The 72,089-nt window shown below is 32.6% G+C and overlaps 1 protein-coding gene across 1 annotated transcript; it reads right to left on the minus strand.

The window, feature by feature from the left end:
• Positions 1 to 16,895: 16,895 nt before the first annotated feature.
• On the minus strand, positions 16,896 to 37,950 carry LOC127842438 (G-protein coupled receptor dmsr-1-like). The gene is made up of 2 exons (XM_052371940.1): positions 37,720 to 37,950; positions 16,896 to 20,374 (listed from the first exon to the last, which is right to left on the minus strand). Exon 2 carries the CDS (start codon positions 19,842 to 19,844, stop codon positions 18,651 to 18,653), a length of 1,194 nt encoding a protein of 397 aa, XP_052227900.1. The 5' UTR covers positions 19,845 to 20,374; positions 37,720 to 37,950; the 3' UTR covers positions 16,896 to 18,650.
• Positions 37,951 to 72,089: the final 34,139 nt, after the last annotated feature.

Consider the following 72,089-nt stretch of genomic DNA (forward strand, 5'->3'; position numbering starts at 1 on the left):
ATATGAAAGCAAAATGAGAAATTAGTCTGAACATAACTCTTGTTGCAATTCAATCATATGCTAGGTTGACCAACAATTCACACGATATCTCACATTGAGTTAGTCTGCAGTAGCAGGTTGAATTATGTTATACATGTAAGTAAATTTGTATATTTTTTAATAGAAGTTCAACTTTGGAGATTTAGAGTACCTAAATACCTGAATTGGACCAAGATAAACTTCTGTATGTGCAACACTGTGAATAAGAAATATGTTAAAAATAAACTTTACCTAACCCTCTTGTTTCCAAATCAAAGAAAAAAAATTCCTTCCCAGTAGTGTCTAGCCCTGCTGGACCAGGCTTGGGTACAGGTTGAGGTATAGTTGTAACTTCAACATCTTGGTCCTCTATGTTTGAACTGTATGTTGGTCCCTCTCGTACTTCTTTCACTTTGTCCTTTGAATGCCTAAACAGGAAAACAGAATTTCAAATTTGAAAATGTGCTTGCATCTTCATGGGTTATGTCCGGTTTTTATTTAAAGAAATGATTACACAGCACATTAATGCTTTTACAATACTAAATTTACAAACATTATGTTTTTAAATGTTACTACTACTTTGCATATATAATTGATGGATCTATTGAACCAATCTCAAACAAGAAATGTGTCCACACGACACGGATGCCCCAAACTCCAACTTTGTAACTATATAAAAGCACAACCGTGTAAATAATACATAGAATTGTAAGAAACCCAGGATCCCACATGGCCATGTTCGAACTAGGTCTAGACACAACTGCTGACCAAGTTTGGTGAAGATCGGGTTAAAACTACTTGAATTAGAGAGCAGGCACGAACAGTGCGACGGACTGACCGACCGACCCACGGACAGTGCGAAAACTATGTCGCCAATTGGGGGCATACAAATGAAGAATACTGTGTTTTAAAAATAAAATGCCCATAATTAAAAATACCGTTCCAGTTTTGAGTCTTATGCGTCGTTGTTTTGCTGCACGAGTAATAGCAATAGCCTTTCTTTTTTTGTGTTGAAAGTCCCCGAGAAGAGCCAGTTTCGATGTGAAAGTCCCAGGTGAAACACCCAGTTTCTGATTAACCTGAAACAGATTACAGTAAATAACAGAACAGTTGACAATGCACAATGCTAGAATATGCTTATGTGGAATAAAATAATATGAAATAATGTCAATATATAATTTATTTAGACCCTTTATTTTCAAAACCAATACGTATTTGACGAATTGAGAATATTTATGTCTTGTAAACTTGTTAAATTTCATATTTATTACCGGTATCAATAAATAAGGCTGCAGGAAGAAAATAAACTTATGTCACTTTAAAATATACATGTGTATCTGAGGACAACCATTTACATTCTACTGTAATTGTGTTTACTGGCAGAAAATCATACAAATATGAAAGAAAAATATAGCTAGAACAATATAAAAAATGTATGCATGTAGACTACACAGGAATTACTTACAGATAACTACCTGAATGTATTCAGAAGTATCAGTAATTTAGACAATAAATCATGATATAATGCACCAATGTACAAAAAATACAAAAAGGTCTTACCCAATGCAAGCTTTGTGTTCATGTAATTAACTCTGTCATGTTTCCGTCCAGTAGCAACATTATGTATTGAACCACAATGGCTACACTGTATGTCCAAAACACAGGTGGTTAGCGTGTGGCTATGATATTAATTAGTGAAAATATCATTTTGAATGATAAATAATCATATTATAACGAAAAATTAACTTTTCTGAAAAAAAAATATTTCACTATCAAATATATATATAACAAGGTATGCAACTCAAAATCAGCCCAAAACGGGGTGCATCGCTTTGAACAGCCATATCTTCATCAATTTTGCAGCGATTTTCACGATTTTGGTCTTATTCAACGCAGAAATGAATTTCCTTTCTGGAAATGTATATGTCTTGCAATATTTTTACAAATGCTGGGTCAACTTTTAAGAAATAACACGATACACAACACGCATGACCCAGTTGACAGTGATCATGCTGTCTTTAAGACTGAAATCTTCACGGAGTAAAGGGCAACTTCCCTATAAAGTTCGTGTAGTTCGATACCATAATTCAATAAAACGTATGAAAAAACATTATTACCGTTCTTGTCGTTACATTCTGCATCAAGACTAACTGTCCAGCGCCGTTTGAAACCTTTGTTTACATACATTTCATCTAACTAACATTTTAAACATACGAGTGATTTTATTGGTCCAATGCGGAGGTGTGTCTTTACAACTGGAGATTTCATTCATAAAGAATACATGATCACTGTCAACTGGGTCATGCGTGTTGTGTATCGTGTTATTTCTTAAGACATATACATTTCCAGAAAGGAAATTCATTTCTGCGTTGAATAAGACCGAGATCGTGAAAATCGCTGCAAAATTGATGAAGATATGGCTGTTCAAATCGATGCACCCCGTTTTGGGCTGATTTTGAGTTGCATACCTTGTTATATATATATTTGATAGTGAAATTTTTTTTTCAGAAAAGTTAATTTTTCGTTATAATATGATTATTTATCATTCAAAATGATGTTTTTACTAATTAATAGCATAGCCACACGCTAACCACCTGTGGTCCAAAACACATGCCAGTCCGAAATCCTTGCTTTATGCTGTGTTAAGTAAATTCATGGGCACTTGACAAGTATTGCATGCTGAAAGCGATTCGACCAATGTGTCGAGTTCAACGACACATCTACTAATTTTCCAACTGGCATCGCTGTTGTCACATGTAGTCACGCTTACCGACGATCCGATAGAAAAATCGTCAAAATAACAGTGGTCATACCGGAAATACTGATTGTCGGTGGAAATAGTATTTCTATTGAAATCCACATGGTTCTTTGGAACTTTTTTTTAAAAATTACCTTTTAAGTTTCGTTGTGTATTCCGAATTATATCCAAATTAGACATTTTAACTGAAAACTATTAAGCAAAGTATCTGATTCTCATTGTTGACATTATCGTTTCGTTATTAATAGACGCTTGTATTTGTACAGAAAATAACATCTACAGCGTAAGCAAGCGTTTCATCGATGTCGATCACAAAGTGACGTCAAGCAATCGAACGCTTGATTTCATTGCAGTAAATCTCGAAAATATGTAAATGCCGAAAATTTTTATAGGCGCATAATCAAAACAGTCAAACTAGAATTTCCACTCGTTTATTCCAACCTAATCTTTTGAAACCGTGAAGATATATAAAGGTTTTTAATTTTCACGATAAAGTGAATCAATTACCGTAAAGTGGAAACGATCAAAACATCCTTAAATTAACACGTAGAGGACAGATCAGAAAAAAGTGAGTAGTGTCTTTTATTTGTCCGCATTGACAAAGCGGCGATGGAACTAGATTTCTATAATATAAATGTTTGTTAAGAGAACTACAGTTAGTTCTTAGACGTGAGTGCAACACTTGTTGCCTTCGCTTACCATAATAAAACAATGGATTACTACGAGGTTTATTAATATCAAGTGCCATTTTAAAATCAGATATGTTATCAACTGGAAGTGAATTCCAAGCAGAAATTGTTGAGGGCAAGAAGGAATTTTGGTACAAAGAAGTCCTAGACCGAACACCATCTAAGTGGGATGAATTACGTAACGATCTTGTAGATCGCTCACCAACTGATTGTGGGGTCAGTGAGGACAAATATTCTGGACTAAGACCTTTGACCATTTTGAAGAAAATAATGAGTTTATGTTTTGACATTCTTGTGCCGAGAGTTTCCAAACAAACTTCGTTAAAAAGTTACCTTGAAGACACAAGTCTGGTACAACCGGAATCAAGCAGCTTCAGTTTGGATTAGGTCTAACTCATTTTTTTCATACATCATACAATTATCCCATACAGCCAGCATCGGCATATTCAAGAATTGGTCGAATAAACGTAAAGTAACATATTTCAAGAGATGTTCGATCAATGCGGAAGCGGAGCTTTTTTTTTAATGTTGATGCGTGACCAGGCCTTTAATTTAATATACTCAATTTGTTGATGCCAGCTTCCATCATTTGACAGAACAACGCCTAAATGTGTGTGACTATTGACTGAGGGAATTGGAGTACCATACATATGGAGAGGCAAATGATGGGGTTTGTCCCTCTTACGCGATATGATAATTGATTCCGACTTCAGTGGGTTAAATTGTACTAACCATGTATCGGCCCATCTTGCAATTTTGTCTATATCGCTTTCTAAAACGGCGGCTGCAGAATAAGAAGTGTCAACAACTACAAATAAACTAGTATCGTCTGCAAATAAGTTGATATGAGCTTCAATGTCATTTACAATGTCATTTATATATACAAGGAATAATAGGGGACCAAGAATAGAGCCCTGTGGCACTCCAGCCTTGATTTCCGCTTGGGAAGAGGAGACCCCGAGAACTACTACCATTTGATGCCTTTGGAAGAGATAGTTAGAAAACCAGTTAAGAAGGTTATCTTTGATACCGGCATGTTTCAGTTTCAATAAGAGTCCACGATGCCAGACTTTGTCAAAGGCTTTACTTATGTCGAAGAACACCACCCTGACCTCCAATCCATCATCTAATGCTTTCCAAAACGTATTGTATAGATATGTGATCTGGTTGACAGTCGAATCACCTGGCATAAGTCCAGACTGAAACTTTTTGAGAAAATTAGAATCTCGAAAGAAGTTAAATACATGTTTAACGATAATCCTTTCTAGTACTTTTTCCATTGTTTTAAGAAGTGAAATTGGACGATAATTCGAGGGAACAGAAACATCCCCTTTTTTGAATATTGCGCAAACGTTTGACATTTTCCAATCATTTGGTACTGTTGATGTCGACAAAGACATATTAAAAAGATCACAGAGTGGTTTACTTAGTTCATTTGCTCCCTCAAGTAGTACTCTGTTATTTATACCATCAGGGCCACAAGCTTTACCCATAGGCAGATTCATAAGAACGTCCTTTACTTCGCAAGCGGTTATTACTATAGACGTTCTACCAAGAACTTCAGCTTTTTGAACTTCGTCAAAAACCAGTTCACCAGCGCAGTTGACGAGTGGGGGTAATGTTTTACTAACGTTGACTGTAAGAAAAGATTTCAGGACTTTCCACCAATCCCGCGAGGAGTAATTTTTGGATTTAAGTTTGCATGCAAGAGAGTCGTAATAATTTGATTTGGAAGAGCGGACAAGAGAAACTACTTCATTACGAAGTACACGAAACTTAGTCAGCTAGATTGGGCATTTGTGCTTTAGCTTTCCTATAAGTTTGTTTTCGTTTTCGTATTTTTAATTTTATTTCGGATGAGAGCCATTTGGTATACACTTAGCTGCTGCATCAAGTAAAACGCTTGTAAGATTTTTAGTAAAAATATCAAGATTGTCACAATATATGTTATTCCATTCAATATTTGATAGGTTGCTTCTAAAAGAGTCGTAGTTCCCTGAGTCGTAATTCCAAATTTTACGTTTATAGCATAGATGGGATGGCGTTTTGAATTTAAGAATAACGAACTCGGAACAATGATATCTTATCATTTGATAAAGGAATGATTCACCTTCACCAGAGAAAATGACAGATTCTTTATTTGAAGCAAATATTAAATCGATAATAGAGGACGACGTTTCAGTAAAGTGAGTGGGATCTTGTATACACTGATCGAGTGCAAACTGCTGCGAAATGGAGGCGATTTTACGTTCAGCTTGATCAAGTTGGTTGTTAAGATTAAAGTCACCCAAGACTATAATGTCATTGATGCCTGCTTCTTTTGCCAGCCCAATTGAGTCCTCAATTTTGCTGAAATAATTGTTATCTAAATTTGGTGGTCTGTAAAAAGTACCGATAAGAATTCGTTTATTCGAATGAGGTCGAACCTCCAACCAAATTGCTTCAAGATTTGTTATTTCTAGATCTGGTCTTCGAGTAAAATTAATACCATCCTTGACATGAACAGCAACTCCGCCGTGTGGATCATGAGTTCGATCACGACGGACGGGTAGGCTAAAACCTGGTATAAACAACTGTTCGTTGCTGATGGATTCTAATAGCCACGTTTCTGAGAAAGTAATGATATCGAATGATCATAATTCTGCAGTAAGCAAATCCAGTTTATGAAGAAGACTTTGAACATTATAGTGAACAATCGACAACATGTGAGAAGAGTTGAGAAAATGTGACATATCTAGCGATAAGTCAGTATGGGATTCTACTGATGATGAGGAATCACTAGCTGATGGTCCGGGGTTAGGGTGGATATCGCCGGATATACTTAGTAGAAGACAGTATAGTCATAGACAAAGTGTTGACACAAAGACTGTTTTGATCAATAGAAAAAAGAACTTGATATTTTGCATGAGTTTGTGACTCTTTGGACAAATACGTGTATGGGTCTGTATTGTCAGATTACACTCGGACGTGGCTTCATTATTAACAGCCAAAAATTAAAAAAACACAGGCATATTAAAGATAGCATTGAGGCAATAAAACGTGATTGCTAGCGGTAAGAAGTAATTGATGCGTAAGTTGGACATTACAGCTACTCTTGTCTGGCCTTTACTCATGATATACGAAGGAGAAACAAAATAAACATTTAAGCAGCTGTCATGCCAAACAAAGTTGAAAATAAGGAGGTTCATGCAAACTCACGGGGGCGTTCAATATGGTTAACTTATCGGTTCCATGTAGAAAAAAACAAAATAAATATGTATCTGTTAGAAAAATTAAAATAAGATAAAGCTTTATGAAGAAAAGGTTCGTAAAGAAGTTCATATAATAAACATGGTGGTTATGTCAGACTCACGAGATCAATGAATACACTATTACGTTTAACAACAAGTTGATATAAATATCTAAACTCTATAATATCCAACAATTAATTGTGAAAAAAATCACGACTACGACAGCTTAGGACGCGTCAAAAGTAAATGAACACGATTTTGTTGTTAAATACTAATGTGTATAAATATTACAGTTTATCTATGAGACTTTATAAAAAATCATCAGCATTATAGAACAATATACAATTCAACAGCATACAAATTCAACAGCATAAAAGCACAATTCATTTATATAAATTACATATTCAATTCAACAGTATATGTCAAGTAGCACAAGTCGTTATAAGAATATTAATTCACAAGACAGGTATGAAACGGTGAGGATATAAATTGATTAGTTTTGAAAATAAGAAAAGATATATAATGTGAGTCAATTGTTATTCTTGTTAAGGAATCATGCCGCAGATATCAAGTGTCAAATGTTTACACTATAATAGCCAACAATAATAGCCAGCAATTAATTGTGGACGAATCACGACTACAGCAGCTAAGAACACGTCAAAAGTAAATGAACAAGATTTCGTTGTACAATACTAATGTGTATAAATATAACAGTTTATCTATGAGACCTTATAAAAATTGTTCAGCATTATCGAACAATATACAATTCAACAGCATACAGATTCAACAGCATTATAGCATTATTCATATATATAAATTATATATTTAATTCAACAGCATATGTCAAGTATCACAAGTCGTGATAAGAATATGAATTCACAAGACAGGTATGGAGCAGTGAGGATATAAATTGATCAGCTTTTTGAAAATAAGATAAGATATATGATGTCGGTCAATTGTTATTCTAGTTAAGGAATCATGCCGCATATATCAAGTGTCAAATGTATACGCTACAATAGCCAACAATAATAGCCAACAATTAATTGTGAAAGAATCACGACTACACCAGCTAAGGACGCGTCAAAAGTAAAAGAACACGATTTAGTTGTACAATACTAATGTGTATAAATATTACAGTTTATCTATGAGACTTTATAAAAAATCATCAGCATTATAGAACAAAATACAATTCAAAAGCATACAAATTCAAGAGCAGTATAGCGCATTTCATTTATATAGATTATATATTTAATTCAACAGCATATGTCAAGTATCACACGTCGTGATAAGAATATGTTTTCACAAGACAGGTATGAAACAGTGAGAATATAAATTGATTAGTTTTTGAAAATAAGATAAAATATAGGATGTGGATCAATTGTTATTCTAGTTAAGGAATCATGCCGTGGATATCAAGTGGCGAATGCATTAATGTAATACATGATTACATTGAATAATCCAATATTGCATATTGCTAAAGTAAATAATAATATGTATATTATTTTATTTATTTATTAATAATCATGTTTTAATAAATATATTAATTACAGTGCATTTTAACAGGTGTATTAGTTTGGGCCTTTATTTATCAAAGTGCAGGAATTTCATTATTTTAAAAATGAACAACACAAGTAGTTGCTAGTATTCTTTACATTACATGATAGTATTGTTCTGTTAACTTCTATATAAATCAGAAATAACAATTATAAGGCGTCGCTAACTCTCCACATCTAATCTTTTCGGTTGTTCAAATCAAATCGTGTAAGTAAAATTTCCGTAAAGATAAAAGTTTCAGAAGAGCACACAGTTATGTTTATTTTTAGGAGGGATAACTTATAATATCAGGTAATTATAGACAATATCAACGCCTATAGTCCCATTCATACAGGTAGTATACATACACATCTCGGTAACCACAGGTATTGAGCTTCGATTTCTCGGAGAGGAGTTTCATGCGCGATCGAAACGAAGCAAATTAGACAATTATGTCTCTCGGACGCGGTTTGCTGGAGCCGGAACCAAGGCTTGTTGGTTTGCCGAGTCTGTGACTTCTGTCGATCTCCGCTATATTTACGTCGACGCCGAGATCCTTGGCAATCCCGAGTACTATATCGTCCGTGTTTTCATCGCGCTCTTCGATAATACCAGACAACCGGATGCAATTTCGACGGCTGTATTGTTCGGCCTTATCTGCCTTTGCTTCAAGTACCGCCACCCTGTCTTAAAGAAACGAATTCTCTTTCTGAAGTTCAGTGATTTGTGCTTTCAGGCCGCCCAGGACACCATCAACAATGGAAGAAACTAGAGACTGGAGTTCACCCTTTAGAGTACCAGCCACTAACTTACTGATTTTGTCAAAGTCCGCCTCTGTTAATAATGATTTATAGGCTGGTTCGTCGTTTTCGTCAAGATGTGTTCCGGTGTGTTCGGTGATAGGGAGCATGCTATCTGTCGCTTTCGATTTCTTTTGATCAGTATCGTCCATCGGAGATGACAGAAACCTTTTGCGATCAGTTTTAGCTGATGCAGGGGTAGCCGAGGCTGCTGTGCTCATAGCGTACAATCTTTTTTGAGTAGTATAGATGATCGATAGTGACCGAAACCATGTGCGGCTCAACAGTTATAGTCAGTTTCAGCAAAGGCTGGTAAAAAATACTCACTATGTGCTATATGTGCTGTTTACAGCGCTATTCGCCGAAGCGTAACGTTATCGAAACAATCAGAATATCATTAATAAATGCATCAAATTTGTACCTCAGCTTTCCAGAAAGATCCTAGAAGTATCCATATTCAAAACACACACAGTTCACACAATCATATAACATCATAGCTATTCCTTCGTTTTAATTTTCTCGAAAATATTCTGACTCTAACCCAGAATTTCAATAATCGATACAAAATAATAATAAAACAATAAGTGTTTGAAACAGTGTTTCGCCGATTTTAAATCACGGATGCTTTCCTAAACACCAATATAAATAATTAATGTAAATCTAATTAGTTTATGGATGCAAATACATTGTTTAATTAAATAACTTTAATTGTTAAACATGCACATTGGAAACAAATTTCAATGATTTTAAAATAAATCAATTTTTATATATTTCTTTTGAACTGAATTCCAAGTATGAATATATTGATGTTTTTTATTTTTCTTAGATGATGTTTAAAAAAGCAATATAACCTTCACTATCTATCACTATGGCATTAAAAATAGTACAATTAACTGTATTTTGCTGGTACATGTTTCCTTTATGTCGGAGATGTATTACTACACTATGACGTTATTTATTTAGATTTGCGGATGACGTAATCATAGAACTTGTGACAATAGGGCCGATCTTAGTTTTGGCCTCAGCAGTTCGGTCACTCAATAACTAAGGATGAGAAAAAGAAACATTATTTTCAGACAGCAAACCTGTCAGAATATGATTCAAAAACATATTTGGATCTCTTTGCAAAACATATACAACGCTCAGATTTGTCTTCATATTCTGGACGATAATACGATTACAAAATGTATTCCGACGTGCGTATTTATGATTTGATATCCTCAATACATTTTAACATTATAATTGATTTATAGTGTACCATCCTTATGTTATTACTCTTGTTGCCTTCGGATAAATAGTTATCTTAGACGAACAGGTGACATCTGTACTAAAGAAAATTGTTCGCGGAAATGTATGTTGCTAAGGAAAGGCAACTTGACATAATTTACAAAGATAAAATCCTAGATTATTTACCGAAACTGAAAAGTATAGAGAACGGTTTGATTTGCATGTCCGTTGATCTATTTATAGTCAAACTTAATGTATATCCTGGTTATTAAGTTTGCTACAGCACACGGGCTAACGGAATGTCACTAAAAGGAAAAATAATTAAACAAGATAAGCACTTTACATTCAAACTCAGATCAGTATAGGCAAATCCATTAGCATTTGCTTATGTTTGGAAACTGTGCCAATTGAACCATCCGCATCGCACGTTATGCCATATCTCATTTATTAGAAAATATGTAAACTTTTGGAATGTGTATTGCTTTTTGTTGTTTTTTTTGGATTAAAGAATCATTTCTAGTCATCAATTGTTATCAACTTTGATCCCCTTTTCCATAAATGTTATGCATTCTCGATTTTTATAAGTGCCACTCTATGTCCTGCCACCAGCACAAAGGACCACAATCGAAATATGGGTTTACTCATTTTTGTGTTATCCTTGGTGTTGGTGTGTGTGTCATAGTATATGTATCTTCAAGTATGTGAATTTTTTTATATTTTGTACATGTTGTTAATGCCCATGCATGCATTCCTTGCCGAAATAAATCTATCTATCTAACTATCTGTCTGTCTGTCTGTCTGTCTGTCTGTCTGTCTGTCTGTCTGTCTGTCTGTCTGTCTGTCTGTCTGTGTGTCGGTCGGTCTGTCTGTCTGTCTGTCTGTCTGTCTGTGTGTCGGTCGGTCGGTCGGTCTGTCGGTCGGTCGATCGGTCGGTCGGTCTGTCTGTCTGTCTGTCTGTCTGTCTGTCTGTCTGTCTGTCTGTCTGTCTGTCTGTCTGTCTGTCTGTCTGTCTGTCTGTCTGTCTGTCTGTCTGTCTGTCTGTCTGTCTGTCTGTCTGTCTGTCTGTCTGTCTGTCTGTCTGTCTGTCTGTCTGTCTGTCCGTCCGTCCGTCCGTCCGTCCGTCCGTCCGTCCGTCTGTCTGTCTGTCTGTCTGTCTGTCTGTCTGTCTGTCTGTCTGTCTGTCTGTCTGTCTGTCTGTCTGTCTGTCTGTCTGTCTGTCTGTCTGTCTGTCTGTCTGTCTGTCTGTCTGTCTGTCTGTCTGTCTGTCTGTCTGTCTGTCTGTCTGTCTGTCTGTCTGTCTGTCTGTCTGTCTGTCTGTCTGTCTGTCTGTCTGTCTGTCTGTCTGTCTGTCTGTCTGTCTATATGCTAAACCATGCCTTTTGTATGTAGAAATTGATTACAGGTGCGATGCGATTAATTGTTTATTATTCAGCGCATGCATGTCAGGTTCTGAGAACAAATGTGTATAACGTGGTTACGTTGAATAAAAATAGGACATGTGCAATAAGTCGCGTTTGTACAGGATAATGGCAATGTATGCAGATTGTCTATCGAAAGTTTGTATGGTAAATAAATAGATTGCTTGACGTTTTAAAGGTAACTAGAACACTCTGAGTTATCAAACGTCAGATACTGCAATAAATCAAACAAGTCCCAATTGATTTGCATTTTTGTTATACCTGAGAGGAAAATTGAAAGACACCCATGTCATGTTAAAAGTTCGATTTAATATTGCTAAACAATTGAGGACCTTTAACATATTGATTGAAATTGTTTTCCCCATATCCAGAGCATAAAACGACACTTTAAATTGATTGAATCAATGTGCGTGATGTATTTTATATGTGATAAATGTACAACAAATATTTTTAACGGTTCGACTTCAGAGAAAAATAGACAAAATCCGGTTTTAAAAAACTAAACATTTCTTATGTTCTGTATCGTTTCGATATCGCACGGAAATAAGCAGTTTATTTAACATGCTCAAGAAGACTGCACGAGATGTGATTTAACAACAATAATAACATAAATTGCGCGGTCGTACAACTTTTCTTCGGTTTGGATGAATTTTTGAAAATGATCTGTACTTGTATACCATCAAGCACAATTCATTGACATATGTAATATACATTAATTCTCGGTAAAGTGAATTTTAGTTTGTAACCTAAGAGATTGTTCAGTACGTCCTTTGACCACATACATGTCATACGTTCAAGACACAATATTAATTTAGTATTATAATAACTCACAGAGACACGAATTATTGTAACAATAAGATGTGGTGGGAAATTAGTCCACTCGTCGTCATGTGTAAGTATTACAGTTTATGAATTGTTGTTCACAAAATTCAGTATATTGAAATGTGATATTTACATAATGTTCACTGAAAAATTGTAAGGTAGTATATGGTTTATGGAATCGCATGAGGTCATCACAGAATACATGTCTGGTTTAAATGCTCCTCTGAGTATGAATCATTATGGTAAAACTTTATTTGTAACGTGCTCCAATAATAGTATTTACTTTAAACAATTTAACATATTTCAACCTATGTGACTTAAGATTGACATCCTTAAGGATAACATTTTATGTAACTAAAAGCGTAAGGTTTTTGAGCTCTTGAATTCCCAAGCGCTTTTTACATCACCGTTCCAATGCGGAGACCCCTGTTTGTCCATGTGCCTGATTTGCGTCTAGGGCATATGCAGTGCGTCTCAACGTTTGGGCATAAATGAAGGACCGAATTGTTAAATAAGCTTCACCTATTTATGTAGCAGCTGAATTGTCAGGTCGTGGTTATGGATTCTCCTGTAAACTGGTTTCGATTTCCAATATATGTTTTGCATTAATAGATTTTAAGAATTTGCTTAATTTGTACTCATGTTTTGTGTTCTTTGTCTACTTGTGTTTCTTGGATATATTTATTGGCCGTCTACATGTTATGTTTTAAGACAGCGTTACCGTCTTCTACCAATAATTAGTGATTACAACGAAGATTAAATCCGTATCATACGGGAAGCGAAGTTTCATGTACGCTGCTCCCAAACTCTGGAACTCACTTCCATCAAACATTCGAGGTTCTTTAACACTGAATTCATTCAAAAAGGCAGTGAAAACTCACCTCTTCCTCCAATCTTATGCAATATAAGCAGTGGTTTATTTAATTCATTATATAAAATCTCAATCATCATGAACTTGAATTAACCCTTTTAAAGCATAATTATTCCTTTGAGGGTTTGTGGACTCGTAGTAATGGTATCCTGACGTTACCCTTGTCTCAATCAGCATGAACTTGAATTTACCCTTTTAAAGGAAGCATAATTATTCCTTTGGGGGTTTGTGGACTCATGGTAATGGTATCCTGACGTTACCCTTGTCTCTGTCTCTGTTTTTTCTCTGGTTTGTATTGCCGATCTTTCAAATCTATGGTTACTATGCATGTTTTTTTTGTTTTACGTAGTACTTATTATTTAAGTTTTCGATTTTATTGTTTCATTAATTGTCTTATAGCTATACACATAGGTTAGTTTTATAGTGTCTTGTTGATCTTTCTAATCTAGGGTTACTGTGCATGTTTTTACGTAGAACTTATAGTATAATAGAGAAGTTTTATAGTATAATTGAGTAGTTTTGATCGAATTCTTTTAAAACAGTGTTGCATAATGTATTCGTATCTGCGATACGTCAAATGTTCTTATGCAAAGCGCCTTTGAACGTGCACTCTTGCATGAAAAGGGCGCTATATAAATCCGGTATAATAATAATAATAATTATAATTTGAGGAAATGCTCAACAATGTAGCTGAAAGTGTATGCAATACATTGAGTGTGAAGCTGTTTTCAGTATTACCATGCATTTATTTGAGACATTTTAAATTGGTTAGAATGTTCATTGTGATTGAAGATTTTTTAGAATTCATTTACACAAAGATGCTCAATTTTCCAATTTTCTGTGCAAACGATCAATATTTTAACAAACAATTTATTGGGCAATGTGTATTTATTATACATCCCTTCATCCTTAATTCGTTCTTAGAAAACTTAAGATCATAAAGGACATAAAACATAAGTGAGTACAAAGTGTAATAGATTACAGGAAAAACTACCAACGGTTCATTTGACAAAATGAACTATTTGAGCTAAACTTATATCAAGGCTGCCATGAGTAAACGTAGTTTTCTGCTTCCGAACAAAATACTAAACGACAACTTCGGCAACCATAATTATGTCATCAAGCAATCATTATTATGTTGTATAAAATAATAACGCAACTCAATATTCTAATTAAATCTTAATTGCAAATAAATACCACTCAAAACGTTTTATCAATTCCCTTTGTGGTCGTAATGTACAATGCACCACGAACTTCCATTACAGCGTTTTAAATGCATCTCATTGCAAAAGGCCCGTCTAATCCGTTTACACTTGTTTGCAGAAACTAGAAATCTCCAAGGAGAATAAAGCATTTTATAATTAATAAATAATTAAAAATCATTTATTGGGCGCCGCTCTGCAGTGCGTATACTTTATGGTATGATTATTTGGTAGTGGTTGTGAGAGGGTTTTATACAGCATGATGCAACGCTTCGCTGCATTGAAAGATAACATTGAAATAGTTAAAAAGTTCAACGGTTCAAAATTTAAACCGATATATTTACCAAGTTTCTTGTTCGCTGCATTTGCAAGGGGGAACTGCAATGTAGATGTTTGCATTGTGTGGTTATACTGTGTCCTTATTTGGGAAAGTAATTAAGTACTTTCACATCTTTTATCAATGTTGTCAAACTACCGACTTTAAATACCAGATTATATATCCGATTCATTTAAGCTGTATAACACTTTTGACGACAAACGATAGTGCTATCAATCTTGCGAATTGTCACAGTCATTAAATCCTGAAATCAGTATGGAGAAGACATACATAAATGCGAACAAAAAGTGTTTTAAGCCATGACAGCGAATACATCAGCATCATTATTATGCACACTTTTCAGCTTATTAAAATATGACATCAATACTTTCATTAGCATTGTAAAGCTAGCTTTGTTTTAAGTGTCGTTTACAAAGAACTCGAACTTCTGGAATGGCTTTATGAACAAAATATCACTTCGTCATATATGAATGTCTGACGTCGCGACTAATAATGTTCAGTCAATTCCATTGTGAAACTTAATGATTCTTTAATTGTAGTACAAAATTCATAAAATGGATCTTATTTAAAACACATACAATTCTAAAACTATCTTCAAAATAACCAAATCAGTTTTAACATTTTATAGTAGAGCTATGTGCATTTTAGCAATTACACTCAGCAGTTGAGTATGAAACTCAAATCACGGTAAAAGCATACAAAGTCGAAAACAAGATTAAACATCCTTGTTGCCAGATGGATATGAACATTTACATATTTCTGCATTGGATATACCTTTTAAATATAATGTGGTCTATAAATTAACAATCCAAAATATTGACGTGATTTGATCTTATCCCAAAAATACGCTTCGCATAAAATTAAAAGTAAGAGCAACTTGTCTGTGGGTACCACAAGTTTAAAAGCTGAAACATTTTCAAAATGGTATAACTTTTTAAGAAACGAAAGAGTATAACATAATTAGAGACAACTCCCATGGTAAAATCACCTTGTCCAACATTTATTTATTTAATACTAGCACCGGTTTAACAAGAAGCAAAGACACGATTACTTTCACAACCTTATAAGGGATTTACCCTTACAAACTAAACTTAAGTATTTTATTAAACATTTCCAATGTGAAGGACTTCATATGGCTAATATTTCGTTTAGTCTGGGACAGTGTCAATCGGAGAGGACTATAGGTTTATCTTTTCGTCTGTCATATTTGGCAACCCGTTTCTACGTCTTTCTTTCCGTAAGTGCTTCTATCAATCTAAATTTGATAAAACGATTTGTCAAAAAGTAATGAACTTACTTAAATTTAGCCTGGAAAACTTATAAAGGTCGATGTAAGGATTAGACAAGACTTTTGTGACATATGTATTTGAATATTTAAAGTAACTCGCATACAGATAAATGGTATTATCAATGTAATTCAAACTCGTGTTTTTGTTAATGTTTTTAAACGGTAAGGAACCATTCTTAATAGGGGCATCACTCGCTTTTCCATGTGCGACAACTTCATTAAGGGTTCCGTTTGTGCATGCCATTCTTGGGTTTTCGTCACAATTATAGTTATCTTCGTGTCACATATTTTGTCAACAAGTAATTTAATGTTAATGTATGAACATTACATGTGTTTAATGAACAAAGATTCTTCCATGCAAAATCATATAGTATTATCTTTTATGTTTTAGTAAGTATGGCCTTTAATTTGAATACATTTTACAGCTTGAAGGATCGTCTAACTTCGTTCGTATGACATTCTTCTTTACCCAATCATTCATTTCATTTACACGTCTCTTTGGAAGGAGATAAGACCCAATTACCGAAGACAACTGCCAAGCTTTGTGCAGAGAATATGTGTTCGCTGATGCAAAAGGAAATGTCAGGCGTTCACAACAAAATGAAATTGATGTTATAATAAAGGTCAATCAGACTTGATTGTTCATGACTTTTATTTGCAAGATCCAACAATATAACATAACAACGACATATTTTCGGAATGATTGTTACTCTTCAAATTCAACACCACTACATTATTAATCAGGAAATCCACAAACAGTCATAATACATGAAAATTGAAAGTGCATATTGAAAAGTAAATGTTTCACATAGTAAAACCCTAGTGAATAGCATTGATTTAACTATATCTGAAAGTGGCATAAGTCATACAGTATTTGCTTTTGTTTAAAAAATGTGAAGGCTTTATGTTGTTGTTTTTATTTTGTCTTTGGTTAACTGATGGTAATAATGTTCAAATTATCAATAACGTATGTTTAAAATTACAAGATGACAATATCTCTAAAAGAGTTATTACAGCAAAAAACACATATAAAACAATACAATGATATTTTTTAATTGTAACACCGATTATATCGAAAATAATAACTTATAAAATAACTTACTGATAAACCTATCTCATTGTATGAACAGTCTTCACATTCTTGCTGTATTTATACCTTAAATATTTCGGGGACACTATTCGCATTTAACGTAAAAATGTACCAAAAAATGTATTAATGTTATGAACATAAAGTGCTTCAATACGTGTCCGCTATTTTGCTACAGCTAATCTAATGAAAGTGTATGATATTTGTAGGAGTGGTCGAGAATGTCACTGAAAGCGTTATCATCTTTTAATAGGCGTTTTCGTGTTTATATTTTGCGCAACATCCTAAATTTCCGATCTAAATAATAGGATTGTTAAGTATGAAACACAGGCGACACAGTACAGAATTTACTGAATAGCGAACAACATCAATAGAAAAGAATAGATTGAACGGTTATTGAAACCGTTGGAGGTTGAACATGGACATACTGGAAATCACTTGAAATAGAAGAGCACAATTCATGAATATCGATACAATAATAAATATGGTGAAACAAAGATGGGCACAAATGGCTGAAATGAAGCAAATAATTAACAAAAACAATAATTACCAACTTTATACAACGAACCTGCGTTTGCTTAAGCGTAACTCTAATACTCATCATACAAATGCACCTTAATCAATTATTTACATGCAAGGTCCGATGATACTTAATAAATAATAATGAATATAACACAGACTTATCAAGTAATATTTATACACGTTACACAGTTACATATGTATTTACTATTTTTTGTAAACTGCTTATTTATGAAAGACTAATACTGTATTAATTTATCACACTCAAAAAATAGTATTAAATAAAATGTCAACAGGAAATCTAAATTGTACAAATGAGTTTGATATTGCAATAATATATCTGAACGCACAGTATCCTTTTTGAATACATGTACATCTAGATGAACATACATATTTTCAAATATTTAAACTGCCGTCATCAAAAGATATTACATGTGTTTATATTTAAGTTCGTAATGGAACATATCTGTACATAAATATTTCAGAATGTATATTTTACAGTAGTTTTCCCATGTTAATAGAATTAATTGAAGTAACTATACTAATCACTAGAATGTTGTCGTATGATTTAATGTTTGTAAGATAATATGTAAAAAGTATAAAAATAACACCGCTCATGAATAAGTTAAGTTTGACGTCCTTTATCACGAACTTATTTACCGGAATTATCATAAGGGACCCACGGTACATGTATCTTGAGACAAATTGCAGATATTCATTTTCATTTATTTATTTAACTTCGATTTCAGACACTAAATTCCTTCGTTCTGTAAATGGAAATTTCAGAGCATATAGTGATAATCTCTCATTATCTTTCAACTTTCAATTTTCAGCTAAGATCGCCATGATAGCTATACCATTTGACCGAGCGATCCATTGACACGAGGCTTGGAAATCCTTCGTATTGACGCCCCATTGCGCTGTGTGATCAAAGTCTTATTTATCCACTTTTCTCTCTCTTCATCCGAAGTAAAACATTTACAAAACGTTGCGATGAATGTATCCCTAAATTGCTTTGACATCGAACAATACAACACAAAATTTACAGCGTTATTTAACAGTGCAACAATATCCAAGACATCCCCAAGAGGATTGTACAACTCATTATAGAGATCCTGCATAAAGATCATCAGCAATGTCATGATTCCTTGGGGCAGCTCAACTATCAAGAATAGAATAACCACTGCCAAGAGCATGCCCGTCGTGCGGTAGTGTTCGTGGTGCTTCTCTACATCGTCCTTGCGCATTCCTTGTGATTTAACCTGAACATGATTCTGATGCGCCTTCCGTAGACCCAGAATCAGCATTATTGTTAAAATCGTCAGAAGCACACATGGGACAAGCTTGATTAATATTGACTGTATCCAGTAATTCATATCGAATATGTATACATAAGGCCCGTGATTACGTTGGTGAAATGAGAACACTGTCTCGTTTTTTCCAGTTACGGTGTTTTTTACGTTACTCTGTATCCAGTAATTGGAAATGTAGTTTGGTATACACAATACCACAGCCCCTATGTATATTGTCAAGATAACGATTTTCGCGTGCCTTATACTGCAGTACTTATTTGCTCGAGAAAACATGAAAATATAAATGAACCGGAAACTGGCAAGCATTATCGTTAGCCAGATGGATATAGAATGCATACTCAAACTGAAATTTGCGTGAAACAGTAGATAACACATCCATCCGTACGTCCTGTTGTAAAACATGGACGGCATTCCTTCTTCTTTGAAAACATAAAATCGAAGTGCAAACGTAACGTAATCAATCATCGTACACAGATCTGCCACGGCGAGCCACATCAGGATGATGTTAGTTGAGGTTCGCATGTGCTTTTTATTGAGCACAACAATATTTGCGATGTTCGCTAGAATACCTATCAAACACACAGCAGTGCTGAGATACCCGTGGATATTTGCGTAACTTGACTTCAATTCTTGAAGACGATTGTAAGTAGCCACATCTATGTATTTCGGCGTTGACGAGTCCAGAAAAGTGATATTTGTTGAGTTCGCATTCGAATATGTTTGCGACATCATTGTACTAAAAGCGGACGTTTTAGTTATTGAATCAAGTTCTTTAACACTTAAGCGTACACGCTTAATGTTAATATACTATATGAATAAAAGGTTGCAATAGGTTTATACTTTCAACACAATATTATACAGTACTATATAAAACAATCCATCTCATAGATATCGATGTCGGTTAACTAGTTAAGTTCTCTAAGGAATACTTTCAGACGGTATACTAATTGTACCGAGTGTTAACACAGTCCAGTGGGGACGCAGTACGTGATGTATGTACGAGAGATATTGTCATATCGTTTATATATAGATACATGATTAATAGATTGTTGCGGAAGAAATGGTTTTCCTTCACCGACAATAGCTCATGTTCCTTCAATCAAGATGATGTCCCTTATTAGCGCGCACTGCCTGTTCCATTACACTTATCCCAAGGTTTAATGTGTTGTTCACCGATATCAGCAGATAGCTATACATGTTGCTGCAACAAACCGCGTTGATGTGTACAGTAAGGGTGCCTAATTGGGCGATCGACACGTTATCTGAAACGAAACAAATGGTCACATCATGGTAAGTCAGATAATTGACGAGAACTGTGTAAAAAGAATCCTAATTAAACTGGTATTACCTAGATAAATATCATTATGATTTAAAAAACGTTTGTATTCCCTTGATAAACCTCTAATCAAAATTGTATATTGCTCTCAATCTGCTCTAAATTTGACAAAACATATTTTATTTGTTTTGCCTTTATTCCCAATTTAAATATTAAATATAAAAAAAACGTATGTTATTGCAGCTATCCAAAAATGTTGATTTAACTTTTATTTTATATTGACCACAATCATCATACCACAGTTGCAACAGAAGCATTGAAAAAAAAGAGTTCAACCGTTCAACGCATTCATAAAAACGATTTATGTTCGAAAATGAAAATATTTCCTATTTCCAATTTAATTATGCCACTCCTCAACGTTTGAAAGGCTTTGATTCATCGGGAAACACTTTCTATTAGCAACAAATCTATGTATTTCAGTAGGAAGACTCTGTGTATATGATGGCCAGTATCAGTGACGTGAATATAAAATTGCTGGAGTTGGATCAATTCCTTAGTTATTGTCGTTTTTCGGTAATGCAATTATTCATTCGTGTTCAGCGCTTTCTGAGTTTTATTGCGTCAATAATGAGCACATCAATCCTAGTTACTCAGACAACCCAGCGTGGGAGCAATACGCCTTGTTTTGGCGTCCGCTATAACACGTATTGAACTGTGCTTGACCATAAGATGTATGTTTTTGCATTGATTAATTGTGTTATTTAATTAAAAAGGCTTTTTACTTTCAAAGATAACCTAAAGGCGCGTTCGTTTACACATGCGATAATTCAAGCACTTTGAACGTCAATTTTTAATTAGCAATATGCAATGTTCTTTCGTTCGGAGAAAGGTTTTGTAATTATACGTCTTGTTTTAAGGTACACTATTAAGTAAGAACCAGCAACGCAACCCCTCCCCCCCCCCAAAAAAAAATAAATAAATAAATAACTAAATAAATAACGTGATTGGGATATTTATTTAATGGACAAATCAATGTCATTCACATTGATATAACTAACGTCTTGCAACAGGTTCAAGCGCTATTTTGCGGGCACAATACTATAAACAAAATCCAGTATTACTTCCTGCAAGCACAAATATGTTGCCCCAGAAACATACCACCGTTAATCAACCTAAGCTAGATAGGAATTAATAACATGTTAAATACTGACTCTTCATAATCAAGCAGGCTTAGCAACTAAAAAAATAGAGTAATGTGGATACATATTGTGTATCAAACAATATTCATAATTAACATATGTTTTTGTATAATAGCCACGCAGAAATATGTATAACTCATGTACAACATTTTTCCAACCTTGTAATAGTGTTATATAAAGTATACATAGTGTGGATACGCTATGAACACACGCTTATCACGCAACATTACAAAGCAAATTTAAAATACAGTAAAGAAAACTGATGTTTCTTTATGTTAATATTTCCAGTTTAAAAGTGTATTCCAATCTGTTTTTTAAAAATATGATAAAGGAAAACACCAAAAGCTTGTTAAGTTTTCGTATTCCATAGCAAATGGATCACGTATTTTTCACATTTCCATTCCTATAGAAAATCTATTTTTACTTGTGAAAATTGTTATATAACAAAATCCATCATTATTTCATAATACTTTTTCGATCATTTGTAGTTGCGAATCACGGACCACTAGCACGTTTTGATAATCTTATAATCATAATCAAACAGTTATCGTGTCGGTTGAATAACACACGTACAGGGCTTCTCTGTCCATTTTTTGTATGCGAAGTTAGGACCTGTTTTGTTGTTGATGATGCTTTTGAGTTTATTCTAATTATCAGTTTGTATTATTATTACTGCAATGTACTGCCATTTAGTAAATTTAGTACAATTTCGAAGTTTTAATAGTGTTTCGAGCCCTTGCACAGTCATTAAAACATTTATTAGCTCACCGTCTACCTATTTTTATAATATAATATATACGTCATAAAATTACTAAAACAACAGCCGTAAAAAGTTTTTTTAATTAAGGTGTACACTCGCCTGAATTACTCTAATACTATGCTATAATGTTTCAAATTATTGATGAGATAACCCTCAGATGTATCCTGTATCCTCGAACGAAATTGGAATCATCCATGCTCTTCTGATCATATCATACATTTTAAGATAATTGTAATGTGTAAACGAGAAACCATAACCCTAAAGTTGGTAATCCGATAACATCGCTTGCGGTTTGTGAACGTATCAGTTGAGGCCTCCCATGGAGGTCAATGCTTTATTTTACTATTTATCGAAGTATGTTGCGGCAGATATAGTATAAACAACACCAAGCGAAAACAACGCCACCCACGAATTATGAACGGGCAACTTCGGCACGATGGAAACGTAATAAATAGAAAAAATGTTAGAAACTGGAGCCACTATTTGGGTGGTTGATTTATTAATTACAAGATACTTGGTATGCGATTGTCTAATCAAAACTGGTTGAATGTGAAAGGACCCATTCAGTAATGTTCAAGAAAAAATAAAAGGTATATGACTTTCTTGACTGAATGTCAACGATAATGCAAATAAAATACATATCAGCCAATCGAAAATTTCAATTTATGATAGCTTATTACGTATGAAGATAACACATTTTAATTGAATATCGGTATAAACCGTTTAAAAACTACTTAATAAAAATAGCAACAAAAACAAACATGATAAGGCGAGGTATAAATTAGTGGCATGATGGTTCATTACTCCTCCCGCGAAATGGATATGTTATCAAGAAAACAAAACGGTTTCGATATTGTCAGTGACGTTATCATTAATATAATACGAAAAAAAGCATAGAGGAAAACGTGAATTATTGTTTATAAGGTATTACACAACATATCACAATTTGGTTTTAAATATACTTGGTAAATTGCGTATGTTACCTGGTGATATTATATTTTCAAATCATATTTTACACATTTGAAACGATTCGTCCAAATTATTGACTTATTTGAAACTTAAGCCGTTCATACGCTTTACGTTATGTATTTCTATTGTTATGTAAAATAATTAATCCAACATTGCATATTTCATAAACAACTGATAATGTTAATGTTCTTATAATTGCTGCAAACGTAAGTACGACCAACCATCATTAATTAAAAGTTTAAATCTGTATGAAATAAATAGGTTTGAACTAAATCTGCATTGCTATTGCGTTAACATCAAGTTTTGTATGCCTTTAAAAATCATTTTGCTTGGTATCAGTTCACAATTTATAAACAGGTTATAACATGGTTTACATATATAAGGGAGATTTAAATTTGAAGATGACAAATTACAAGATAACAAGCAAAGTAGCAAAATTGCAATTTTAAAATGTGGCATATATTCTATTGCATACCCATGCAAATATTCAAAGCTCTTCAAAAGATTTCATTGTGATTACATACACAATTGAAATTTCCTTAAATTTCCATCAAAAATATTTTCAGGTTCTCTGTCGCATTTTGTAATTAGAAGGAGCGGATAAGATCTTAGTATCTAAACCCAACGGATTGATAAACGGCGATATTTACGATGTACATTTTTCTTAAAGATGATTATTTAGCGTGTTTATTCTTAAATCACATTTACGTGTGTGTTATATATATCCAAAATTATCATCATCATCATCATCATCATCATCACCATCATCATCACCATCATCATCATCATCATCATCATCATCATCATCATCATCATCATCATCATCATCATCATCATCATCATCATCATCATCATCATCATCATCATCATCGTCATCGTCATCGTCACCATCACCATCATCATCATCATCATCATCATCATCATCATCATCATCATCATCATCATCATCATCATCATCATCATCATCATCATCATCATCATCATCATCATCATCATCATCATCATCATCAACATCATCATCATCATCATCATCATCGTCATCGTCATCGTCATCACCGTCATCATCATCATCATCATCATCATCATCATCATCATCATCAGCAGCAGCAGCAGCAACAGCAGCAACAGCAGCAGCAGCAGTATCATCACCATCATCATCATCATTATTATTGTCTTAATAGTTCTTTATAGCTCGGAGTTAAATGTTATCATGTCTTTTGATAACATTGATCATCAAACACCAGTGTTTATAAGAATGAATGACACGGTTACAGCAGCAGCAGCAGTATCATCACCATCATCATCATCATTATTATTGTCTTAATAGTTCTTTATAGCTCGGAGTTAAATGTTATCATGTCTTTTGATAACATTGATCATCAAACACCAGTGTTTATAATAATGAATGACAAGGTTACAAGCTGTAAGTTGATACACGTTTATAATGGCCAATATGTCATAGAAATATCTTGAATATCGGCATAATTCCCTGCAATGTACACACCATTTTTATTATTTTAATTGATAATTAAATTGTTTACTTTCTTATACAAATATCACCAAGACTTTAAGAAACACGTTCGAAACGAGAAGCAGTTTGCGTTAAATGTTGAAGTAATGAAAGGCGTGGGTAAATGTTACATTTCAACGAATAGGCATGGTTGTAACATGTTATATATATACTCAAATGTAAACACACATACACAAAAGCAAGCATGCGATAATCCAATCTACGTTTTTTTTCTCAACATACAGGTGATATATAAATGCTTTTATGGTGTTTGTGCAGTTATACAGTAATATAGTAACAATCGCTCATTTTTAGTTAAAAATTACCCTATACAGATTAAAACCCTAATGTAAGAAATAAATGTTTTTCGAGATCAGTTCTACCGACTTTTCCATTCTAACCAAATATGTACGAACACACATTTACATTGTATAAAATAGTACTACATAGTAAGTTTCCAGCATCTGTTGCGTTTCCATTTCTGATACAACGCTCTGTATCTGATTGTATTCTAAGTATTGCGATAATCTATTAAGTTTTGTTTAACTACAACTGTATTTTAAACTGTTGCGTGTTCTATGACGAGTGCTGTGAATACACAACTGTGATGCAAACAATAAAAGCCCGTGTGGTACGTTCTTACAAGATAGAAAGAAACAGAATGATAGGTATTAAAGAACACACACTACATTTAAGTATTCATTAAATATAAGATACCTATTGCAGTTCGACTTGCACGAACGTACGTTATGCACAGCAAACATTTACGCTGCGAAAAAAACAACGTCGTATTAATATCATTTTTATCTACTCGATTTTACGAATAATTACGCATTGACAATACAACTGTTAGACCGTTGTTATGTTTTGTCCATCAACAATGAGGTCCACAATAGCATTTATGAAATAATGTCGCTGCTGATTCATATACCTGCGAGCAAAACCGTTTATTCCACACATCAATTCTCACTAGTCAGGAAACATTGTCGCTCTTGACAAGTGAGAAAATAATATATTGACATATCCATTAAGTACAATGTACTTAGAGCAGTATAAGTAGTACGTAACAACATTATGTACTGTAACAATTTTCGCTGCAAAAAAAAACAAACTAATTACAGAAATCATTATTTTCTACACGGCTTGGATTTTTTTTCACGAACTAACAATGCAGGCGAAATGCCGTTTGTGGGCTTGTCTAAAAAAATCAGGACCACAATAGCAATAATGAAATACTCGCGAAAATACTAAATATACATGCAAAGAAACGCCTATATTCCAACACATGAACTCTCACTAGTCGGTAAATATTGCCGCTCTTGACAAGTGCTTTCGATTTTATTTTCATCAGTTAATTTGCAACTTGCTTACGTTATTTCGTGTTTGTGTGATACAATATTATGTATGGGATATGATGGATTATTTTCTCATTTACACAATTGAAATCACATCCACTAACAACAGCAAGTTATTTCCTCTCTGTCCGAAAGAGTTACATTACTGATGTTCCTTATAGTAAGTTGAAGTCTTCAAAAAACAGAAATGGTAAGCTTATTAAACAATGCATGGTATGATGTGAGACCTTTTGTTATTATATGGCGAACAAATAACTACAAATAATGTAATTCGCTTAGTACCATATTATGTTTTAGCTATATCGTGAAGTCTCTTAAAACAATCATCTTAAAAAATCTTTTTTGTCACTAATCATACAAACAATCAACTCAAGAAATATTTATATATATATATATATATATATATATATATATATATATATATATATATATATATATATACATCAAAAGAACTTCACCGAGCACTTGGTATGCTAGCAAAGTTAATAATTAAATTTGAATAAAACACTACTCTGTGATATTTGTTATCAAAAACAAAATTATTCTGCCTGCTTAATAACTAACAATATAATTAAGACGACCATAATCATATTGAACTATAGCTGTTAATAGATGTTAGACATCATTCTTGTTGTAATAAATCATACAATTTATTCATTTCTGTGGTGTCTGGATCATTTTTTTGCTATGTTTAAGAAGGTCTAATGAACATGAAAATTACCAGCGAATACAAATATAAACTAGTCCAATCCAACGAACATAGACAGGCTGGTCATTGATATTTTCTTTCAGTTATTTCAAGAACACATGTTAAATTTAAGACATGAAAATTAGTCACATGTAACCCTAGGGAGATTTACACCTACTAGTCATTGATATAGTAGTTCCAAGAATTTCAAGTACATATGTTGAATTTACAATATCAAAATTATTAAAATCTTAACCTAGAGGGATAAACATCTCTGGTCATTTATATACTAAAGTAATTAGGTTTACAACGTTGCTCCGTTTGCATTAACAAGTAAATGTGCGTTCAATGAGGAAAAGCTCTGCCCAATTAATACCTCAAGTATTGTTTAATTGACAAGGTATTTTACGATAACCAAAGTGTTGCATATAAGAATAAAAAGATTCCGTTTGATAAATAAAGGCATATCTGAAGTAGAATCTAAACAAATATGGATAGCGAAGCGGTTAGAAACTTATCTAAAATCTAAGTCATTGCTTTTTTTCAAAACCAGCTGATGTTATGTATTGTCTGTTCTGCCTTATAGCTGGAGGTCTATGACATCACACATTTAAAATAAAAAGTCATTTCACAATGTCTCTTCAGTTAATTGCTTCACTAAATTGAATAATGATAATAGCTATTTTACGGTTCATAACTGTCAATTGAAAGTTAAAATTGAAATGAGATAGCTTTAAATGCGCAGGGGAAATAAACCAGCTTGTACAATTCATCACAAATCATCCTGAATTGAATGTGTCGCCAAACTTCAGTGGCGGTTTTAATCAAGGAAACAATTGATACGCGGAATACAAATAATAAAACTTCAAAGCGAAATTTGAGAATAAACAACAAACACACATGGATGTGCGTGTTTCTGAAAGTTGGTAACATAGTGTATTTTACTAGTATTACGACAAATGTCACGTTGCTTATATTATTAAACAAATGTTAAACATTATATAAGCTGGTTAGTTAATCCCATCGCGATTGTTTATTAATTGTTATTAGTATAAAATCGAACGTATAGTCATCTTTGATATTTTTCTGTTTATGTACGGTATCAAGACATGTTGTATTTCTGTGTTGTGTCCTTACTGATGTTGCAGATGGAGGTGCACATTGTTTGTGTGTGCTTAATTTAGGAAAAAAGAATATTTTATGTGTAATTTCACTTTGCGGAATGTGTTTGGCAAACAAAATATGATTTCGTTTGCTAAACGTCGACATGTTTTTCTGGTCCCACTGAGGTGACAATTAAAATCTTCAAATGTTCGTTCTGCACTGTTTGTTTGCTTTCAAAACGTAACAAAGTAGTATTGCTTTGGCCAAGCATTACAATTATTGGGTTTAGAGAAATAATTAAAGACGTTCAACATGCGCATATAGTTTGTAATACATATGATGTTTTGTCAGTTGCTCTTATTTGGTGGATACAAGCATAGTTAACGCATCATAAACTAGTAAAATATGGACTCACTATATTTAGTTAATTGAAACATGCTATTACAAGAATAAATCAAATGGTCCAATGATTAAAACCGAAATTGAAATTTATTATCTACATGTTGAAAAACAGGTTAACACTATAATTCAGTATTTAACGAGCTTTGTTGTGGGCTCAAATCGCGTTTGTTGCTTATATCGGCTTAAAAAGTAATCTCTTCAATTACAGCGGGATAAGGTTGCTAAATTGTATTGCACTTTGGTAGTTGTTTTGCATTTGTTTAGGATATTCATCATTGTAAACTTGTTTAAAGTTCAATATAAATGATTTGCTATGGTTCTGAAGTATGTATTATGCAGATGTAGCGATGTTTAAACTGCATGAACATTTATTTGAAAACATGTAAGCAGTAATGAGATACACCAATAAGTATGTCGTTATGGCATCACTAACTTGCCAAGCTTAACGGTGCAGCCTTAGCAATAATTGAATTCTTCAACAACCTCTCATTTCTCTTTCATTTTAAATGGTGATATGTTAAAAAGAAACGGATTAAGCAATGTTATTTGAAATACTAATAGAGCGTAGAGCTTAACAACTAGTATATATTGCTTAAAAACAGAATAAGCTCTTGTTAATCACAATCTATGTCTTGTCTTTATAATTACCGTATATATAAATAAATATATACTCGTTCACAAGACAATTGACAAATCTTATAAACCGAAAGTAAAGCTAAATTTTTGTTGACTTGACCTTACACTATAAGGACTGTTTAACAATATATATATATAGAGAGAGAGACAGCGAAAATTGTCCTAATATAATTTTCAACATATAGCATGATCCCCATTTCTTCTTTTTTTAACTTACAGCGAAAGAATATAATTATCAGTAAGTGTTCAAGTAAAAAATATAATTAATTGTGTACTGAACATCTGTTTTCTACATCTATAGTATTTGTTATGTTTTTAGTATTATGTGCTGTAACTTTTTACGAAAATGTTGCGTTTTATCAGTTTAAACGTTTTTTTCTCATTATTGGAAGACGATGTTTTTGTTACTTGTTCAGGAAAAAAAACAGATTTTTAAATCAGCACATTATTAAAACAACATTTACACAAACCTTATAATGCAGCATCCAACTGATAAAACATATTCCTTCAGTATCGAATTATTTTTAGTATTGTTTTCACAATGCAATTACAGAATATATTCAGCCAAGATATGCAAATAAAACGTATTTCATTTCAGATTAATTTTCAAACATCGACCGATAATTTAATAAGTCCCTTGAGCGTTGTACGTAAATTATGTTTTAAGACAGAAGCCGAATTTACGTTTCGTACAATCTCCGGTTTCTAAATACTGCCGTTAAGACATGCATAAGCTTCGAAGATATAGCGCGAGCGCAGTGCCATTAGTAGGAATCGTTATCGGTAACTGTGGCTTTGATGTAGTACTTTGTCTAGGGAAATTTGTCATGTCATTGGATTCCGATAGCTGAGGGCTTTAAACACACATTGCTGCTCAGGACAACGTTTGATCTGATTGAGTCGCTCAGTAAACTTGGAATATACTTCGCTGAAAAGGAAGAGGCTTAGACGCCCTACGGTTATCACTATTTGTGTTATAATTTCACCAACCGAATTTAGATTTGAATAGTGTATGTCACTATAGACCGTTCCAGAATCGATAAATTGACCGCCGCCATATTGTCAGTCACGTGACTGTCCGCCATTACACTACTTCCAACTTCTGCGAGTCTGCGATTCCAAAAGCCAAAGACGTAGAGAATACCCGCTTCGCCGATGTCGGATAAATATATAACTAAATGAATTATTTTCAGGAGATTATCACATTTTTTGTTGTTAAAATGATTGTTTATAGTTGAGATTGATTGTAAAAAATAATTTTGCAAATGCTTTCATGTATTTGTTTTGTGTGTGTGTGTAAACAAGTGGTAATCATCGGCGAAAATTTGCCGGTTCAGTCGCTCATATTTTGTCTTTGATTAGACTTTTTACTTTTAACTTGTTACAAACAATTCAAGCATGTATTGTTGTGTAGATTTTAATAGCCGCAACATCAAGCAGATTATATTTTAATTATTACTTATTAAAGATTCTCGCGCAATTAATGACCGCTTATTGCGTAAAATTGGTCTTAATTGGTAAATTCTATATTCTAAAACCATAACATATTGTATTAAGTATGATATTTTTGATACGCCTTCCATTTTTTGTAATTCTAACTGAAATCAGAGATACAAACTATTAATGTTTGGATTTAAATTTAATTTTGTGAGCTGGAATTATGAAACGTAAAAAAACGAACTTTTTTATCACGGGAGAGTAATATTGATCTTAACGATCTTTTAGGTGATTATATGGAATATGAAGAGAATGTGAATATATCTAGTTGAATAGATTTTCATCTTTGGAATCATTTAACAGCTATAAAGCAAAAAATCATAAAAAAAATCATTAAGAGGTCTTTGCAGTAACGCAAAATATATGGATAACGACATTTGTTTAGTCAATTAATAAAAAAGAAACTCCGAAAAAACAACACCTAAATAATATTTCAAAAATATATTATTAAGTGCCAAACGAATTTATTGATACATGTATTTGCATCTTAAAAATAAACGCGTCATTAGCATCAAAGTAAAGATTGTATGAAGACTAGAGGCCCACAATTTGACACAACAAAGACCTCTAAACATAAGCCGTATTATTTTTTGCAGTAAAGCTTCAATAAATTACAATAGTAATACATCTAACATCGTTCATTGAAAATGAACGTACAAAGCCCTATTAAAAGCGGAGTGCATGACGATATTTACATGTATTTTTAATTTGATGTGTTTTGTACAGAGAATGACGCTATTGAGGAATATTAACATACAACTAAAAAACACAACTTCACATGATGCAAATTGAACTGTGTATTCATGTATATTGAAAACTCGTTACTAGTGAGTATGAGTGACAAATATCTAACATTTTAACACACATTTATCTATATACATATATATTTTTTGAAAACATAATTTACCCCCCGTTGGTGTCAAATGTAATTTTTTGTTTTTATGATGTCTTTCGTGCATTGCCGTAACATTAAATCTTCATACAGAATGACGTAGTTTTAATTAACTGATACCCGCTAAATACGTTAAATGTTTTTAACGTAAACTTTATTATTATTAAATACTTTTTTTTCAAAAATTAAACGGGCTTGTATTTGTATTTTTACGGTGAACAATTTATGATATTCTATATTGGACATAACTTTTAATTTGTAAAATATGTAACATATTTAATGTACGCAACTGTTAAGTATTTCGGAGGTTAATTATTTAACCAAATGACTGCCTAATACTACCATAAAGAGAACACATGTTGGCATCATCTGGTGTTTAATGACCAGACTGTCATCTGCCACCCATTGTGGTATATGACACCATGTTGTTAGTTAAGTCTGGATAAAATCTGATCAAAACGAGATAATCGGTTTATGCAGAACAAAGGGGCAATTAAACACTGGAATGCAAAGGCTTACACGATTTTAAGATTGATGCAAATAATCAAATGATACATATTGCATTTAAGATAATTAAATGTTTTTTTTTAATGTGTCTACTTGTTTATTTTCCTAGACAAATACCTACAAAATGCATGTTTTTCAAACATGTGTCTGTTATAACACCAGCTTAACATCTCCCATAGCAGAAACACTTTATTTCATATAATTTGCATGACAAACAAAAAAAGTTTTTCAAAAAGAAAGAAATTCATCCGTTGAATAATCGGTGCTCTCTTATATATGTTACCGGTTGTAAGGCAGCAGTGTAATGGCGGACGCGGAGAGTATTCAGGGGAGATAATTGGGTAATGACTAAATTCTGGAACGGTCTATACGGTACAAGAAAGAGCACGGTTATTTGTTTATGGGGCATCTAAATAGAATTATTTCAAGACATTAACTTCGTTTACCGAATCAACGTACTTGTAATGTGTTTGATAATTTACGCATTTGCTAGGCTAGGGTTCCTTTTGTCTTCGATGCTTCGGGAATATATACCCTATAACTTATATAGTATTACCAATCTCCATTAGCATTAATGCCTATTCTTAATTCAAAAAGGGTATTACCATAAGCATTACACCAGATTGAAGTTATGTAGTCAACAAATTCTTTTTAAAAAGTATATTTAATTATAAAGTTTGCGTTACATTTTTTCTATATGTCATGTTAAGTGTTGCTTTTGAACAACAGCCGTACTTTTCAAGCTGAATTTGATATAAACTCCCATGTGACCACGTCACACTTATGTCAGCTTTTTTCACAGATCATGGCAGGGAATATGGACAGCTTGTTTTAACATGTTACCTATTCATCTGTTGACGAAATACACGTCTGTAAATTTGACATTTCATCACTAAAATGTTCACTAAAAGCATTTGCGTAATTGTATGGATATTTTACAATTTAAACACAAGCAACAAACGAATTAACTAAAATTAAATATTTTTTATCATAAAGTTTAATTTAAAGAACAACAACAAAATAATTAGTATCATCCAAAATAGTTCAAGTAATGTAATTACATAAATCATAACATTTAAAACATTTGTATGGAAAACGTTGTAGCGCAGAGTTTTTAAAAGTAGGACGTCAACAACATCTCATGCGGCCGAGATTTTCTTGTACTCATTAATATAATATGAAAGCTTGCTGAGTAAGTTCACTGACTCCTCGTATTTTCTTCCTCTCGTGCCTCCACATCAATTAGGTGCTGTCAAATTCCTGACGTCGCAATGGTAATCAGACGTGATATTAAACAAATGAAATGTATCAACAAGCCGCTAGCATCACTGAATTCAAAAGCATGTGAGAATCATAAATGATTTAGATTTTCGTTAGGAACATACCGGTTTGGATATTAAGGCTTTCTCCGAGAGACGATATTACAGTAAACCAGTTACAATTCATTCTGTCGCATCGCTAGTCGAGAATAAAAATCTGAAAAATGTACAAATCGAGACAAAAAAAAACGTTTGAAAAACATTAACATTTGTATCGTCTTTAGCATAGCAACCGTCAATGTAGTAATAAGCGCGCACATACCATGATTATTCCTGTAATAATGTTATACCTATAACGCATCCAGTTCATATATCAAAATTATATGATTTTTATCCAAATGTCTTCTCCGTATGTAGTAGATTAAAAACTAACAGTGAATCTACTGTTATTATTTGTTTTAATTCATGTCCGTCAATGTGTTTTGTAATATAACAATTCCTTGCACCAATACAAGAGTTATACACACGAACTATTTACTAAGCACGTATGCATTAAATGTACTGAAGCATGAACGGGTTGAGTACACGGTTCTGTTCAATATGATGCAACGCTAATTACTCATCAAATCTTGCTTGCGTATCATGTCACCTGATGTAGACCAAATGCAAATTTCTACTACCGCATTCATCCGCAAGCGCGATGATACACAAAATCAATTAAACAAATTTGAATAGATCAGAGTAGCGTTATACAGCATATGTTTTTTTTATATATCTACAACGCTTGAAGACTGGTCGTCTTACATTGAGGTGATTTAAGACGATGTTGCCCTAAGTTTAATTACAATGAACGTATCAAAGGCAAATTCGAGGAGCAGAAATGCCATTTAAATGTGGTCTGACAATTTTGTTCTCGTATTTTGAACGTTTATTGAACGATTACGGTTATTTATTGTAAATTAAATACCGGTTCGTGCTTTTCTAGTGCTTTTTTGTTTCTGTAACATTTATATGGATAAATGACTTATTTTGAATCATTAGTCAATACCCCCTTCTGTTTTAAGCATGGTTTTAAAATAACCTTAAACACGTTTGTCGATAAAAAATGTTTAAATAAAACTACAATAAGTATAATCTAACAATATTGCGTTCACCTTGATTTGTGGAGGAAATTGTGAATAAGCACGCTCGCTTTGTAGAATGTGTTTATTTAACTTTTGTTTAATTTGTAATTTAATTTAAGAATACATATACTTTTAATGTACAACTATGTCACACACGGTATTGGCGAACATGACATATCAAAATACCGAACATCTAAAACCTAATATAACATACATTCGCAAACAAAGTTTGGGCGATAGAAATACTAATATTATATTTGCACAATATATTAATATCTTTTTTTCTCACAATTAGTATTGACGCTGTTAGACTGTTGTTAGGTTTTAAATATAAGATCAACTATAACGTGTCGATTGTGAAATACCTCACATTAGGCGACGTAAACCTGCCCTGCGATAGAACGCCGTCATGTTCATAATTCTTTTAATCAAGAAATACTTTCGCACCTGTCAGGATTTTTTTTATCAGTTTTTTTTTAAACAAAATGTACTTTCTTTTTATCTCTTAGACAATCAATTAATCAAATTAGCAGCATTGATCGCTTCTGTTATTTCTAACGATGTTATCAATTCAATTGTAACAATAACTAATTATGCACCATTTCTAATTTTTAGAATTGTATTTTTATTCACGCACTAATACAATTATGTAACACAGTTTGAGTTAACATCCTATCAAAGTCGACATTAATACACTGACGCAGAACTAAACGCATACCTTCAATTTCACTTAGATCATATGTACTGGAATCAATCAGTCTAACTAGAATTACTAAATATGATTCTAAATTTTAAGAGGTACGGGATTCGAAATTGTTATACTGAAATTATATAATTATCTGTTAAAGTTATTATCCCGATTTATTCGGTCGATATATGTTATGGTATTAGTTACACACCCAATCTGTAATCTTGTTTTATAAACGTCTCTATTAAGATTCTATGTCGCCATGGATGTGAACAGGTTTATGTGTATTCCATTTCAAAATTGTTGCCAATAAAAATTACTCATGCAGTATTCATTGACTAGTGTTACATTCCGTACGACCTAAAGTACAGTGCAGTGATTTAATTTGTTTTGATTTGTAAATAAACCGATCAAAATGTATTACATTAACTGAATCTGAAAACAAATGACGACGTGCATGGATATATTATGATAGTCTCAGTCACATTGCGGCAGTCCCATTCACAATTTTCTCTGGGCAAAAACCTGGTTGAGTTAAACGTGTTAAAACTGAATACTATGTTTATAATCTGCTTTCTATGTGCGTAATATAATTGAAGACGTATACACCGATACACGTGAAGAATATAAGCACAAGAAATTAAAGCTACAATGGCCATAATTAAAGGGGTCTTTTCAAAGATTTTTGCATGTTTTGAAGGTTGTCATTAAATGTTTTATATTGATAAATGTAAATATTGGATATAAAAAGCTCCAGTAAAAATACAAGAATAAAATTAAAGAAAGACAAAAAGTGACCCACAACTGGGCTCGAAACACTGACCCCTGAAGTGAATGTCTATCGTTGAGATCACACAGCCATCCGTACTCATACAGTAAGATGTATTTAATACTCTATATAAGCAATTCTCGTAGTATCACACAATATAACGCAATTTATTTTATGCTGTCCTTTCAAGTGTATGTGTATAAAACAAATTTAAAAATTGCCAATACTAGTTTAATGTCCTGAACAGTCGTAAGTTTAAAGTGAAATCAGATCGCTTCACATGCACAAGAGAAATGATAAATAGCACACACAATCAAACGTGACGGCAATTTTCTGTTGCAATTGTAACCCATAACCTAACTGAATCCACACAATACGAATGGAAATATAACAGGAAACAATAACAACATGTTGATATGATACAAATTCATATTAATATAATTGAGTTTCAGTTTACTTACATGTTTTGACAAAAAAGTTATAGCTTTGAAAAAATTCGGTGCTAAGCGAAGGCTTGCTATGCTTTATAAAGTAATTAATTTACATTCAAAATTTATTTATTTCTGTAGACTGACTAAGATCGAAACGCTGTTATCACATTTAAGAATAAACTGGTCCAACACATGCTCAATTTTAACTTTATTTAAGTGGCTGATGTGTGTGTGTGTGTTTGCCATATTGGTTAATGTAATCTCTACGATAAACAATAAAAAAAATAATAAAAAAGCGTCACAATGTCCCAACATTATCGAATAATTTTGATATTTATTAAACGCAAAAAATGCCTCAATCGCAATATTTTTCTTAACATAGATTTGCTTTAAAACATTTACAAACTTTGACATCACAGATGATTGGAACACACACAGGGATACTTAAATTCGGAACGATTCGTTAAACCCTATAACATTCGTAATATGTAACTGATATAAACGGTAATTCTTTTTGTATACTGCTGATTTACTATTTTTAATAAACGACATAGATCACTGAAGATAATCATTGATTAACCTTTATAATATATTACAAGTTGTATGTCATATAAGGTTAAATTTTGATCCTAAAAATAATCAAAAAAAATCATGTGGTATGTGTTGGAATTGTGAAGACGTGTGTGCTTGTTGTTTTAGATAAATGTGTGAGCAATGTCTGGATATACTATTATAATTAAAGGAAATCTTTATGTCAAACATGCATTTTAAAGGTTTGATAAAAAAGGAACTTCCTTATCCAGTTGCATGCGTTGTAGTAACGCAATAAGTAAGTGATATTCAACAACACTTCGATTTTTAGTAATTATTGTATATTTCTTTACTAAATAATATAATTTTTGATAATTATTGAAATTAGTTTATGTTTAAAAATATAGTTCCACTCTTTTAAGAGAGGCAACGCGTGACACTCTCCAATGATTGTTCGGGCGTCAAATGTTTAACAAATGACCTAGAATTAAATGACAATTTTGTATCGGTTAAGAAGGAAAACAACCATATTTGATTATACGATTACATACAACCATTTCAATAAAACAATATAATCGAAACGATAGTGTTTTTTTCAGAGTATATGTTTATTAAATCATACAAACAATAATTACCAAAAAGGTGGCATTCGAAAATGTATCTAAACATAGTGACGTATTTCTATAATTAAATGCTCTTCTTTTCACAAACGGTGTGTCCATTATATCTCTTAGAGTGAATTACAGAGTTAGAAAACATTAACAATAAGACATTATCCCTCCAAAGTCTAGAAACATAATTTTATATACTTTAATTTTTAATAATTATATAATTTAGTTATATAATAAATTTACATGCAATTACCTATTGCTTTAAGTTTATTCATTTAATGTGTATATGTTGTGTTCAAACTATTAATAACAATTGTATTGTTTTTATTTGAAGACGAAGGAAATTATTGTAATTACCTTCTGTCGGGCTTATGCTATATTAAATAAAAATATACAAACCTTATTATCAAGTATCCATGTGATAATAAACGATCCTTTTTCATATGAAATCATTACTCAGCAACGAACCACACACATATTTAACTCATCCTCATAACATATACAATTATCCTAGTGTCGCCGATGAATAAAGACAAAAGTGAGGTGAGCATACAGATGAAAAATCGCTGGAACGTTGTGTTATATGTTTAAGGGACGAAGACGAATTGATGTTTCGTGTCCGTCCATATGGGGTTCCAAGCATTATCTTAGAAGCTATCCCGCGAGCGTACTGTCATTAATAGGAATCGTTACCGCGTTGATGCAATACTTTGGGAGGGGAATTCGACCTGCTATCGGATTCAAATAGCTGGATGTTACCGATATTGCTGCTATAGACCGCTTTTGACGGATCTGTTTTAGTCGCTTTAGCAAACTTTTTATACATGTAAAATATATTATTTATTGATAAAATCAACTAAAGAATTATGCGTTGGAAAATGTATATGATTTACTGCTGTTTTATACCCTAACTGTCTTTCGTCTGAATTTTTCGGACAAGTATCGTTAAATAATTTTCTTAGATACGCATTTTGTTTTTCTTAAAATGCTAAAAAACTCAATGATTTCAAAACAGTGCATCACGACTTGAAATCAATTTGTGTTTGGCGTTTAAGGATTTTTTTTCGCGGTAAATGTAAACTACGTATAGTATTTGCATGAACGATGTGCATAACAGCTTATTATTTCCGCGGTAGGCATATAAATGTTACTGGTTGAAGAGAATGAAGTTTCAAATTTACGGTGGTGATTAAATATGTTCATGTTTTGATCATCCTGCTTTAAAACTAGATATTTTGAGATAGAATATGATTTTTTTTGATAACTGTACATGCAAAACGTTGACATTTTTATCTCTGGTTTTTATATGTATATCAGTTGACCAGCAGTATGAGCATTTAATGCAGAACGTTTAAAGGAACCTCATCACAGATTTTGGCATGTATTGAAGTTTGTCATTAAATGCTTTAAACATTTGATCTAAAAAGCTCCAGAAAACAAAATAAAGAAAGAAGAAAGGTAACCCTTAACTGGGCTCGAACCACTGACCCCTGGGGGAAAAGTCTTACGCATAGACCACTCAGCCATCAGTGCTCATACAATAAAGTATGTAGTTTATACTTTATATAAGCAATCCTTGTAGTTTCACAAAATACAACGACGACAACAGAATTCTCCAAATTACTCATCGTTTAGCGCATCAACGATTTATAATTTTCAGGTTTTTTAATCGTCAAAAGATGCATCGAATGGATATTGTAGAGCAAAGTAAATGTTCAGTATTACTGTTTTCTCTCAAATATCATAATTAATAAGAAAAGTTGCGAATGTCAAACTTTTTTCTTCATAATATTGTCAATTTATAAAAACATGTCCCTTTAATCGCAATCCTTAAAGTGGGATTTTAATATTTTTGTTTGAATAACCTCCAGTATATTTGTTGTAAAGGCCTGTTAAAATGTCATGTCCCATAAAAATAATCATATGGAAGTTACAACACACCACGTGACTTCGTCAAACGTATTTAAACTGAGTTGACATATCATGGTCTTGTTTTTTTACCGAAGTGACACGCAGTATGTCTTTTAAGATGATAGCTCTTACCATTGAGCATTAAAGATTAAGCTGATGTTTGTATTTAATTCCGTTAATCGCACACATGTTTTCACATTTTAAATAATATTTGTATTGCTTTAGACGTGCAACGAGTGCACATGATCAGGTATCAACACTTATATAGTACACCGGTTGTCACTACGTACGGCTCAATTTCATTTAATAGTGTGCATCAAAATACGCTTATGTGTACTCTTATACCGTGTAATAGATGGTCATTATTTGCCGATGAAACAAGGTTCGCTCACCGAATCAAACAATACCCCTATTATGTTGATTATGTGTCAACAACACATATCCGCATCTTGGTGCCAGCCCAGACGAATTGACATCTTGTTTATGTTGTGGTGAGGGTTTGGTCAAGGTTAAATGCCCATTTACGTGGATATTCAAATTCCCTCTGGAAGCCAGCAGTGATCCCATTTTCCCTTGTTATATATACGATGGGAGAACAAAACTCAAGCAGAACCATAACAACTATTTTCAAATTCAAGGACAAATGGCTATATGTCAGCGCAATTATTGTGACTTTTTTTGTGTGGACACTAAAGGGATTTGCGTTGGAAAGAATCCAATTTGACATTCAGTTTTGGGAGGAGTGTTTACGTAAGTTAAACTCATTTTATCTGAAGGCAATTATTCCAGAACTGTTTACAGAGCGTGTTAAAAGGGGACTGCAATTATATTAATCTGAAAAGTTAGTCTGAAAAGTTAACCATTTACCTAACAACACATTTTGGACATTTCCAATTTTTAAGAATTATTAATGAATCAGGTATCAGGAGTTATGGTATCAATTAGTTAATTTCTCCTTTTCCCACAATCATTTATAAAGTTTTCTGCAAAAAAAAAGCTTTTAATATCTTGCAATTGTTTGGTAAAGGGTGTAATTTGTATTTTGGACTACAATAACACCATATAATTTTTTCACATGTTGTCTTCATGTGTTGTTTAACATGTCTTTCATGTATGTTTAATAGTTTACATATCAGGATTGCTAATGAAAGCATTATGGTAAACAAAAAAAGTGTTGACTTATTCATATATTTATATTACCCATTGTTTTCAAGAAATTAACATGTGATTATCAATATTCTAACTTAACTTCATTTAATCCTTAACCAAACAACATATTTTGGACTGTCACAAATGCAAAGTGGTTGCAGACGAAAATTACTGTTGTTATACAATATTGTTATGCTCCGGTACTTGGATCTATATTCTAATCATTAAACGCAACTCTTTAGCTCAAAAGTTCAACAAGCTTTATTAATTCATTAAACAACATTTTAAACACTTTGCACAGATGTACAAATACACACTTATTATGAGTCGCGTTCTAAGAAAACTGGGCTTAATGCATGTGCGTAGTGTTGTCCCAGATTAGCCTTTGCAGTCCGTACAGGCTAATTAGGGACAACACTTTCCGCCTAAATTGGATTTTTGCTAAGAAGAGACTTCATTTAAATGAAAAATGTCATTTAAAGTGTCGTCCCTGATTAGCCTGTGTGGATTGCACAGGCTAATCTGGGACGACAATCTACGAACATGCATTATGCCCAGTTTTCTCAGAAAAATACTCATATGTATTCACAAATTTAAGATCAATCAGTCTGAAAGTTAATTCACAATACGGAACGACTTTACACAAGAAAATAATATTGTATCACAAAGTTTAAATCATGCTTCTCTTAATAATATTAAGAAAGGCAAAATTGTAAAAAGTTGCTGAACAACTCAATAATTCAATGAACAGGTTACACGTTATTACTTTATGGTTAAATTATATTCGTTTGTTCAATACTAATGTTAAGATTGTTAGCTTTAAACTTACTTTTTAGAATAATATGAGATAGATCTTGCCCCTTTAAAGATTTTAATTTGAATGCTTTATGTGACCAAAATTTTGTCACTTTATATACCTGCGACTAGAAATCGGTAACTGTGACCCAAAGTTGGTCAAAATTCTAAAGTTTTTCACACGCTCAATGGCGCGTTCAAAATGAATTCTTAAATTCGCAATTCTTCGGGTTTTCTCAACCTCTCGCTTTGTTAAACGTTTGAATTTTGTCTTAAATGGGGGTATGATCAATTCTATACGTCTGGGAGTTGTTAAATCTCTGATGAGAAATCCCTTGTCTGCCACAATAGCATCTCCAGTTTCACACAGGTCAAGAATTCCACTGATTTATGTCAACTGTTTATCACTAATGCTCCCTGCCCAAAGGTCAGATACAAATGTAATAACACCACGTGGATTAATTCCGATCAGGGCCTTGTATGTCATATGGGATTTGTATGAAGAATACATCAGTGATCTATTTGACAGGGATTGTGGAGTTTCTGTGTTAAGTTCTGTGCAGTCAATAATTACACGGCAATTCGGATATTAAGATCTAACTTGTTTGGGCATTGTTAAGTTGTTCACTTCTCTTTCAGGCCAATTAAGCAAGAAGTTAAGTTTCACGTCCATGTAGTCAATCCACCGTGAAACAATCTTGCTACATTTGGATTTTGAAATTTTAAAACGTTGAGTAAGATCTTCTAGAAGCAACCCTAAGCGAAGACACATTATTACCATGAAAAACTCATCTTGCAATCTCAGTGTTCTGCGCCTACCACGGTTTCCATCAACATTGTCATCACAAATATCACGCATTTTATCAAATAACACAAAAAATGTGCCGCTGTTGGGTAATCAGAATTGCTAATGTCTTCAATAGTGAGATCTGGTCTTGATGTTTGTATACTGAAAATACTATCGATAATATATTTCTACTCTCTTTACAACGGAGAGTACGCAAAGGAGAAATAACTCGCCAATGATTAACGAAACAGGGCTATATGTATAATGTTAAATTATTTCTTTACTCATACGTGAATATTATGCCATATGGATAACTTGGTGGAACCGGTTGATGCTGGGTTTGTAAACTGGTGTGTATTCGTTTTTGGGTAATTGTTAGTCTAGCAGTATGTTTAATTGATCTTGTATACGTACAAATTGTGTTCTCAAAGCACTATAAATCGTTTGCGGCTGAAAAATTAGGATACGTATACTATTGGAAATGTTTACTCTTTATAGTTGGTGCCAAAATTCCTTTGATAACTCATAGTTCCAACGTTTATTAGTTTCATTGGTGTTCGTTATCTCTAAATGATAGATATATGCCAAAATATGTGGCGTGTTGGCAAAATGATACTAATAAATGTTGGTGTTAAGGCTGGTCAGTGTCCGCTGAAAGGCAAATAAGCTTACTTACGTTGATTATCTTTCACGATGTTAGGGTCGCTATCATATCAATACTAGCCGTTTCTCAAGGAGGGTATATTTCTTTTAGATTCGCTATCGGTATAAAAACAAACTATACCACCTTTGCCAAGGCAAATATCACAAAACCATGCCAAACAACTTATGGTCAAGAATAATTATAGATTAAGTGTAGACCAACATGGGAACGAGTTTTGTTCACTTGTTAATTCATAGCATAGTTTGTATTAAGTTATTGCATTACGATAAAATAGTTATTTGCCATTTTTGTTTATTCCATAATTTATATTTTATTTGTACAAATAAACACAATTATATATATTAATGTACTGTATGAATAACGTACATAGGAAAACTGCAACTACCTAAACATCTCCAAGGCAATAGCTCTCGCAACGATTCACAATTCCATTACTGTTTCGATATTTATATAAGTAAACAATTGCTTTGTCAAGACAGTTAGCAACATAATGCATAATAATCTAAAAAACAGATAAAGATGTACAAACTGATATGCGTGAGAGGTTAATGTCTTGATCATTAGGATGCAATTCAAACATCCATCAAAATGTCATTGGCACAAGAGTAATAACATGTCGCGGTTGTTGATACTGTTGTTTGCACACACAATATTGATAGGGAGTATAAAGCTTACATATACAACGATATCACTGAGGCAAACTTATAGTAAATGATCATTATTTGATAATGCAATTGCACGTGCGTTTCATAAAAAATAAAATACAGAGGTATTTAATTATTTCCCATTAAGTAGTATAAACTCTAATTATACATTATTGTACAACAAATATAAATTACCCCGCATTAAAAATACATTATATTTTCGCGACCTGAATAAAATGAGTTAATCTGAAGACGTGTGAGTACGTATTGTTTTAGCGAGCAATGAACATTGAGTTTTATTTTATTTCTTGCACACCAATATTACTAAGCAAATATATTTATGATATGTTAGCATAGTAAATACAGGCTCTGCTTTTATGTAACTTTATGAACAATGTGTATCAATGCCGTTTAGAAATAAATCTTTCCGAGCTGGGTTCTATTATTTAGAGTATACTACGCATCGACAAACCTTTTTATTTATGTTGTGGTCTGTACTATGTATTAATTCTTCCAAGCGGTATGCTATTGAAAGTACATACTTAATTGTGCACGATAACTCGCCAATTGACATTTCATCGATTTACAGTATGCATATAGTTGCAAAGCAGTATTTACGGTTGTGGGTTTGCTAACAATGAAAAGTTGGCTAACAAGAAAATGAGAACTTAAGCTCCTAACAGTGTCTGTCTAATACAGAAAAGATATAATGCTTTAACTTGTGAACGAAGTAAATCGGCATGGTTATCATCGGTTATTTCGTCGACAACAATCCCTTATAAAGTGCTTTTTAGAAATAAAAACATCTGTTAGACACATAACTTTAATTGCTCATTAAAACAATCATTAACTGATCATGAATAGATAAATATTTTAGTGGCAATGGGTTTCATGATTTTGTTTAATTTTTAATTTTTAATTTTTTTATTATTTTTTTTTGGGGGGGGGGGGTGTAGGAACAACGCAAACCAACTAACCCTAAACTTATTAGTTGGTATACACTACTAAGACATAAAAACTAAGTTATATCAAACTACCGATGTACATAATATCATGGTTCATTAATAGTGCGAAGCTATGAAGCCCCGGATTTCATGTGATTGGCATGTACTGTCAAGTTGTCAAACGCTTTAATTACGCTAAGTCTAGGTGTATTTCATATGTATCTTTTAGCGCTTTGTTACTGTAACATTCACAATGATCAAAGCGTGTCTTTAAGAAGCGTTTTCATTTTATGATATGAAGTGCGATTTTGAAATTCAGAAACAACTACGAAATGTTGAATATGTTAATATACAGCATTACATTTAATCGTTTAAATAAAATAGGTTAGGAAATTTCGTTTAATACCACAACGTATACATTATATTTTGCTAATTTTCAAAAGAACGCTATTAACATGATTTCATCAACCACAGAATAACACGAAATTTCCTGAACTTTGTTCATACCAATCTCTATAACATAAGCAAACGACTTTGTTTTTCGAGACAAATGGCAAAGGCATAAACACATGTTTAAATGTTTACAAGCGTTATGAAACAAGCACTTTTCTGGCACGTAGTAGCGATGCAGCAGTTTATAATAAATATTTTACAATTAATTGTGTACGGCGGGTCATTTACATGTTGGTTAATGTATTTTCTTGAATTTTATTTATAATTTGCATAAATGGGTTATAAATTTATATGTATTCTCAACGAAAGCAACCTTAAAGAATTTTTTTGTTCGTATTGCTCCAGTCACGTTATATAGTCTGATAAATAAAATTAACACGTATACAATGTGTATGGTAATAAAATCTTTATTGACTCTATGTGAACTGAATTAAATATGGGCCAAGTGTGAGGTTCGACGCTCCATAAATATACATCATCTGTGTTTTGGAAACTTACCACATGTGCTTTAATGGTTCATTTGACAAGTACATAGAAAATTAAGCTTTACGATTTCAGTTGACTTTAGTAGTTGCAATATGGCATATAAATGCGGTTATCGATTACGCATTTGGTTTCTGCACTGAATTTATTACAAAATTATACGCTTTCTTACCCGATTGTTTCACATATCATTTTTATCACTGTATGAATGTTGACCTGCTAAATGCCTTATTCAGCAATGTTGTATTTGAAAAAAAAAAAAAAAATATATATCATTTAAAACTTTCTTTTTACCTTGTCAAATCAATTTGAATCAATTAGTTTAAATGTTTAAATTTATTGCAAAACGGTTTTATTGTGAAACTTTACAAAAATTTGAATTGCAAATGAACGCTGAAGCTCTTTTTTTTCAACAAAATTATTCCGTTTCTGAGTTATTTGGATAATTACGTACACTATTGAAATCCTATTAATGTTTGCATTCTCATTTCATTTCAGCCAGTCACAAATGTGTCGTTCGGATACTTTGATGCAAAGAACTCACCCTTAGGAGCTAAATCTTGTTTATTAGAACACCCGTGTTGATAAATTGATTTACAACGATACATTGACCATGATTACTTGAGTGCTCTAATTATGGTACTTCCGGTTGTAACAAATTTTGTTATAGAGGATTCGATACTTTTCTTTAATGTATTTCCGTTACTCACTTACTGAACTTTAAGCTTCAGATTAATCCATGTACACAACAACAAACAATGTCCTTTTTTTTAAAGACCTTCCTTTGCGAACGCTGAATATTTGACGTCTTTCCAGATTTTTATTTGAATAAGCCATCTATTTAACATTCGCATTTATTTTCAAATAATGCTAGATCCTTGTAAACATCTGTGACCAGTTCATAAGATTTTAACAAACGTGCTTGGGTTTATTAGCGTCGATTCAAATCGTAGGAACACGTGCCTGATTAAATGCACTCAGAAACCTATAATAAGGCTCACAATATAGAAAATGCATGAAATGTGCCTGGATGATTTACAAACGTGCTGAAGTTTTAAAAGCAACTGTTCAAATTCCACAAAGGACGTGAACATTACATTTTGCAATACGAATGAAGACGGGCCTGAGTTAAGGAAAAAAACGTCGATACGCCCCTTGATTTGCACCTAGCAGATATATATACTTGTTTAAGTATGCATGTGTATTTTTAATATACAAAAATAGTGTACAATACGTACATTGTTTCCTTTTTTAAATGATGTTTTCAATCTTCTGGCGAAATAAAATTATGCAATCCGTTTTTTGTGTTAGCAAGACACATGAAAATAACGCAGAAAAGTCATTTTTGTTCAAAATGGATTTACAAGTTTATTACGTCACATTTTTTTCACGTCGAAAGTTATGTTGTATTATTAAACGAAATCCATAATAACATTTGCCCTCCCCCAAAACAGGGCCTTAACACAGGATTTGTTTGCAACAAAACTGACCATTAGAGTTAATATTATCATATGCGCGTGACTTACCCACTAAGTTTTTAGTTGACACAGAATTATGCACTTCTGGTAAATCATCGTTATATTAAATGGGTTGAGAATATTATATTATTAAAACTAAGGGCTGTGTGCTGTCAATGGCAAATGCACATGCGTAGAATCATGCCAATCAGTCAATTCGTTGACAAGTTATTGATCTGAAACGATTTTAGAACTTCTTATGATGACACTGACCTTGACCTTTAACCTATCGACTCCAATTTTAATAAGGGATATCTACTGCCCAAGGCCGATGTGCAATATCAAGTCAATCGGTCAATTCGATCACGAGTTATTGATAAGAAACAATGTTCGCACTTATTGTGACAGTTACCTTGACCTTTGGTCTATTTACTGTGCAAGGCAGATTCATATGGAAAGTATCAAGGCTAATTCATATTGGAAATATCAAGCAAAGCACACAATTCGTTGACGAGTGATTGATCGCAAACGATTTTCACACTTAGGGTGGAAGTGACCTTGACCGTTGACCTACTGACCCAAATTCAATAGGCGCATCTACTGTTCAAGGTCTATGTACCTGTGAAGTATACAGCCAATCGGTAATTTGTTGACGAGTTATTAATCGGAAAGGGAAACGAACTGGTCTACCGACAGACAGACCGACCGATATCCAGTAAAACATCTTTTATACATTAAAATCAGATTTCTATGCAAATACATGTATGAAGAGCAAGCCTGACACAATGTGTGTACTTAATTTTCTTCCAAAATTAATTAGGGAACACAGCAGTCGGTAAAATACAACTATCTCTTAAGACACGTGATTATAACATTTAGCTGTTGAGAACTTGGGTAACTTTTGAAATGTATACTATCTGAGAGTTTGACAAATGTAATCATTTTTAAGAACAGGTTACTACATATCTCGGTTCAGATTTGTTGAAATCAGCATCATACATAAATAATGTTATTCCATTAAATCACGATTATGTTTGTGTTATCAATAAAGGTGTTCATTTTTGCAAAAATGGCTGTGCTGGTATAATTTTATCACAGCGTAATTTTCAGTTCTTTTTTTAAATTTAGCACATAGGTACACAATTAATCGATGCCAAAACATTACAATATAACATGTTTATAAATGATAAGCACATGATTTAGCTCATTGTAATATCCATAACAAGATAGTATTAATCAAGCGGTTGCGCGTTATAATTAAAATACTGACTTCACTATATTCCTTGGTGTGCCGTTTCATATTTTTACAAAACCATAATGCAAATTTGATATCAGATTTAATTAGTTTCATTAAGTGTATTCTATTTTGATGTTGGTCTTTTTAATAAAAGCCGGTTAGATCAATGGAGTTTTATTGTGTATTACGGTGTTCCATTAAAACCTTCCCAATCACTGTAACCCTCAAGAATTATTTTCAAATCAACATGTTTTTCTATGGTGTTTGTATATAATGTGACGTCTTCAATATATTCGCTATTATATGTGCCATCAGTGTTTTGTCTTGTTCATTGAGGCATTCGAGGTTCTGTCGGAAGATGTTTTTGCCAGCTGTAGCGAAATCAGCAATAAAGCAATAAAGCAATTTCCTTTTTGGCAGATATACATTTGTTTCATGCCTTTCTACAATTGATTACGCAATTTGGCAAACAAAACACACTCAATACGGTTTCGCATGACATTCGAAATACTATTCTATTTACATTTTGGGATTATAATTCGGTATGTTATGTATTTGTAATACTTGTCTTGTTCTTATTGACATACATTAATATATAGTTGTAGATAAATGCAGCAATACGGTGTAATGATACATATCATACGGATTCACATAAACTTTCATTTTTATGTGCCTTCATTCATCCATACACACAAATCTACAATCTAAGACGAAGCATAATATGCATTTCTTAAATACATTCATAAACATATAGATTTATTTTGCTTGTGTTTCATTGTTTTTATATCAAGTTCAACCAGACATTGTGTGATACTTTCGAGTCATATTGATATAATATTTCTACTGAATTATTACACATGTATATAACATAAAATATTGAGAAAAAAAATTTACTTAAATAAAGCGTCCTCGAAAAATTGACTGTCTGCAGTTAACCAAAGTAGTTATCGCGTAGAAAGTTAATCTTTAATGATTGAACTCGATCTAAATAATCGCCGATGAAAATTCCAACGGGTTTGTTTTCTATTTTCTTTTCAAATGTGCTGAAACTCCATTTCATGTTTTATAAATTAAACGACTTATCGATGAATTATGTACTTTAGATCCTCTAAGACAGCGTTCATGATGAAAGAGATGTATTGCAATGCACTACTTAATCAGGTAATATATTATAATATTCATTAAGGTCACTTATCATAGTATCTTGTAAGCTCGCTAGTGTGACAAATGTCTATAAATGTCATTTCACATACACTCTAACGCTGCACCAACAATTCGTGGGAGATTGAATGTTTATTGTAAAGATAAAACATAATAATCCTAATGACACGTTTATGCTTTTTATTTATATATAACGTTTGACCCTGATAATGTTCCTGTACAGTCTCTTCCTTCATGCATATCTCTTCGGTCAATTTATTTTTAAAAACATTCACTACATGCACATTTTTAAAACATATATAGTTTGTCTTAATTCAATTGACGATTGACATTGGAGTGTGTATATAGCCCTAAATAGCATGAGAAAAATAGAGAATTCTAGGTTAGCGTTGAATACAGAGAAGTTTATGTTGCGAGGCTTAGAACGCCGGGAGCGCGAGCCTTGGCGAGCGCTTTCGGTGTTCGAGCCGAGCATCATAAACTTCTCTGTATTCAACGCTAATCCTAGTATTCTATTTATCCCATTTGATTTTTTTCAACGTGACATTTAACATAAATAGATCTAATAACCTTAACAATAATTTTAATTCATTCCTAAAAGCGCTTAAAATCTAACGAATGTAACCATGCGTAGTGTGATAAAAATGTATTTGTTCTGATACGCAAAATAATCGCAAGATACTCCGTCATAATTCTATTAATTTTTGAAACACTTGTTGCATGCGGGTTATTCTTACTGAATAGACTTTCTTTGATAATACAACAAAGACAAAGTTTATGCATCAAAGAAAATACCCTAACGTTTACTTACATCCAAAAGCAAAACAATTCGAATAGACTACTGAACCAATATACACACTCATCAATATGTTCTACACACACAATTTCACATCCAAATGTGCTCGCACATCCTGAACATCAATTACACGAATAACCTAGATCTACATGTAGATCTTAATCCTTCGTCTCACCGGTTCCATCCGAGGTAAGTAGTCCATAGAATATGCACTTCATATTATAATAACATCCAGGATAAATGTACACGGAAAAAAAAATCGCGTCTTCAATGTATAATTTCCAGACATCGCATACTAGTTTCGTGTACACCAAAAGATGACATCACATATTTTTGGAAAAATACACATAAGTATGTCATTTTATGACGCCATCAATCAGCCGATTCATTATACGGATGGCGAAACATTATGTCCTTTGACTAGATTTAAAGGCTGAAGGTCGTATATTTTTAAAGCTAAAGTTTTTTCGACTCAAGAGATTTAATATGAAAATTCATTCAGTGGTAAAGTAAAAAGTAGTTCGTGCACGCGACAGGTATATTCAACAAGGTGGGAGACAGGCAAGTTTATTCCACAAGGTGTTATACCGTCAATGTCGGTATAAAAATGGGATGAAACAAGAACCATAATGGCCATAGATGAAACAATTTTATGTAAAGTTTTTAGATGTAAATATTTTACAAATTTTATTACTAATGGTCCAATGGGAACATAAATGAAGCAATGAAATATTTTTAACACAAAGCAACATTAGAAACCTGATGGAGGGGCAATCACAGCTTGATGAGATATTTACGTACACAGCTTTGCTTTCAATATAAAAACATTCGCATTACGTGTTCCCCTGTGCAGGTAATACTTGCGGATATGAATGCAAATTACATCCGGCAAATGTGCTCTGCAATAATAATGATTGGCAATCAACAATACAAATATTTGTAAAGCAACTGACATGCATCTGCAATATTCAATAATCACTTAAAAACGTTATTTTATAACGTTGGTTCTGTTCAATTGGTGCCTACATATTGCTGCAGTTTTCTTTCTTGTGGTTAATATAAGGACATACAACTAATAAATATTGTTAATTGAACTAGCTAATATATTATGTGTAATGTAAACAGTTAGAGTCCATTTTTTCCGTATTTTTGTTACTTATTTAGTGACACTTAATCACACACTAACCCGTGAATCTTCTGTAGACTCAAGTGTTATGTTGGTTGTGGATTGAGGATCGACATTTAACATCAGCATAGAGTCGCTCCGTCGGCAATGCTTCGCCCCTGAACCATGGACATCTCGGGAGCGGTGGACCACCGTAGCTACTGTGTGAAGGTTGATAGCTCTACTTCTTGTAATCTATTATCTTCTCGCCTCAGCATTAAACAGCTGGACGACCGCTCTTCAGTCTTGCTCAGTTTCCGGATAGTCCGCCCCTATCCATGTCAGTAGACACGATTGATGCCACCGGGTGCTGATTGTGCACACATCCCTCTAGCGCCTACTTCTATGGGGAACAACCAAGAACGCCGGTTCGCCTCGTAGGCCTCCTTGCACGTGGTTTACCAATGTACCGTTATCGGGCATGAGGTTTGTATGTACAATATGTGAAAGGACCAGCTTCTTGTCAAGGTCATCCTTCATGCTCCATCCGGTTTTACCGTCGAGCATTGAGATTTCCTGTGCCGGCTTTCTCTGTGCAGTTTCATCCGGCTTTATAAAGTTGATAATCTGTTTTCGCGGGATACTACTGTGTTTATTTTTTCTTTATTGTTCAAGCCAGTCAGCCACGTCTCTGAGGACGTTGTCGTGACGCCATCTTTATCTGCCTTGTTACAGAGCTATAGGTAAGCAAGGACGAACATGTTCTAGAGTGGCGGGACATTCACAAAATGTGCATTTAGGATCTGGTATGAGTCCCAAACGGCAGAGGTTTGCTGAAGAGTGTAAGTCATGGACTGAGCTAAGATGGAAGGAAAGTCTGATGAGGTCATACCTCCAGATGTTGTTCCAGTACAATTTCCTGTCTACGGTATCACATGTTTGACATGTTCAATATGTTCTCATTTCTATCGCTCTAGCTAGTTTTTTTTTTGTTTTTTTCCGCTCTCCTGACATCTTCTTTTATCAGGGTGGGCCTCTCGGTTCGGTTAAACAAAAGTTTTTAGTTATTGATTTACAACGTCATTAATCATTATTTTGATTACACAAAAATATTAAAATGTATCACGTAGATGAATAGAATTAACGGTGGTTTGTTGCTACATTCGGCAAGGAACAATTATACAAGCATATTATGTTTCGATGACTTTTGGAAATATTTGGATAGATGTTATTTATGCATATTTAAGTGGCAAACTTTTCGTGTGCATGTGTCTTAGTAAGCTCCTCGGCTGCATATATATCTATATATATTATAATTTTATCTTAGCACATAAAGGCTCAAGGCATATATATATATATATATATATATATATATATATATATATATATATATATATATATATATATATATATATATATAGCCTTTATGTGCTAAGATTAAATTATAATATTTTATTTGCGTGATTATTGCGCTTTCCTTAGTTTTCAGGCAGTTTAAAAAATCACTCTATTATTACTGAAGTCTGTTTGCGAGTTAATTGAGGTTATACATACATTAATTTTATTAAATTGTTTTACTTACTTCTTATACTATACGCAACATGCAAGGTTTAGTCATCGAAGAAAAGAAGTTCTAGTATGTTGTGCATGTTCTTTGGTAACCGTTTACCAATCCAAGTAATCTAAAACTCAATATGTATTAAACCATGTACATTTGATATGGTGTAGAATAATACTTTTGGCTTTGCTTCTTAAAGCAGTTAACAGCTGCATGATGTGTATTTATAACATGCTCTTCTATCAAATAGGGAGTTTAATTGTTGAAAGTAAATATGGTTGGACTAGTATGTGAACCTTTTTGTCCAACTTTAAAATCTTGGTTTATATTATTTCCATAATTTCTTCCTTATTTAACAATTTATAAATGCCGGTTAGCGCTTTGTTTGCACCAGTCCTTTTCAATCCACTCATTTGTTGTAGTGTTCTTCGGTCCCACAAATAAAATAGGAACTGTGGAGAGCGAAAATATACAGTACAGTAACAGTGAAATGTAAAACATTTGAGAATATCCATGTGCTACCAAAACTCAAACACAGATAAAATTAAAACAATATTCAACTACAACGTCACCATTGAGTAATTAAACTGCTTTTACATTGACTTCCAATGCACGTTTTTGTATTTTAGTAACAGTTCTATGTTATATGTCTGTAATTACACGTGTGTTGTAGTGGCTTAATGTGGGCAAGTGTTATGTTCGTTAAACCAGTTTAAATTGTTCTAATGCGGTGATTTCAGCTTTAATCAGTTTTTAGTTTGTAAGTTCTTTAAAATGAAATTGTGTAAGACGTTGGTCATTTCCCTTTCAACAAACTATAGGATGTTTATAAAAATGTACCTGCAGATGTTTCTGGAGACTCACTTTGTCTATATATTGTTGTGAAAGATTGAACTCATGGCAATTTATTTACAAGTAAGCCTCGAATAATGGATTATTATAAAGTATAATACGTATGCACGTAATGAATTTATTTTGCCACGGTCAAATAACACAAAAAAAACGCTTATATTCAAATGCTTTTCCAAGTAGAGGACTTGTACTATCTTTCCGTTACGGTACACTTGCTTTGATTAGTAAATACACGGGTGTTTGTGCACAACGCGTTTTGTACCAAGTTTCTTTAAGATAAATATCATAAAGCACCATTCTTTCCAATTTATATCGTAGAGAAAATTAATTTGAAACTATTGTCGTATGTTTGTTTCAATACAATACAAATCGTTAGCTTGATTTTCCATTATAGGTTAGAAATGTATAACTACAAAAACAACTCAATTATTCATGGCTGTATTAATTTCCGATGGCTATTGTGTTTTGTTTCCCAAACGGAACAAGCTTATAAGTCGTAACACAGAATGGCTGATAAAACTGTCTAGCGATGGCAAATTTCCTTCCTCATTGACGGTTTAATGTAATCTTTCTGCTGCGAGTTGTCCATTTTACCTGCTAAAAACAAGCGCTTTTTACATTTAAACGGTCTGGCAAATGTGGCGTTATACACCCTTTAAAAACAGTGCAGTGAAGTGCTGATGGACTGCAGTTTGTGGGACATGTGATCCGTAGGCTAATTGCCCAAGTAATTTCAACCGAATGTTAATGTGATTAGAATATATCATCTGTACATATGTTCACCAAGTTTAAAAACATATATAATTAATAGATAACTCTAGTGTATCTTATGTAATGGGATTTTTCTTCTTACTGCGCCATAATGGTTTTAATAATTAGTGATTTGCTCTTGTGATTAAATTAAAAGGTACCATGGTCCGTATATGTAATTAGGATTGAACTGTATGTTATGAGGTAAGAAATAAATAGGCATGCATATGGTTTGTGAATAAATCTGGAACCAAACCTGAGGTTAGGTGGCTATTAAATGATCATAAATACTTAAAATCACCGATTATTTAGTAAAATATGTACAATTAAGTAAACCCATTACAAAATAATGTTCCTTAAAGATATATAGCAAAAATTTCAACGCTAGATGTGGTATGCTAAAATTGATTTAAAAGAGATATAAAATGCTCGTTTTTATTTTTTTTTGTGACACTATGTTCCACGTGAAAATGCCGCGACGATGTCCGAACATTTTCGAGCGAACGCGAGATTGGCTTCAGAAAGCGTCTGAAGCACGACGTAGTTCTCATGTGCTTCCCGAATCCAATTTCGCGTTCGCTCGTCAATGTTCGGATATAGTCGCGTATAAAATCATGGTTTGAAATGAAAAGGTTATTAAGTGTAAAACTGATTTATTTTACTAGTATAGCCAAGCATATTATGAAATATAATTTAACGTCTGAAATAATGCCAACGACAAAAACTTTGCAAAACTACAATTTCACAAACTCTAGTCCCCTTTTTCTAAAAAAATTTGCTTCTGTGAGATAACGTTTGCGATAAAAGTGTAATTGTTATTAGTTTTTCACTAGAATATGTGTTAGTTCAGTTGGTCTTCCCATGAGATTTCTGCACTTTCCCATGAGGTTTTTCGGTTGTTATTTTCGTTTTTTCATTGGCTATTTATTCCAAAAGGATTTTTGTCATAATTTACGGATGGGAAAATTTCTCATGGGATTTTTAGTATTTTTTACAACGTGTTTTTTCCGCGTGTTTGTTTAAGTTTTCAAACATTTTTTTAAGGATTGTTTAATCATTATATGCGCAAAAAACTTTTATTATATTATTATTTTATATTTAAAGTAATAAAAAATCCCAATTGTTTAAATTAAAAAAAAATCAATATAATTCATTTTTATTTTATTGAGCGCATTATTCATGTAACATACAGAAACACTATATGTTATCAGACGACGAACAATCAACACTTTAAATGCGTTAAATCGTGTGTGAAACATGTTTTTCCACTTTTGTTTTTTAAATGAAACATTTAAAACTTATCTCAGGCATACACATAAAAAGAAAGTAATAACAGCTTTGATATTATATAGTCCACTCCTATGAATCATGATTTTGCATTTGCCCTTACTAAGCATAATTATTAACCAAATCTTCCAGTTCGTTTTGCTCTTCTTGTCGCAAGAAATGCGATTGACCCAACACTGTTTACGCATCTTTCTAGCAGCGGTGTAACTAATTCACAAATGTCTCAGGCGGCAAATCCAATATTATTTGTATGCGACAATGACATCTGCTGAACCAATTGTATCAGAAAGATCGGAAGAAGATATAGTTATTATCGCACAACCTTTTGTCACGATTATTCTTCTATTCATTGAACTTATAAAGTACTCTTTCCGGAACAACAGTCTTGATATACGTGATGAATCGACTTATTTATGTTGGATAAAAACAGGAAAGTGGCTAACGTTCTAAAATATATATTCTCATAAGAACCCAGTCGTGTAACGCTGAGAATTAATCAAACTTTGCATTTTCGTTTAATATAAGAAGTATGTGATATTAGCTAGTGTTGTGCGGTAAAAAGAAACTACTGACATCTTTGCCTGCAATAGCTCGTACATGTATTTGCCAGCCATCTGATAGCTTGTATGTTTTTATGTTATGTTCACTTATGTTTGTGTCTGCACTTCTGGTTTAAACAATTATTGTTAATACACGATACGGAAAATGTTTTCATTTTTTTTTACATATACAGCGCATAAGCACAATAAGTAAAGTAAAAGTGTCCTCATTGCCGTGGATAACTTTTGAAAACGTTTCTCGAGTTCGACCTTAGACTGAAATCATTGTTAACTGAGGCATGTCCTATTTTTATTGTCTATGCCACATATGATTAACGTCCTACATGAAGTTATAAAGCATGTCTTCATAAGTAACACATCATGTAAATTTGTACACGAATGACTCATGTAAAATTAGGTTTACATCGCGTTTTTGCCACCACGGTGGCAACATACATTTGTGTTGTACATGTAACCCCATGTATTTCATCTACACAACTTTCCAGTTTATGTACAAAATATGGTAAATACGTTTTTGCTTTATTATATCTTACATGACACTAATTTAAAGTTCGTTATCATCAACCTGTAATTTCCCAATATCAGTTTCATGTTAAAGCCAAAATAGTATACTGCTTGGGAACATCACGTTTGTCGTTTCTTCTGTTTTATTAAAAATACGATCAATAGACTTCCACTTAAAACAGGATAAACAAACACGTGTGTAAAAGGCTAGAATATTACTTAAAATACTGCTGAAGGAATACTTGTAATCACAGGGTTTTGAGTTATGAATGCTCAACTTAAAGGCGATATGTTTAAATATGATACAAATCCCAAACAAACTTTAACATAATGATATCCTCCATGTCTTAAATGGCATAACCATACAGATCCCGTATCCTTAATATTGTTAGTGTAACGCAACTAATAATTCAATTTCACCGAAAATTATAATGCATATCATTAATAACTTATTTAAAATGTGTTGTGTTATATATTGCTCACTCGCAGTTTTATATAAGCAATTCTAAGTGATAAAAAACATGAAGAACGAATTGTATATTCCCGGTTAAACACTAAAGAACACATATTAACAAGATGTGTTTGTGAAACACTATGTCCCTCAATATATTTGATCTTTGACCTTGATGGATAACAATGACCGTGAAATTTCAAATGTGCAGCTTTATGAGATACACATGCATGCCAAATATCAAATTGCTATCTTCAATATTGCAAAAGTTATGGCCAATGTTAAAGTTTCACGCAAACAAACAAACCAACAAACCAACATTGTAAAAACAAGATGTCCCGCAGTATAGACTGGGGGACATAAAATGTAAGCTCAATTTGAAGCAAAAACGAATTCATCAGAACGGTCAATATATAATATTCTCGAAGTGGCATATTACACATTTAATGTCAGAAATTACCATGCAAGAATATGTTTGCATAGCTGCATTGTGGACATTCTCTTACCCACGGAGTAAATGAATACGTTGCATCAAACTGATATTTTATAAAATCTTACTTCTTACTATTTAAATCAGGGCCCAAGTACCACATTGTAAGTACAGGATAATAATTTTAATTTAATTTTTGCAAAAAAGACCTCTGAAATCGTCCGACCAAGAAAGAAGTATTTCTTTTATAATGACTCTTGCAATGGTAATCTACAATGGGGTTTACCTTTTACAAATGCAGTCAAACATTCCTATACTTGAAATAGATTTAAAAAGTATTTTTAAATATCTTCTGTCCAGGAATCTGAACGCCCTCCGATATTTATTTGGTTTGTAATATTGTATACTATATTTCGTGCGTAAATATACAAGACGAACATTGTCCGTTAACGCAATTTGAATTAAAAAGAGCCACTTATTAAACATGACATAAACCAAAAACAATATAATGATTGTACAATGAATCACACATTTCAAATCGATACATGCCAATTTGGGCTACAGCCGAACTGTCTTTGTCAGAATATCATTAAGAATGCAAGATTATGTCAAAGTTAATTAAGTATTATACAACAATTGGACGAGTCGGGATGGCTAGTTTCCTATTGATTACGATATATAAACGAACTACGTTGCTCTCTAAGGCTGACAATTAATCATTACCTCCATATCTAGCCATGACGTAACATACCATAACAATATTTGTTTATCCAACTACATGCCCAACGATTAACTTTATCATTGTTTAATATTGATGAAAGTGAAATATTTAGATATGATCAGGTATTTTCTGAAATGCTTAAAGGCATAAGTTCTTAGAGTGATAAAACAACACTAATTATTTGTTTATTTTAGTGCAATATGTGTCCAGAAAGATTGTTCTTAAATCAGCCTAAAGTTAAAAATGTTCGCGGTCAAAATGTGATATTGGTGTTTTCTGCAAATATTCACAACCGGACATGTCCTTTTGACACCATTGCACTGTATTTACATAAACGTATTTCAGTTGCATTGAAGCAGTTACTCAAGTAAATACACGGTCGCGTATGTCCATTTTTGTAATGACATTATTTGGACGTTTTTTTAAAACATATATGACATATGTGCTTATACTCGATGTGATGTTGCGTATAAATAGCTTTCGTAAAAACAAGCAAATATACTTATTTTATTTAAAATACCACACATTAAATTTTCTTTTATTTGCAGCTTCTCAGATAAACTTATGAAGGCGAATGTTCACTATGTTGTTGTTTTTAGTGTGTTTATATATCCAGATGTATCAAACCCAATTCTTCAGGTCTACTAATATCATCGAACTTATTTATTGGCATTTGCACTTTCAACTTAAAGAACATCTCCTGTTATCATAGACAAATTTCCATTTACAACTTGTATTTGTTGTTATGCATATACGTTGTCTAGTTAAACTACTAGTATACGAAAAAAGCAATCGCCACTCATTGACGAATAATAACGGTTATGTATGTTAGCAAATCCTTTTTTTTCATTTCTCGAGGTTCTCTTTTATCTTGAATACACAGCAGACTTTCGTAAGATAACAACAGACTTCGAGGTATATATAGAAGTTCATATCTGAATGTTAACAAGCTAGAATAAGCTTACTTCAACATACTAATCATTAAATTTAATAATCAGTATGGTTACAGCGTTATTGCTTTGCCTACGCAGTAGAGTTGGCGGATTTTGGTTGATATTTTGTCGAACAAGCAATACATGTTTAATAAGGTGTTTGTTTAAATGTATTACTATTTTAACACTATGTGTTTACAGGAAAACGCAGAAATAAAACAATTACAGTAAGGAAATATTACAGGCTTGCGGGCGATTTACTATTACTGCAATCAACACAGGTTTGTGCGGATATGCTTATATGAATTTTTATGTTTCGCATGTTGCAAATACAACCTAGCTTTTTCAGAAAAGAAACACATAAGATTCACAACCATATGAAATGTTATAATGTTATAAAAGATTCCAGTAAAATATAATAATATATATGAAAGAAAATTCAAAACTAGCTTCATGCAATATTATTTGTGTTTTCAATTTTAAAGGTTAGTTCAAGGTAACTGTATTGATACACACAATCAATAATGTGATAAATGATAGTAATTGGGAACAGTTATAATAAAATAAACCACTCAAACATTATATTATATTATATTGTTCAAATAGAAAACAAGTTCGATATTTCCATCGATTGCGTCCAGACACACATAACAAGTTTGAATGCAATATTCTGAAAATGAGCAGACATTTACTCCCTGATATTAAAATTGACAAACCGCTGCAATTATAGTAATGATGTCAAACGCAATTGTGATCCTCAAAAAAGATTGAGAAATAAAACAATCAATTTTATCTATTGCAAAAAAACGTCCACACAATTAACACGCACGTGGCTACAAGAACTATATGTATTTTAATCCTAAGATATGAAAGCTCGAATTTGCATATAAACGAAGAATTGTATATGCCACCATAGTGCGTATTTCTATTAAAATGAATATGATAAATACGCAACATCCCGGAATAATACAATGGCGAAGACAAGTTTCGTTCGAGACTCAGTGCAGAAGAAATTCTATTACACAAATGTTTCGTATGGTTAAAGTTTGGCTGCTAGTATTTAGTTCGAAAACAATTAAACAGATCTATTCCTAGAAAATTTACGTATTGAATGGCCGTAATTGTGTCTTGTGACAATACTGTGTGCCGAGATTATAACTTTACAAACGATCAATTCATTGAGCTCGTAGGTATTCTAACGCATTGGAAAATTGTGTTTACAGTTCTCTTCATTATTATGGAAAACGAATTACTCATGTAATCACGCTAGCATAAAAATGTCACCTGATGTTAATCCAAATGCAAATTTCAAATGACGAAGTGTTCAGCAAGCACCATGATTGACAAAATCAATTTCAATATTTGCATAAGTCACAGCAACTTAATTGAACATATGGTTGGTATTTGCATTTGAAAACAGCTTGCAGGCTGGTCGTCTTACGTTGCTGTAAATTACGACGAACTTTAGCCTCATGTTTAATTGCAATAAATAAATCACGGAAAAATCAGTGGAAAAGTAGGAAAGCCGTCACAGATAAGCTTAAACAATGTGTTTGGTATGTCTTGTGTTTACTGCATGAATGCATTTGTTTGTGGTAAATGATTCAGGTGATCCCTAAATGCTGTTATTTTCGTGTTGTTTTTTTATGACATAGATATTGATGTATGACTAATTGTTTTTTTATATTCCATTCTACGTACTGGTTGTTAATTTAATTGTTGCTTTTAGTGTCGCATTCAACCGATATTACACAACCAGATACATTTACGTATTATGCATGTTAACATATTCGTACTGTAAAGGTACCTCTAATAACGCAACCATGTTTGTGTAGTCTTCATTTCATACTTGTAATTGTAGGATTTAGGGAATATAGTTTAATGAAAATGTTACTGTTTACTCTTCTTTTATTAAAGTTGGCAAATGTACTTTATAATTCAGGAAAAAAACATGTAATACACAAGGTTACAAACACATTATTATGTATGTGGTCACTATCATTGCAAAACATGGTGTTTTAAAAGGTGAAACGGTTATTCCTAACCCACACGTAGTTTTAATAATACATGTGTCTCTTTAGAAAGCTTAAATAAATGGTGTAAAATTCCCTATTAAAGTATATACTAATTTAGCTGTATATTTTAAATATTTATGTTTGCTATATTCGAATGTCACTTATTATTCAATGTGCAATATATGACATATGGCTATAAGTATACTTTGATATTTTAATTCCAAAGTAAGTGTCGAGCGGAAGTATCATTTCCCATTATGATGCATTATTCAAAGCCAAACAACGTCCATTGATGACGAATGACAACATACATCGAGATAAGTAACGCACGTTGTATCAGATTGACATGTCTGAACATTCCGATAATAAAACTGCAAACAAATCGAATTTAATAAGAATACGTCTCTGATGAATTGTTAAACATTGTACGTATGTACTGTATTATTACTCAAGGGTTTAACAGGGACTCGTTATTTTGTTTGGTATTGTGAATTCAATCGTACATGTACATGTTCTTATATATTACGCATCTGTCGCACAGCAGTTACCCAAGGTTACTTCACATCAGCAAATTTCCAGACGGCCCATTTATTATTCTATAAACAACCATTTTAGATTTAAACTTAATTTTATCTGAACGTAATTTGAACATTACATCAATAAAACAGCGTGTCGATTATTATTTTTTTCTCTGGCTTGAATTAAGAATGTGCTCCGGTTGAGGAGGAATATCGACGGTTTACGTATTAAGAACCTTCGGGCAGTTTTGATTCCACAATAAACGGACCACCGACATATATTCTATAAAAATAAGTATGTGGAGGTCTTCAGCGCTCATAAGAGCATATTGATGTTACAAGACTTTACACTTTCGGTTGTATTTAGTTTTGAAAGTTTTTTTTACAATATACTACACCAGTTAAATATTTATCCATTAGTTTTCATCTTCATACGTTTATCAGACACAAAAAACATCTATAAAAACAATACAAGTTGTCATCAATTCTGTATTAATAAGTGTACACGTAGATTTTATCGTATTGGCTTATATATAGATTTTCGAATTAATTAAAATAGTTAATATTGTTCTTTCCAGTGAGGATTATCCTTTATTTGCATATATACACATGTACAACTTTATTTTTCAATAAAACCAACGAGACCACGCTGATATTGTTGTTTTTAAAACTTTTAAAACGTCTTTGGCCTAGGAATATGGCATGATTCTTTCAATAGATTGATACAACTTTTTACCATTTGGTGGATATTGCGGAATAAGAGACTGTAATACGTTGACGGAATAAGAGACTGCAATACGTTGAAAAAACTATTGAATGTCACTCATATATCAGCCATTAATATGCCAGTGTGTATTTCCCCATAAAACACAAAAGCATGAAACTGTTGAATTTCAAAGAAGAGAAATCGGTTGTACCTCAAGTTGACTTACTCAGATTACTATTCAATATGTTTTAAAGTGTTCATAGGCATGCATATGCTAATCGTTACACAATTTAACAAAATTGCTCAAGCCCTAGACATTCGATTGGGACAGTGGTATAGGTTTAATTGTTTAATTGAAATAGACATCCCATTATAAGTACACTGTCAGATAACGTACATCTATGTGGCTATTTCCGTTATAGTGTTGTTTAAGTGAACGTTCCGTTGACGTTTACGCTGTACGTTCATTGATATATTACCTAACGGAGAAGCCCAATAGCCAGCAAGACTGTATTTACAAGTTACATACCCAGCACTAAAGTTAAGTGATACAGCGCCCTACCGTAAACTGTTACAAACGCATATTTTATTTTAGAAACCTACTAGCATTAGAGCCAATGCCAAACAATATTTGATCTGATGCATACAACTATTAATCGATTGAAAGACGCTTTTCATCGCAGAGGCATATCTTATTAAATAGATTGATGTTAAAGGAAAGTGATATGATTGACTTGGTACTGTACATTATTGTTCCGATATTGTTTGAATAACAACCAATTCTTTGCAGGAATGTCATACCAGTTTGTTTAAAGCGTTATTGGCCTAAAGAGCGTGATATTGATTAAAGTTTTCGGAATGAAAACTTACATATCTAATACATATCACATATAAAAAAGTGTGCATACATTTTATTTTTTCCATATAGTAATACATACATTCATATAAAATTCATGTTAAATCGTGCAACATACATAGCAAGTAATAAACACGCACATGTAGGGTGTGTGTAGCCATAGGAGTAGTAATCCAAAATTTACATACAACACATGTTTCAAATTCAAATTCGGAAAAAAGGAAAGAAAAATAAAATACTGTATATACTTCATAGATTAAAGATTCACATTAATGGATATTAACATAGGTTCGATCATATCCCATTCCTGTTTTACAATTAACATATATTTGTCCTTCATTTTTTAAGCAACATAAAACACAAAGAAAAAACAACAATATTGGTTTACTTTTAAAAGTAAAATTAACAACATTGGTTTACTTATAAAAGTAGAGTTACACATGTATGTGTGTATATCTTTTTCTATTTATACAATAATATGCGCATAAGGAAGATGAATTATTTAATTGCATTGTGTGTATTAAATTTAAAGTGCAGATTTAACAACATGCAGATGTGATGAACTATACATATATTAGGTGTTATGATTAATAAGGTAGTTGCAGGTAATGTCTGAAAAAATTTTGACGCATGACCAGTTTTTCGATAGTTCTTCTGTTTTATTGTAGTTTTGCATATTTTAAATGTTTGTTTCATGCCATTTACACGTCCAAATTTTAAGGAGTTTCTATTTTTCTTTTGACAATCAAAAAGTACCGTTTAATTTCAATGCATACAAGGTTAATATTAGTCATTTTGGAATTTGTAATCCCAAGTATTAGATCCTGACATGTCAGCTGAGTAAGTAAGCTAGGTCTACTTCTCTTGATGATTTCAACAGCAAATTTAACAATTTCTTGGCTAAAGGGGCAGTACAAGAATATCACATATAATTAGTCAACTACATATAAGCTCCAAAGCATACCGTTTTATTTTGTTTTTAATTCTTTTCAGTTGAGAAACTTACAAAATGGTTTTCATTCTGCCTTGCATAAACCGTAATTAGCTGTTCACGAAAGTTTCTACGATATATCCATGTATCTGTAGGATTGCATGATGCAGTATATCCTAATTTAATTCCAAATACCAATGAAATAGCTGTCTCCAATGGTCTTTTGTGGAAGAGCGGTTCGTGAGATAAAATCTCGAGCGTAATTAACATGATAGGATTGAATTTAGGTTAGGTTGAGAGGAGGATTGGTTCAAAATATTGCCATTAATCCCAAAGGATTTGCAATAGTTTTATCAGTACGACGTCCAAAAAGAACCAAACGCATATAATATAAAATTATAATATGCGTCTGGACAACTTATACAGCAAACGTCCAATACTATATTGAGTAAACAGATTCATTGTAGGTCATTCAAAAGAATATTGTATAAAACAATAGATTAACACAAAACTGCTAATTGAAATTTAATAAGTACATAATTATTTGCTTGTAGTCTTGCTTTTTGCACAATGTATTGCGGTCGTTATTTCGATATAACTGCTTTATTATATATATGCATTGTCGTCTTGTATTATTTATTTAAAAATAAATCATATCAACATCAATTCTTCTCGAAAATTCTCAACGATTTAACTTTATATCATCAAATGACAATCCGAACTTCAAAATGTGAACATTTTAGGCAAATTAAAATGATGCCGTTTAAAAGCCGAATAGAAATATAAAATATTGCTAATTACTTTGAACGTGGTTGGAGGGAAAAAATTAGTTCAAAACAATTCAATTGAACACTTGAGAGGGCACTGCTTTATTGTCTTAGGTAAAACGAGTTGTGTTCGATGCGTTTTCGACATCGCGCATTGAATGACAAGAAAACGCAAAACAAATTCATTTGTGAATATGTAGAACGGGGAATAGTTGATCTGAAAAGATAATTGACATAATTTATTACGTTTGACCTCGTATATGACTTTTAAATGCGCTAATGCTAGTATATGTTCATTAATCAACCGTATGATATTATTCCATATTTTATTTGTGCTTTGTTAATGTTCGCAGTGGTGTAATGGATATGGTGTCCGCCTAGTGATCGGGAGTTCAATGGTTTGATCCCCACTGTTGGAGCGTTCTTTAGATTTCCCCCATAGACACCAAGTACTGGTTCTAGTCCCAGGAAACGGACTCGATAGCATTTCAAATAAGACTTAGGCATTCTATGCAATCGAGTTAAAATAAATAGGTTTAAACTAACTTAAATAGTGTTAAAAGCCGTTGGCGATGTTTTGTAACTTCTTAAGGTAGAAAGAGCGTAATGAGCTCGAAATTTTCCGTACAATATCGAAAGATTTCGTGCGATTTCGTTGTAACTCGAAAATGTCCGTTTGCTGTCGGGAATTTGAATATTTTTATCAAACTAAATTATTTTCTCGCATATTGACTTTCATTTTATCGGATTTTGATACAAATAACCATAAAAGAAAATAAAGTTTTCCATTTTTCGTAATTATTATTGGGAATTCATGGGAAACTCTCCAAGGGAGATCACTCTACTCTCAAAACCAAAACAATGACAAACAACAATGAATGGTAACAAAAAAAGACGTCGTTTTAAATCCAAATCTTAGAGAAACGTTTCTGTTAATCATATGAATGTGTTAGTTGAGCATAATTACAGTCACGTCTTGAATATATGAAAGTGCACAGAAGGAAATTGTCCAATTTTTAGCCATAGAAAACAAAACGACAACTGGCGGATTGTGGAATTGGATATTTTAACCTATTTTGAATTTAAGACGTTTTCACCCCAAACCGTTTCACCCCAAGACGTTTCCTCCCCAGACGTTTCCAGCCCAAAATGTTGAGATTTTGGGATGGAAACGTCACTTCGGGGAATCACGTGATCACAACAAAAGGCTGATCACAGATGTTATAACAATTTTATTATGATAAACATCGCATTAAAAGTAAAAACAGAAGCAGTTCAAATGATGTACTCAAAACCGTGTAGACGATGTACTCAAACAAAAAACGTTCAGACGATGTACTATTTTCCAAATTCCTCGCCACAGATCTAAAAAAGCTTAAATAATGGGCAAAACCTTGTACGGAATATTCTAAGCATGTTATCATGCAAAAAATGTTGTATTTATTTCGTTGTTTGTCGTCTTGAAAAGCAAACACGTCAAAATAAAGTATGTTCAGACGATGTAAAATTTTCATTGTTTATTTTTCCTGAATGTTTGAGAAAACTACAGAAATCTAAGAAAAACAACAATTACCAGAGTACATAAGGCGACTAAGCGGGTACTCTGCGCATAGTTATTATTTGTTTTGATATTATAAATTATGAGAATACCTTGATTTTCGTCATTGAGCGAGAGCTTGTTCCGCCATTTTGTGCGTACGATGTACTTTTGTGATCACGTGAGTCCCCGCAGTGAACGTCTGCACTATTAATATATATATTGAAGATGACAAATGTTTTTTTTCTAACGGGCTTATGAGGGTAATTGAAAAGAAATAAATATATTAAATTAGAATTGATAAAAAAATGAAATAATAATTAAATAAAAATAAATAAATAAAAACAAATATTGGTTTATTACATATAATATTTCACTTGTATATGATATTATAAAATTAAAATAATTATTTTATAAATTAAACTTAAATCCCTTCATTACTCAAAGTGTGTTAATGTGACCATAAATTATAGCCAATTAAGAATCATTTGAGGTGTTTCTTTAATGTGAAAGTTGTTTATACGTAATTAATGCCATCCCATGCGTTCTTAATACAATACGGTGTTTCTTCAAATGGCAATAATTAAATTTTATTGTGTTATATGAAATATGAAAGTGTCTTTAATGTCCTTTAAACTTCAATACATTTAATTAGTATATTTCTTTACACGTAATACAATAATGTACTTTGTAATTTTGTTTTCTTTTTATTCCTTATTATAACTTAAATGTCCTAAGTGAGATAAACAAGTTGAGTGTCTCTGAAATTGTATATATAAACCGAAGAAATTAATGCAGATTCATTGCATGCTTATATATCAATTAACACACAGCTTTATGTTATATGAATAAACAATATGTTTATGGATAAATAACCTATGGGGCTGTTACGTTACATGTTTTTAAATCAACCAAAACCATTTTTGAACTCATACAAGATATCATTGGGACAAATCTTCTGACCAAGTTCCATGGTGATACAAAAATAAATGTGACCTCTAGAGTGTTAAAAAGGTTTTACTATAGCCATATAAGGAAAAATGCCCCGCCCCCGTGGTGGCCATGTTTTTCAACCAACCGGCATCATTTTTAAAGTCGTCCAAGATATTATTGGGATGAATCTTCTGACCAAGTTTCATCAGACAATAAATGTGGCCTCTAGAGTGTTAACAAGATTTTACTATAGCCATATAAAGCCATATAAGGTAAAATGCCCCGCCCCTTGGCAGCCATGTTTTTTAAGCAAACGTAACCATTTTCAAACTCATCCAAGATATTATTGAGACGAATCTTCTGACCAAATTTCATGAAGATTGGACAATAAATGTGGCCTCTAGAGAGTTAACAAGGCAAATGTTGACGCCGCACAACGGACGACGGAAAAAATAAGATCACAAAAGCTCACCATGAGCACGTTGTGCTCATATGAGCTGAAAAAAAAACATCCATAGATAAAAAGCACAGTTATGTTTAAATTGCAAGAAATTTTATGTAAAAAAACAACGAAATAAAATCTGAGAACATAAAATTGGCTTTATTAGAAGTTTATAAACATGAAATAGAATACAAATAACTATCCTTAAAAGAAAAACAAAAAATAACCATAAGTTACCAAATGTCTGGTACAAATAAATAATAAATAGTATGATACAATTATATACTATAATTTATAATTACATTTGAGTTGCATTAGGATGAATTTAGTTATGAAAAAATCATAAAAACATATTCATTTAGATAAGAAACAAATCAAAATGTATGATACATCTTACATGATAATACACACATTATTACGATCATGACAAATATAAATTGCATACATTATTGAATACCAGTGTAACTGTTAAAAACTGTGAGTGGTGTAAAATCTGGATTTGTCAAATCTTCTCTTTTGAAATATTTGAGCAGCTAAACCTTGCACACTTGATTAAGAATATTGATAATAATTATTTTGAAAAGCACCCTTTATGTTTTAATTTTGTGTGTTTATGCCAAAATAAATAGATTTTTTGACACATTGTATATTTTATAAATAATAAGTAATAGGTCAAAAGAGAATAAATATCTGTTTCAAATCTAATATTTTTGTTACTTTCATGCTTTTTTGATTGCCCCATTTGTATGGAAACAAATTAATTTTACAAAACAATTGATAAATAATTACCCATATATTCGTGAATAATACGATCAAATTTAACAAAAAAACATTAATTATCCTGAATTAATCCAATATAAAAAGCATCAAAATACCTAATTATTTTTACTTAATCCAATATCAAAAGTCCACATGTAAATTATTTTGGGAAGGAAACATCTTGGGAGGAAACGGTTTGGGAAGGAAATGTCTTGGGATGAAACGGTTTGGGATGGAAACGTTCACAGTCAGGAAATGGTTTGGGGTGGAAACGTCTGGTAACCGGATATTTTATTGAAGAGCATCCAGTCCTGTAAATCATGTAAACTAGGACCCGTGCCACTAACATTTGACAATGTTGTGGATGAGCTACAGAAATGGTGTGGGGGCTACTTGTATGTTGTGTATTTACATGTTGAATGTGGTGCTGTAAACAGAGTGCCATATGGAACAACATACCATATCAAATCCAGAGGGATGCTCTGTTTTGAAGTCAATACAAAGCTTGGGATAGGTAAGAAGTTTGTATGAATGTCGCATTTATGGAAATTGCTTTTGATAGCATCTGTTTGGAGCACGAGTGTAATTTTGCAAGTAAATGTAGCTGTGCAAGTTGAAAAAATGACTTTTTACTATGACCATTAAAAATAACTATTTTGGCACATGCCAAGTGTTTTTAAACAATATATTTCCAAGATTGCTATTGTTCCATTGCTATTCTGTCTTTCGACTGACTGTTTCAATCAAAGATATAGGCTGTTCTGTCCATAATTCCGGACCGTCTGAGCTGTTTTGTTGATGGGTTGTTAAATTTTGGTGCAATACATGGAAGGTACTTGTCAGTGTAATTTCTTACATTGACAGCAATGATTGATGGATTGGGTGGTGCTGTAAAGGTCAACAATTTCCTGTCAGCCCTGGACATGAAAGAGGTCCATCCAGAGAAACTCAAACTGATGGAAAACCGGGCTGGCTAATTCATTGAAGCTGTCGCCAAAGAGTCTGCAAAAGATGCAGGTCAGGAGAAAATGGCCTCCGAGACATCTTCACAATGAAAAATTCTAACGGTCAACCGCGAGTTACTAGTATAAAAAAAAATACTCGACAAAGTTCTGCCAAAGCTTGCAGCTTTCTTTATCACTTAAAAGGGTGTGAAAGTAACACAGCTGTTTAATTATGTGTGATTTGTAATAATTGGTGCTATCAAGCACATAGGTGTTCAATGCATACAAATTTATCTTTTTTTCTTGAAGTCTCTACCGAGTTGCAGTCCTTTGAGCCATCAAATTTCTTGCAGAGTGCATATTTGTTGTTAGATGAATGAAAAGCATTACAAAACCTTTTTTCTAATGCATTTTAATTGTTTTTAAAAAACTAGTATTGTTTGTTCTTCAATATATTTATTTCGTTTCTTAACATTGCCAAAGTTACCTTCCTTTCTTTCGTAAATACACCTGGAAACATACCATATAATTTCTACAATTTGTTAAGCATAGATGCAATATAAATATTGTGAGCAAAATGTTGGTGCCACAACACTCGTTCATTGCTTTCAAAATATTCCATATAATTGTTTTGTTCACATTCTTTTATGGAAAAAAGGGAAGGGGGGTCACCAGTGTATATCTCAATTATTTTAAGTTAGCTGTGGTCAACATTGCCATACACAATATTTTTGTTGACAACTAATGTTTAAAAAGTTATCGAAAAGGATATTCACATTATAACATTCTTTGATGTATATAAAAAAAAAACACTTATGTTGATGTTTTTAAATTTATTTTGTAGATTTATGATTATGGTATACAGAAAAGGTTTTCCAGATAAAATAAGCAGACTTTTAATGATTTTGCTCGTATATTTGTTTTCATACCCCATAACTTCATTTTGTAGAAATCCGAGAAGGGGGTAGGTTTGCTAAAATGTAAATTATTTCTTAATATGTGGTTAGATCTTTTTGATATTTCGCAAAAGATACTCTTATTGGCAACACAATCAGAAAATACCAAGATGAGATAGATCCTTATACATGTGCATTACACTCCCTCTACCTTAATAGAGTGAAATATTTCATACAGATAATGACAGGACAATACAAAATATGGACATTTGACACATCTTCGACTACTATTATTTAGAACACGCCACAAATGTAATAGTGAAGCAAGCTTGGAATTTCGGACGTTGTATTCTTTTTTTTGTTTGGTAAAACCTAGTTATGAAAAAATGCACATATGGAAACATAGCAAGAGTTTTCTAGTTCCTTGTATTTATAAAATTAGTGTCATCATTCACATGAATTAAAACAATCACAGTTCCATAGCCAATATAAGGTTAGGTTAATGCTTGAACTCACTACTAGATAATCATGATGATCGTTGTTGTGGACAAGTGTTATTTTCAAACGTGGTTTGATAATATTGATATAATTTTACTGCGTGCGAGTTCCCATGTTTACGCCTCACAAATACTTCGTTGGCATATGCTTTCCTATGTTTATCTAACATCAATTTGATAACTACATAGCAAGAACTGTTCAATATGGACCATTAAACTCTTTATGCCTTTTATGTTGCCGTCTTATTGAGTGAACCGATCCGTTTCACGTAAACAAACAAAAATGTGCTGGTTGTTTTTTAACTGACCTGTATGATATGATGCTGTGTATTCATTCAACATAATTAGCAAGAATTTAATTTGACACGCCGCTTCACTAGTATGTAAATCAATAGTTCGAAAAACATGTAATCACTGTTTAATAGTTTGAAATGTGCTGTATTCAACATTGCCCTATGATTAACTCCTAACATTCTTTAAATATTACCAAATAAACTCGTTACTCATACGTCATACGTTTTGATATAATCAATCGAGTTTGCACATTATATTTTGATCTCTTTGTAATCGTGTTTTATTATAACTGACATGTACTGTTTAAAGAGCAAATTACCAAATAGGCAGACTAATAGTCAAACAGCAAGTATTGTTGCCATGTGAATTAAGAGAAATATATGTTTACTTTTAACGCGTATTGTATTAATTGACATGTTATCCTAAAAATACTAAAATAAGTTTCTATAGTGTGACTTATTGGTTTACCAAGAAATGGTTTAACTGATTATGTGATGGCTAATTAAGTTAGATTTTTATGCGAGACGCCTTCCGGTTACAAGGTTGCATATTGTGAGACAAATATATGTGCAGCAAAACATTGTTCGAAATCTAAATAAACGAAGCTCAACAAATGAAGCTAAACACACATTACATAATACCATAATAGTAAAACCAAAAACATATCATTCTAAATTACTCTTTGGAGAAAACTCTAACAAAAGGATACTAAAAAGATCCGGTATCTTACTGGTTAAGTATTTGTGCTATCCGTGTATGATTTATTATATAAAATTGCTTATAAAAACGATAAATAAGGGATGTGTATAGCGCACATGCACTATAATACCGTTTTGTTGAGAAACAATTTGCACATGTGGTGCAACCACATTTAAGAATCAGTGAAAGGGATTCGTTACTACATATATTCTTTGTTCCCTGCACAGTCACATAAAATATTGCCTATTACCCTGTTTTCTTTTTCTTTGACTTACTGTCAACATTTATACTACAGAGGCTTTTGGGACACAATGAACATGCGTAAAATGCGTTCACAATTATAT

Source organism: Dreissena polymorpha, chromosome 8, assembly GCF_020536995.1.
Source record: "Dreissena polymorpha isolate Duluth1 chromosome 8, UMN_Dpol_1.0, whole genome shotgun sequence".
Lineage (NCBI taxonomy): Eukaryota > Metazoa > Mollusca > Bivalvia > Myida > Dreissenidae > Dreissena > Dreissena polymorpha.

What these genes read in the sequence shown, in the direction of transcription:
- LOC127842438 (XM_052371940.1), bottom strand. Translation starts at nt 19,844, where the DNA reads ATGATGTCGCAAACATATTCGAATGCGAACTCAACAAATATCACTTTT.